The sequence below is a fragment of the Pocillopora damicornis genome, chromosome 11 (assembly GCF_964200805.1).
Source record: "Pocillopora damicornis chromosome 11, jaPocDami1.2, whole genome shotgun sequence".
Classification (NCBI taxonomy): domain Eukaryota; kingdom Metazoa; phylum Cnidaria; class Anthozoa; order Scleractinia; family Pocilloporidae; genus Pocillopora; species Pocillopora damicornis.
The window spans coordinates 10641811-10709588 of record NC_142680.1 but is presented as its reverse complement, the minus strand read 5'-3'; the positions used below and the strand labels follow the sequence as shown (position 1 = coordinate 10709588).

At 38.6% G+C, this 67778-nt stretch overlaps 2 protein-coding genes, 1 long non-coding RNA gene and 3 pseudogenes across 3 annotated transcripts in view; 4 read left to right on the top strand and 2 right to left on the bottom strand.

Moving 5' to 3' along the window:
* Nucleotides 1-7057: 7057 nt before the first annotated feature.
* Nucleotides 7058-7801, bottom strand: LOC149037459 (uncharacterized; annotated as a pseudogene).
* Nucleotides 7802-7866: 65 nt separating this feature from the next.
* On the top strand, nt 7867-8471 carry LOC149037458 (uncharacterized; annotated as a pseudogene).
* A 2352-nt stretch (nt 8472-10823) lies between these two features.
* LOC149037457 (uncharacterized) lies at nt 10824-11497 on the bottom strand (annotated as a pseudogene).
* Nucleotides 11498-37944: 26447 nt separating this feature from the next.
* LOC149037456 (uncharacterized) lies at nt 37945-38953 on the top strand. Its single transcript, XM_089186333.1, has 2 exons — nt 37945-38151; nt 38423-38953. The coding sequence occupies exons 1-2, from the start codon at nt 37960-37962 to the stop codon at nt 38951-38953; spliced, it is 723 nt and encodes a 240-aa protein (XP_089042459.1). The 5' UTR covers nt 37945-37959.
* An 11204-nt stretch (nt 38954-50157) lies between these two features.
* On the top strand, nt 50158-51960 carry LOC149037455 (uncharacterized). The gene is made up of 3 exons (XR_016181243.1): nt 50158-50438; nt 50969-51180; nt 51767-51960. It is a non-coding gene; the product is annotated as an uncharacterized LOC149037455 (long non-coding RNA).
* A 13253-nt stretch (nt 51961-65213) lies between these two features.
* Nucleotides 65214-67778, top strand: part of LOC149037454 (uncharacterized) — a 37217-nt gene continuing 34652 nt past the window's right edge. The window contains exons 1-2 of the mRNA XM_089187976.1: nt 65214-66750; nt 67344-67604. The gene's annotated coding sequence lies outside the window, so the exon portion shown is untranslated. The remainder of the gene's footprint in view (nt 66751-67343; nt 67605-67778) is intronic.

Genomic DNA, 67778 nt, shown 5'->3' with positions numbered 1-67778 from the left:
GCATGCTTATAAGCAGTAACAAGAAGTTACAGAGGAAAATAGCTCTAACTGTTTCAATCTTTGATCATTGTATAAACAATGTTACTTGTTTTAAATATCTTGGAATCTTAATATCGTCTGATTTTTCGTGGACAAATCATGTCGAATACATGGCAGGGAAAGTTAATCAAAGGCTTGGCCTACTTAGACGCATTAAGCATTTGTTACCGTTTAAGGCGCGCATCCTTTTTTATAAAAGCCTTGTTATGCCCTTATTCGAGTATGCTGATTTAGTTTGGGGAGACAAACATAATGTAACTTTAATGTCTAGTTTGCAAGTGCTTCAAAATAAGGCGGCTAAAATAATATTAGATCGACCACTGTATTCCTCTGCGTCTGATGCGTTAACTACACTGAAGTGGTTAACACTAGAAAAAAGGCGCTTCCAGCGCCGATGCGTACATGTATATAAATGTCTTAATGGTCTCACGCATCACGAACTAACATTAGTCACTCAGCAAGAACAGCATAGTTACAACACAAGAAATAAAGCAAACCTAAAAATTCCATCCGTTAAAAGAAACTGGGGCAAACAAAGAACTGGCTATCATGCTGTAAGTGATTTTAACTCGCTGGACAAAACTATACGAGCCTCTGATAATGTAAATATTTTGAAGCGTCAGATTTTTAATTCATTGATTTAAGTTTTGTATTACACATAAGATACATTAGTTTTTAGTAGCACCTTTTAGCATTTTCATTCATTGTAAATTTTTAATTTTTAATTTTCGAGGTCCTTTTTGTAAACCACTTTTTAGTGAAAAAGTTTCCTCATTAAAGATTGTCATTATTATTATTAGATAAAGAAAATTAACTTACCACCAACGCGTTGGCGTCATTCGAACAAGGACTTTCTCGAGGATATGAGTGATTGTTGGTATGACTTTTTAAGCAATCACGAGCTTCAAATTTTGTCTACACAATTGTGAAAATCTCTTTGGTTTGTAAAATTTATTTTTAAAGTGAAGTTCTTTCAAAAAGTTTGGTAGTGACAATAAGCGTAACTTGTCACGCCATCTACATGTATGTAACGCTTGTCATCAAAGCAAGAAAGCGACACTGTTCGGATCTTAACTGCCAAGCCAATGATTTTTGCTTCGAATTTTTTTCATCATATGATACATTTGTCTGCTTTTTAAAAGAACGTTTTTGAAATATTCATGTTTAATATTATATTGACAACATTTTTCTCAATGCCTATTGCTGTTTTGCCGCCTTTGTGATTTTCCTCAATATATGCAAACATTTGGATCTCAAGCCAAAAAATTCTGTAATGGGAACGCTCCACGCTACATCTTTGAATTTTCCAATGACTTTCTTATTTGTTTTATCAAAATATTTGGAATTTTCAGGATATTCGCTGCTATCGAATTTATTTTCATCGGCCCAAAAGTCCTTAAAAACGTCTTCTGTTTCCATTTGATATGTTAAACTGTCAGTGTCTGTGACTAATAATCTGGCCTTTTCATAGTATTTTCTCTTGATGTGATTTTAATGGAAATCATACATAGGTGTTTTTGACAGATCAAGAATACTCATGTGAGTGTTATTAATGTGATTGCTTCTTTTATTTTGTGAAATGCTACCAGATTGCTATTAAAGATTTTACTGCTACAAATGTAGGTTTTGAACTGTATTTTAATAATTATTTTTTTCATCAGTAGTAAGTTTGACATCTACTCGTTTTCTAATGTTTTTTATCGTTTAACCATAACACTATTATTCATAAGTTTGAAGAAGTCTTTTTCAAATCATTATTTGGCAGCTGTTCGTTTCTGTGTAATCGGTGTAGTGTTTCAACCAAGCCGACTGTTTGAATGGTAATGCTCTACGGACTTTCTCCAACTTTAGTCCTAAGTCCATATACAATTGATAATAAAATGGCTATCATAGCCTTAGATATCATGGAAAATAACTGATATCTTCATATCTTCAAATTTTAATTAAAAGTGATTGACATTATAATTTTGATGTGCAGATCCTCTATATTTTCCTGTAATACAGCAATGATCTCTTACTCTTGTGTCTTTCTCTGTGTATGATTTACCACAAATATGGCATTTTCCTCCCTGTTTGAAATGTTTTTCATCTTCTTCAGACATTTTCAGTGTTTGTTTAAAAGCTTAGTCATTGTCTTGTTACATTCTTACAGTCTTTTTACAATCTACAACTTCTTCGAGTATCTTTTCCATAAATTTATAAATAGCATTTTCTCCTCTGTACATTTGCACAGGTTTGCTACATTTATCATCATAAAAATAAACAGCTTTATAACCAAATCCATAATCTGTGTGTTTCTGACCGAAGTTATATCTGGTGGCCTAATCTGAATAAAGAAATTGAGCTGATTGTGAAAGGCTCTGAAGTGTGTCAGTCAGTAGAGAAGCTCCTCCAGCTGCACCATTGCACCAGTGAAAGTGGCCTACTCGGGTTTGGCAGAGAGCACACATTGATTTTGCAGAGAAGGATGGCAATTCTTTCCTTGGACTAATTGACAGCCACTCTAGGTGGATTGAGGTTGCACGTATGACTTAAAGGGTTCTCCAAATATCTCTTAATATGGATGATTGACTATCTAACTCATAGGAGACAGCTGGTACAAATTGATGACAGGAAGTCAGATATGGCAACAGTGGAATTTGGTGTTCCTCAGGGCTCGATTCTGGGTCCGGTTATTTTCAACCTCTGTGTCACCAAAGACAAACTGGATGCTTATTTGCACCCCACAGATGGTGCGATATCACAGTGTAGAAGAACGAAAACTTCCAATCACCTGTGGTGATACTCCACTAAAACGGATTTCCTGCACAAAGCTACTGGGTGTACACGTGGACCAGCACCTGAACTGAAAGACGCATGTAGACCATGTGTTAAGTTCATCATACGGGACACTGTCAGTACTGCACAGGCTTAAAAATCTAGCCCCTTTTCATATTAGGAAACACCTGGCCGAGAGCTCAGTCCTCTAAGTGTACTTTGCATGCTCTGTTTTTCACCCGCTTCCAGCATTTCAAATGAAGCGCCTCCACAGGCTACAAAATGCATGTGCTGGACTTGTCACAAGAGGGTTCACAGGATACAGGAGTGGAGTGTTAATTGCAGTTCGAGAGTGGAGTGTGAACTCACAGAGCCGCTACAATCTGCCTACAAATCATTCCACAGCTGCGAAACCGCCCTTCTCCGTGTTCCAAATGACATTTTGCTTGCTATCGATAATCGCCACTGTGTCATACTCCTGTTACTAGATCTCTCCGCTGCATTTGACACTGTTGACCATGTAATACTGCTCAAAAGATTGAATTCTAAATTCTCAATACGTGGCACTGCACTTGACTGGTTCCGCTCCTACCTTACTAACCGCACACAAGTCGTCCTAATCGATGGGAGGAAATCGCAATCTCGTGAGCTCAAGTGTGGAGTACCTCAAGGCTCCGTTCATGGGCCGATCCTCTACCCACTTTATACTGCTCCTCTTGCCGACATTTTACGTTTTCACGACATGCAATTTCATTTCTACGCCGATGATACACAGTTGTACATTTCTTCTTCCGTTAACGATGATCTGGAATTAACCAGTAGCATTGCTAAAATCGAGAATTGCTTATCCGATTTAGATAAGTGGATGGCCTTAAATAAGCTGAAGCTAAACAAAGACAAAACTGAACTTCTCTACCTTTATTCAAAGCACAACCCTCAACAGTCTATACCTCCACTTCGTTTTGGTTCTGATATAATACAGCCGTCTTCATCTTCCAGAAATATCGGCGTCGTTTTCGATAGTACTATGTCAATGCTCCCTCATGTCAAATCTGTCTGTAAATCTGCCTTCTATCATCTTCGGAATATTTCCCGTATAAGGAAATTACTATCCATTAAGACCACTGAGACTCTAGTCCACGCCTTTGTAACCTCCAAGTTGGATCACTGTAACTCTCTTTTATACGGTGTCCCCAAATACGTTATCCAAAAGCTCCAATCAGTGCAGAATGCGGCGGCTCGACTTATTACCAGCTCTCGTAAATTCAACCGCATCACCCCTGTTTTGTTCGACCTACACTGGCTTCCAATTTCTGAACGAATTAAATTCAAAATAATTCTGCTCACCCATAAAGCTCTTCACCAGCAGTCTCCTGTCTACATTCAAGACCTAATACGCCGTTATTCAACTTCAAGAACGCTCCGTTCGTCTTCAACATTGCGTCTGACTCCTGTCAACTTTAATCTCAAGTCCTATGGCTATAGAGCTTTTGCTGTTTCGGCTCCTGAACTGTGGAATAAACTACCTGATGACATTCGTTCTTGTGACAATTTAAATATTTTTAAACGTAAACTTAAGACTCATCTTTTTAAAAATTACTTTAATGTATGGTCTCTTTTATTATCCATGTCAAACGCCTATATCTTAGACATCAGTTAACTTAAGACTTACTTTTAATATTATTTTTACGTGTGATATTTTAATATTTTTGTAAAGCGCTTAGAACAGGACTGGATAAGCGCTATATAAGTAGTTTTATTATTATTATTATTATAGTGGAGAACGTTGCAAAGTTGAACTGACTTCCAGTAAATAAGAACATTCAACTAAATATACTCAAGTTTGCTCATAAGTAGCTATATGATGAAACGTTTCCTGGATATCTTGAATTAAATGTACACAAGGTCAGTGCTTATAGCTTATGATCTTCAATTGCTTCTGTCCTTTCTATTTCGAGAGAATCAGGAACATTTTAGCACTCGGCAGCAACCACTTTTAATATGCTCCCTGTAGCTATTAGAAACACAATTGAGTACAATTCCTTCTGTCTTAGTGTGAAGAGACAGCTTTTAAGTAAGGAACTTTAAGCAGCAAACACCATCGTAAATCTTTTTTTTAATTTTATATGTATATTCTTCTTCTTTAGAGTTGATTTATAGTGTAGATAGTGTAGTCGAAGAACCTCACTTTGTTGGATACTCTGCAAAAAATCATTATCATTATCATTATCGAGTGAAAAAAAAGTGGTAAACAGCGGTTCCTGAAGAATCAAATAGCAAATTGTTTATTCCAGTACAGAAACACTCGTTAGTCAGTTACAGGGGTGACGCCAGCAGAGCTGTTCTTGAAGCGCAAACCTCGTACCAAGTTCACCATCTTACGAACAAACTTGCGAGAGCATATTCAAAACCAACAAGTTAAACAGCAATGGCAACATGAATCGTGTCAAGTTTCAAGAATTTGGCCACGCAAGACTGTGAGTGTACGAAAGAGAGGAGAAATGGGCTCCAAGTATAGAGATTAGGAGACTGGGTCCTTTAACCAACCTGGTGAGAAATGGGCGCCAACTACATTATGTCCATATTGATCACCTTCTGAAGACCCATCGTCATCTTGCTAATGAACAAGCTGATGCTGACCTTGAAAGAAAGTCAGACTGGTTTCCAGAAATCTCGGCTGCACATGTTGCTGATGTTGCATTCGAGCCAGTGCCGAAGCTCCAAAGTGAAAGACTTGCGGTTTCACAGACGGCAGTTCCTTCAGTTGAAGTTCCAGTGGCTAAGACAGTTTCGGAAGATCCTGAGCCAGCATACAAGTCAGTATCTGGACTCCAGACAGTGCAAAATCAAGTTGAAGTTCCTGGCTCACAAATCCAGCCTCAGCCAAAATGCTTGGATTTTCCTGTTCTAAAGAACTCACCAAGGAAGGAGGAACACTAGTATCCCAGCAGAGAAAGAGAGGCTCCAGATAGGCTTAAGCTGTGACATTGCTTACAATGGCGATTTTGACATTGCGTATAATAGGGTCATTTTTTATTGTTCTTTTCAAATGCTCCCATCATCTGTCTAACACTCTTACTGGGAGCTGGGATGGGAGTTCTTAGAGCAGGCACGGGCGTTTATAAAGTTCATCGAGTTTATGATTTATATGCTGCAAAGAAGAAAGGTCAGATTGTTAATATAGCCAAAATGGCATGTTCAGCGTAAGTGGCAAGTATTGAGCATGCAGTAATAATTTTTTTTATTTCAAAGCTGGCAATTTGAAAATGTGGACGCCGAAAAGTGTATGCCGTCAGATTCAATAAAAATAGTAGGTTTTAGTAGTAGTAACTTTTAAGAGAGCAGCGGAAAGGCTTCATGTTGTGAGACATCTAATGATAGTGATGAAGATTTTACAATCAATTCCAAAAAGCCTAAAGTTTGTAACCAAGGAGATATTCAGATTTAAATTCAGAAATAAGTGAGATCAAGTCAATGGTTATCGATATAATGCAAGTCAACCAAATCTTGTCCTTGTCAATTGGAGTTGTAAAACTCCTACGAGATGCTTTCATCTGCAAATTCTGTCATGTGGCACCTATGAAACCCTCACTCATTGCCACAAAATGCTTTAAGAGCCTGTTTGGTTGCAAGGAGTGTACTAATGCTTGGTATGAAGGGGTAGATGGGCTAAGTAAGAAATGCCTATATTGCAAGGGATATGCCTTTACTTTTCAGTTTAAGGGCATGCATGAATTTTTTGTTGGGGTATGAGAATGAGATTTAACCATGTGTGAGGAAAATAGTGCCAAACGTTAATCTGATACAAAGATGCACTTTTGTTGTGTTAACAAGCTGTTTATGTTTTTACCCAAACTATTACTCGAGCTTTAATTATTGTAGCTTCCGTGTGTCAAGTGATTTTGTAAACCCATCATATCCATACGTCCCTTTGAAGTAAATCTGTATGTTACTTGAAGTTGTAATATAATAAAGTTTAGATGAACATGTTCAAAATGGTCACCCTTTATTAATTATAAACTGCCAGTACACGGCTCTAAAGGACAATTTTATATATGAGATTGTGTGCAAATAAATTCCAGCAGTTGTCAGTATAATATGAAAATATTAATGCCATGCTTGTTACTACAGTACTGAGAAATACTAAGGTATTTCATAATATATCTTTACAACTTTTCAGAATTGTTAGATTTTCAGAGAAATAAACATCGACATTCAACAGGAAAAGTAGTTTTTATCATCATGACTGCTGATAGAACAATCATTTTGGATTTAATGCTGTTGTTTGGTCAATAAAAAAGGGTAACCGTTGTTGGAGAGGGTAATGGTTGCCATTTACCAGACTATAGAAGAAACCATCAAAGGTGGGATAAATGGCTTTGAAGTTATCATTATGCAGTTTCTGGAGCTCGTGGTTTCCAGTAAAGAGGTCAACCCTAAATACTTCAAGAAAAGTCACATGCCCACCTTCATTTTCATGAGCAGCAGCAGCTGCTGCACTTGTGGGAAGTTTGTGTATAGATGGGAAAACAAAAGTCTTGTTATTGTCCACTGTGCATTTGTTTGGAACTCCTTTCCTCTTTGAAAATACAAATAAAAACATGTTTTAACAACAGCATGATTAACAATACGGAGTATAACAATATGTTATTACCAATATAAGAACTATAGGACTACAGTTCTGCCAGCAATTTGAGATGTTTGTGATTTGAATGTGGTATTTTTAAGCAGGGAGCTTTTGTTTCCATTTTCCAGCGCCTGAAAGAACATTTCGTACTTTGGTACATAAATGTAACTTTTAGAGTAGGATGTGTCTATGTTAACCGGGAATAGTATGATTGTTCCAAAGGCTCATTACTTGTCATATTCCAATATCTGGAACCCTAGATGCAAACCATGACACGAAGAACTTGATCATGTCATCATCCATATTCAAGAGGTCTTCATTTACCATAGAATTCAGTTCTCTCCCTATGGGGTGCTTGACATGGGCGTTAAACTCCATCCATTTGCTTTCAGCTGGATGAATCTTAAAAGAAAGAATTAAAACATTTCTGTGTCTATAAATGGATGAAGCACCCCTTTATACTGTACCATACATTAGCACAGCGAGATCAATTTTCAAACCAGCAAATATCACTGCATGACAAAAGCATTATCTTTAAGCAGAATGAACATCGTATTGCCAATCACACCCACAGCAAGATGGCAAAAGCCCCAATCGCGAGGCGCCGCCCAGCTGATTGCATCACTGTCCGTGATTTAGTCCACCTCTTCTCCACGCACAACAAGACGACAGCTTGTAACTGCTATTAGGTCGTAAAAGTAACCAGCTCTTTCTGGAACATCACAAAGTTTGTTGGCTTTCAACTTCGAAGCACATCTTACTATGTGAGGACATCGATTGCCACAGGGTTCCATCTGAAGTAAAATACTTTCGAACATCAGTAATCGACAGTGATACTGACTCCTCATCGGATGAAGCCCTTCCACCACAGCCAGTACCTTCCCCTCCATCTCCACCTGTCATACCAAGTGCAATCTCGACACCTGCTACTCAAGAGGTTTCTGATGTCAACCTTCCTGCTGAATGACATAAGCCTGCAAAGACGCTCACCCTGATAATAAAAAAGAGGAGAGAAAGTCGCACTTCAAAAAAAGAGCAAGAAAACTAAGAGGATGACTGAAAAAGAAGACCCACCTGTAGCCATCAACATTGGCATCATGCGATATACTGAAGAGGAAAATATGCTTAAGCCCCAATGAGGAAAAACTCTCCCTGTAAGAATTGGTAGAACAGCAGATGGGAAGGAGCTATTAAGGTTAGCAGTAGCAGAGCACTCGAAGCATACTGCTAATGAAATTACTCATAGCACTCCTTTAACATACAACTTGCTGTACCCAGATGAGATAGAAGTAAATAAACCTAGAGAATCTGACTAAGCATTCAGCTTACAAGAATACAAAGCTGAACTGGTTACACCATACAACAGGATAACATTTTATCTTTGTTCTTCATCAGATTACTATGATCATAATTTCAAAGGTTTTGCTAACCCAATTTCTGATGATGGAGATGACAAGAAAGACAGTGAGAAGGATTCTGAAGACCCAGGTGAACCAACACAAACAAAAATAACCAAGTACACTGACAGTGGCTCTATCAAGATAACCACTGCTGTTAAAGCATCAGATGCAAACTCTGTTTCTGTTAAACCTCCTTCTTATATTGCAACTAGCCTTTCTGATCCTTTCACAACAAGTGATATACCCACTTCTCTTCTTAGTAGTTCATCTTCTGGTTCATATACTACTACAGCATATAACAGTTCTGGATTTAAAACACTCAAATAAATTTTTCCACAGCTCCCCGAAAAGAAGATATTCGATGTTTTCAGCAGTAGCCAAGACATTGAAACAGCTATTACCACACTCTGCGAGAATGCAAATGGAGGATAGCATAACTCGCTTCAATCATATGCTTCTGTCATTGACATAGAAATGCTGGTGGCATTTTAGGCCGATTATTCACCTTTTGTATTTGCTTAATTTTTTTCAAAATCTGAATACGTGCCATGCAAGAGGATCTTTATTAGATGAGCATGGAATGGGTGCGGTGTTTTTTGGGAGATCAGGGACTGTATTTTTGACAAGAACAAAAAATTGAACACACTAATGGTTTTCCTCATTGTATTCATATCAATACAGTGAACGAGAAGACATTTTTTTAAGTGATTCTAAAATTGACAAATATTCACATGCCCTTTATAAGATAATTATGAAAATTGCTTGGGAAAAATTGTTGGGAAAAAACGGCAAAAGTCACCTTTGGTCACACACGGTCAATCACAAATGCAGGCCTCAGTTTGTTTTGCTCCCATTACAGTGGTTCTTTAAAAACAATTAAAGAAAAATACATTTTGAATGTGTGAAAGGAAAACATAGCCTTCAGTTTGAAGCAAAGGTCAGAGAGCACAACTTTCATACCTGAATATTCCGCTTTAAGTGTTCCTTGATAAAGTCATCCTAGCAGACATAGCAGCTCTTGGGTTTCAGCAAAACATCCTCGCATTTCAATTTTACCAGCCAAAGTTTCCTTAAATTTTCGTTTTTGGGTAGCTTGCAGAAGCTTACTCCTATCCCTTTTGTATTTTTGTAGGTACTATGACAGTTAACCATAGTTTAAATCTCATAAGAAATAATCGTCAGTAGGGACAATCAGGTCAAAGTGTTCAACAAGGCTTGACTATTGTCACGTCATAGCTGACATCATATCCAGGACGGAGTTTTTCTAATCGCAAAAATTGTGAATAAGACCAACTTCGAAGCACTACTGTCACAATTGCAAGGCAAACTGGACAAAATGGCAATTATTTTAAAGTTGCCAAGGAAAAGCTCTTGTGATTGAAGTAAAATTTTTGTAAACTGTACCTCCCCCTTGAGTCAATATAATTGTATTTGAAGTGTGCACACTTCTTTTCCTTTACAAAAATATTAATTTAACTCTCAGTAATAATACTGTAAGTTACATCAATATTAATAATTAATATAATACTTAATATTAATTTTTAAAATTATTCTTGTTAACATCTCACTTTGTTATACTGTTTATTGCATAATTTCAATTTATTTCTTTTTACCCAACAATGGATGATGTTTCATCCGAAATATGTTTTGTTTTCATTAAACAAAATATAAAAAAAAATTAACTTCAAAAGCATTATGCGTTCATCAAAGCAATCAATTTTAAAAATTTAACAATTGTTGCTAAATTTATTTACTAAGTTTCATTTTACTTTTTTGTTTATAATATTGCAATCATCGCCTTTTGGCATATTGTGACAATTAAAATATTAAAGTATACCTTTTTGCGTTTTATTAGATTTAATTTTTTTTTATTTATAACAAACATCAACGCAGCTCTTAGAGGAGCCGTTTGTTTAAGCTTGAACTAAGCTAACTTAGTTCGGTGGAACGATCTCTGCTATGTGGGACAACATGTGATTGAATCTGTCTCCAGCCAATAGTCAGATCTGAGACTCCAGTTTGGCTCTTGTGGTCCCATTCATTACCTTCAGCTTCCTTTTCACTTGACCCCAGAGTCCCTCTATGGTGTTGCAGTGTGCTCCAGTATAAGGGTTGACGAAGTTTTTATAATGGTTGACCATCAGGTGGATGTAACCTACATTGTTTAGGTTGAAGTATGGCGAGAACTCACGGTGCCAAGTTCAATGAACTCGCACACTAGTCTGGTTCCCATGGTCTCTCGTTAGCGATCTGGAACACGAAAAACTAGACTTCGCCCGATATCTCACTCTACCATTCCAAATACTCACTGGCCCTCAGAAACGCGTCCACGGTTGTACTTTCGCTTGTTGCCAAACATTGACTTGTCAATTTCCACTGCTTTCCCTCGGCCACCCAGCGTGAAGTTACCGTTTAAGATCTTCATGGAGCAGATATTGCAGATTTTGTCTAGTAAAGTCACGATGGTTCGAAGTGATAATTCAGTTAACAGAGAGTGTCTTTGGTTGGATTTGCCAATGGACCACAGGAAGATGTTGTATAACCATTGTGCGAGTGGAATCTTGGAGGCTTCAAAGAAAGATCCAGCCCTGACTGATCTACGCTTTCTGCAGTTATCTGCTGGACATTCCCAGACGAACCTGTCAGGAGTGTTTTGCCTTTCTTTTAAAACCATCTGCGTGCTACATGCACATTCCCGCAGAGATGCGAGCAAGCTGCCTTCAGATTACATTGCCAACGCCAATTCTACACCTGATGTCTTCTACGACTTGACAGACACGCTCCCTTGGTGGAAAGCTACCGCGCAGGATCTACCATGTTGGGCTACTGCTGTGCAGAAGATGGTTCTCTTTCAACCATCATCAGCTGCTGCAAAGCGGGTTTTTTCTTTGCTGGTCACCATGTTTGGGGACCAGCAGCATGAGGGCCTTGAAGATTATCTTGAGGCAGCCTTCATGCTGCGTATAAAAAGTCGCTAGTTTGGAGGCTAAAGCAACATATTGATAGTTTTCTATTTCGTTGATTTGGAAAGCAGAACAACGGAAATACTTTGCGGAAATTGTTCTAGTTATTATTAAAGTGACTGATCAGGAGCTGGTCAGAGTCTCAGGGATAGGTTCAATGTGAAGGTTTTACCTTGAAGTCTTGTACGCCATTTGTCTTGTTGATTCAAGAGAAAGTTTACATAGGACATTCGTTTAAAAAGAAAGATGAATACATATATAAGCAAACGTTAATTGATGTTTTTGCAACTTTTAAACAATGACAATAAATGATGTTTTACGATTTACAACTCATTGTTTCTTGTTATCGCTCTAAGAAACGAAATTTATAAGAATTTTGGGGAATTTTATGGAGTTTTTGGAGAATTTTAGACATTTCTAAAAGAATTTTAGAGCTTTTGCTTGGAAAATTCCGGACAAAATTTTAGACGATTTTTCAGGAATTATGTAGCTAAGCCTAATAGCAGACCAAATCATCCAGTTGCTGTGTTCAGTGTAAGTGTGGTTAGGCAATTGCTGCAACTAAAGAGGATGGACTTTGTTTTAGTTCGAAGGATGCCTGGTAGGTGAACATGTTTTAAAAATATCAACAGTGTGTTCAGAAGATGATGTCAAAAGTGATTGCTCAAAGCTTAATAGTGATTTGGTTATGGCCTACCAAAGGGAATGGACAGTTGTGAGACTGAGCTTTATTGACTGGGTAGTAAAAGAAAGAATTCCACTCAACGTGGAAGAGCATGCAGTAGACCGGATTCCTCTCACAGCTTTGTCAACAGGCGCGTGTGGTGCAATGCAGCAGTCTGTTGAACGGTTGCGAGTTAGGTAATGCCTTATTTCATGATCAGAATCTAATTTCTTGTCATAATATCATACAGGCTACAAACATTTGGTAAATGATCAGATTCTTTTCCCTTGTGATAATGCTAAGATATTATCAAGCATACAGGTCATGATCACAGTCTAATGTCATATTATCACTTCTTGAGAACAGTAAAAGAATATCTGTATGCTGAAATTTGATTGTACTATGTTTAAGTAAAGAGAGTTCTGGTTTTGCTGCCCTGAAGAGAATAATAAGAGAAGTGAAAAGGGGCCCAGTTGATGAGAGTGGTAACAAATCTCAGATGAGAGTTCACAAGAAGAAAAAAGATGCAATGGTTTCCCCCAAAAAAGCCACCAAATGGTTGGACAGCATATCTCAATGAGAAATTTAAAGAGGTTAGTTGACTTAACTTATTATAGAGAATTCAATAAAGTGAAATAATTTCTGATGCTTTTACTTTTAATTGCTTCTAGAGAGCGCAAAATAATCAGAGTCCTAGACGAAAAGAAAGGATAACGTTCCTCAAATCAATTCAAAGCATTGCAGAGGACTGGCGACAACTTTCTGACCTGGAGAAGAAATACTATGAACAGAAAGCCATTGACCTCCATTTGGCAAGGACAGAAGAGAGATATCAAATTCGTGAGGAAACATAAGAGAATCGCCAGAGGAAACAGCTCAGGGAAAAGGCTTATAAAACTTTCACGAGTATGAGAATTAATAATGACCAAACTGAAAATAGAACAGCTTAAATCGTCTCAAAGAGCAAAACGATGGTAGGAGATATAAGAAAAATAATAAACATTACGTATATTGTTCAAAGGTTTTGTCAATAAGTTAAACAACCTTGCGGACATTGATTACAATTTCCCTGTAATACGAATAAATTAATTTGTTGTATTCACTGCTAATTTTACCTTCATACAGTCAGTCACGGACTTGAGAGAAATGGAAATTATCAAGCACGTTCTGCTTTGCTTTTATGATTGGCGAGTCGATTCTTTGATTTCTCCACCTTGAAATTGGTTTCAACCACTAGCCCAAGTAATTCAAGATCATGGCAGAAATCAGCTGGGCCCATATTGATGACAAAGGTGCAAGCTGCCTTTGAAGACATTGCTTTTTAGATCGCGCAGTGAAGCTTGGCTGCCAAGCCGTACCACCGAACTTGAAGCTGATAGATGCGGTTGGCCATGTGTAGCTACAGGGACTGGGAAAGCCGCAGGATGGCTCCTTGTTGGACTTCGAGGACCGCTTTCTTAACTGGGACGAAAGTTTAGTGTTCTGAAGTGTGTGTACCGCGGATGCTGGGAAGGTCAGCCTGAAGTTTGCTGGAGGGCGCATGGTGACACCATCGAACAGCTGGCACTTCTAAGCATTGAAGTGTTGTTATGGTAAAGCTGAGTTGGAACTGAGCGTGTACTTACGTATACTTCAGCTTTTCGAAAAGTAAATAGACTTTACCAACGTGTTATCTGAAACTTATGGCAAACACAGGCTAAAAAGGAATATTTCTGCAATGTTATTTTGTTTTCATGGCGAAATTGATGGTCGAAGCTCGTAAATCTGCCGCTTTTCAGTCTTGACACAAAGCAAAAACCCAACATTTAAAAGGTAATTTAATTTTACATCTGACCGATTTTTAAACAATATAGCTCAATTAAGATAACGCTACTAATTACCTTTATTCTTCTTCAATGAAAAGTGCTACATTCTACATCGGTCAGTCTTAGGTTGGGCCACTTTCTTTTTACAGTCTTCTTAGTATTTAACCCATTGTCGTCAACCATGTCAGTAACAAAAGAAGTACGAGATTTTATCAGCAACTCCTTAGCGGATAATAATAGAGCATTACTGACACAAATTTCTAAACTAGTGAGCGATTCAGCCGAAAATTTGAAAAGAGCTAACGCCGAAGCTGTAGACGAACAACTGAGACAAGTAAAGAAGTTAAGAAGAGAAGAACCGAAGTCATTTAAACGCAAAGGGAACGAAATTCAGTACAAGTTTAACTCAAAACTGCAGGATTCCCTGGAGGAAGCGAAGACACACCTTGAAACAAACGCTGTTGAGAAAGCAAAGGAGTCGTTAACAGAAGGTACGTTACTCCTTACAAATAGACAAACGTTAATTCTATTAGCAGATAAATCTGAATTTGGTTGGAAAACAGTCGAGGAATATTCACAGCACGAGATGGCAGAAGATGATGATGGAAAGAAGATACGTCGCGCCGAAGAAAGAGCTGAGAAAGCTTTGAAGTCTGCCTCCACTAGAAAGACTGCTAAGCAAGTCTCCTCAGTTTTCCGCCCTTCGAGTTCACGTTTTGCTCCACCGAGCCAAAGAGCTTCCTCCGGGCTCAGTTCCTGGCGTGGCCAGCGTGATCGTTTAAACTTGTTTAATCGCTCCTTGGTTGATCGCCCATCAAGACCTGGAAATTGTTTCGCTTGTGGCAGATTTGGGCATTGGAAGTCCAAATGCAGTCAGATTGCTCGTTCAGGGGCCGCCAGAGGTAATCTTGATTGTAGATGACTGAAGAATCAATCCCTTAACGAACAAAGTAAGTGTGACATTTCCGTTATAAACCCTTTGTGTGATTCGGAAAATCTTTCCCGTCAAGGTCTCGTCCAGGATTCTGAGAACCATGAGGTTGAATCGCCAGGTACTGGTGGCAGCTATGACTCTGTTATCCCACAGGTTTCTGTTAAAGGGAAGCTGTCTAGATCTATTGCGTTTTGGCATTCCATCGGAGCACCAGATTTTATCTTGAGTGTTATCAGTAGTTATTTCTACGCCGCCACCTCACCATTGTAAGAACAGTTCATCCGCCCTGGAAGAACGGGTTTTGTTACTGAGGCTATTTCGGAACTCTTACGTGACAATCGCGTCGAGGAAATATTCTCTCCTCCGGATATCGTCAATCCGTTGTCTGTTTCTGTTCAAGCTAATGGTAAAAAGAGATTGATCTTGGATTTAAGGCATATCAATTTGCATATATTTAAGCAGAAGTTTAAGTGTGAAGGCCTACATACCATCAAGAGTGCCTTATCCAAAAATTATTTTGTATTCTCATTTGATTTGAAAGCGGGTTATCATCATGTAGATATTTTTCGGACCATCACAAATATTTGGTTTTCTCGTGGGATTTTGACACAGGTGTTGACAGATATTTTCAATGTACAGTTTTACCTCTTGGGCTTTCTAGTGCTCCTTTTATTTTCACCAAGCTCCTAAAACTTTGGAAGCCCACTGGAGGGGACAAGGAATTCCAATCGCTCTATTTTTTGATGACGGCATAGGGGCGGGTTCCTCGTTGAATTCTGCTAAGATTAACAGTTCCATTGTTCGTGCGGATCTTGCACGCTGTGGCTTCGAAATTAACAAAGAAAAGTCAAGTTGGGAGCCCGAGAGAAAATTTTCTTGGATTGGCTATGATATTGACACTCAAACGGGGTTCATATTATGTAACTAGGTTTATTTTAGTTACCCTTTCCTCGGGGTATAGTGCTGCTTCATTAGATGTGGAATACGTTTCCACATAGTTTTTGGCCACTTCTAAAGAGTGGTTTTCTAGTGGTTTTTCGTATCTGGCGTAGCACAGCCTATTTCTGTATAACCCTTTATTTTCAGTGAATACTTGCAGAACATTGCAGATTGTAGTAGGATGTGTAGACTACAAGACTGGCTGACTTCTCCTAAATAAACTTCTCCGCGCCGCTGACAATATACCTGGGGCGTAGTTTCCCACGCCATGTGCATAGTTTGAGGATTTTTTGGCCGTTTTTTTACCAAGTTAGTTTTAGCGAAGGATCTAAGGCTGTGTAAGAAGCAATAACTTCGAATCGTTGCTGGACAGACCCTCATTTGTTATTTGTTTTTATTATCCTGTAAAGGATACAGGGAACTTAGGAAGCCCAAGGAACTTAAGATCGCACTGCTATAACCTCTTCTCAAGAAGGTAAATGCAGATTTTGAGCAGTTTAGTAAATTTCACCCTGTGTCAAATTTAAAGTTTCTATCTAAATTGATAGAAAAAACAGTGTTTGTGCAATTGAATAACTATCTCGGCGAAAATGATCTACATGAGCCTATTTCTATTTTAAAAAATAGAAAACAGTGATTTTTAGTGATTAGCTTATTTAAGGTATGCCTTTCATATTAATGATCTTTCACAATCACTGGATTAGTAACAGTGATGCCAGCAATCCGCAGCTTTTACTACATTTCCATGCAGTCTCCACAGTTACATATTTTTTTGGGAATCAATGTGACGTAATCCCTAACCTGTTAACATGCATTACTAAAATGTAATTTCAATGTGTAATTTTAATTCACAATCACTGGATTAGTAACAGAAATGCCAGCAATCAGCAGCGTTTATAACACTTCCATGCAGTCTCCACAGTTACATATTTTTTTGGGAATCAATGTGACGTAATCCCTAACTTGTTAACATGCATTACTAAGATGTAATTTCAATGTGGTATTTCAATTCCTTTAGAATTATTAAGTTCATACATGGGCAAGAATGAACGAGTGAACAACAGCCAGTCCACCCAAGTTGACAACAGCCAACCCACCTCCCAAGTTGACAACACCCAACCCACCTCCCAAGTTTGTCCAGAAATAGATAAACCTGCTGAAAAAACTGGCCTGCTGTCAAGAAATTTACATATCAAATCCAAGTGAGATCTAAAGGGTTATCCCAAACAAGTTTTTCAAAGGAAGAAATCTGTGCAAAGAGTCAACAGAGTGTCAGGAAGAATGACCCAATACATCTTAGTTGACAGGAAGAGTACTCTCATGACGGCATTCGAGGAACTAAAAGAGGTTTCTTTAACAGAATTAAGAAAAAATGGATTTTTATGGGGATAAGTGACCTAGTCAGTGGTAATTTATTAAGTGTCAATGTAGATCATAGATTGAGTACTAACTGATAATACTACACATTTTTCTTGCATTAGTAAATTTGGTACTCGAAGTCAACTTAGGATGTTTTCAGAATGACCCTATAAAGCTTAAAACCTTTTATACAATAACTGGTCCAATTTCTCAGACTGAAGTAGTTCTTGTTTAGTGGGTGCTTAGATAGCACATTACAGCCTAGTGGTTCCTAAGCCTCTGGTTATTTTATGTGGGTTTTTACTGTCTCCTGTTTTTAAATGACATTATTTCCAGTATCGAAAGTGTGTTGTTTTGATAAGGTACAATCGTGTCAACATAGTATTAAAATGATTTACAAATAAACAATTTTTGTTCACTCAAAAACATTTTTTTCTGATCTCATATTTATGAACCATATAGATTCATGACATTTTCTATAAACCTCTTTATGAATTTAATTTGAATGGCTGTAACTCATGCGCACAGCTGAATCAGGTTTGGCACAACTACTTAGCATGGCAGGCCTTGCCATGCCGCAACGCTTGCCGTTTGAAACGGCATGCTGTTGTCACACTGAACTCAATTCATAAATTAATTTGATGTATTTTGCATTATTTGCATACTATTACACTGTGCTCAAATCAAAAACTGAAGGAGAAAATAGCATCGTAGTGCAAAGATTTACCCGACTTGCCCAAAAACTTGAGAGATGAGGAATCCAACTGTGACACTAGCTCCACCAACTCTCCTCTTGCATCGTTCCACAGCTATTCTCCAAAAAACAACAAAGAGGCTGATTCAAATGAATCCAATACAGGAGTCAGTAAAAAGAGTGAAGTGTGCAGTTCAAGGAAAAAGAAGAGAAAGGGACAGAGAAGCATATGGGAAAAGTGATATGTCAATAATTTAGATGTGATATGTAGTAGTAAGTACTATTACAAGAAGTTGATTTTCACGAACACGGAAAAGTTTTAGAACACAGTAATACATGCTGATGTGTTCAAAGAATTGGGCCAGAAATATGAAGATGGTAACTTCCTGTTCAGCACAGATAAGCTCAGGAACAAGTTCAAGATATGCGTATCTGAATGAAAAAAATTACTTTGACTGCCAGGACCTTGACGGGCATAAAAGGGGTTCAAGATGAAAAGCAGCTAGGAGCACAGTTTAATCAACTATCTCCACTGGTCCAGGAAAGGGATTCATGTAACCCTGACATGGCAGCAAAGTGTTCTTTATCACTGCAGTTATCTGATGGAGAGCTAGTGAAAAGAGCATCAAATAACAGAACCGTCAATTGCTGACCAACAGCAAGGGAACTACCACGTCTGTTCCATATCAAACATCTTTTCTCTAAAAGCTTGTTCATTATTGGGAAATTGGTTTACATTACCACTACCATGCTGCTGTTAAGACTGGGACAGAAATAGAGTGGCACTGTGAATTCCGTGCTGAAGAGTGGGGCTGCACATCCAGAGAGACTGTTGTTGCAAGCTCTATACTGGAAAACTTTGATTCATTGTCAAACAGCTCTGAGCCCCTCCACCCACCAACAATTGAGGTATCATGGGGACAGAATCTTGGACAGTTTTTGCAAGAACAAGTTGAGGACAGCACTGTTGGTAATTAAAATTTTATTTCATAGACATGTATTTGTGGAATATAACAGTTTAGATTTTATGATTTTTACGACACCAAATAGAAGCAACAAAAAAGATTATTCATTTCATTATTATCACAGAGACAAATTAAACGAAAAGTTATTGACTCCTCTGTGTTACTTTAATTTCAGATGGGACAATAGACCATTTTGAGGACGCGATTGAGGACCCCACTGATCATGAATGTCCAGCTGGTGAATTCCCTGTAACTTACAAGATGGTAGTGCAGGGCTCAAAGTAAGGCGAAGTAAAATTGATAGACAGCAATGGATACACATACAAGATCAAGTTATGAGGGGTGAATGTTGTTGACTGCCAGTAATCCGTGAGGCCCAAAGTAAACCCTTTCGAAGATCCTCGTTACCTTTTCATGTGATTTATGAAGTCTACTGATCAACACCTTTCAATTGGTGCACCATACAAGGATATCCTATTTGCATTCATTAAATTTTACAAAAAGACCATTTGCTTAGGGGTTAGAGGATTAAGGGACTTAAATATTATTTTATCATCTACGGTGGGTTAGATGACTTTGATTTGACAGCAGCTTATAAAAGTCCCCTCTTCATTTTCATAGGTCTTCCTTGAGAAACTTGATGGACCATGTCCCTGCCTTTCAAAACTAAAGTTATTGGCACAAGCTGCAAACTGGCCTCGACAAATTACAGGCCCAAAGACCCAGTGTAGCTGAATTTTAGTTTGGAAGAGGATCACATTCCTGATGCCTTCTTTCAAGCAGATGTAACTGTCAACAGTAGACGCCATCTTGTCTTTGCCACTGAAAAACAACTTCAGTTCCTCAGCAACGCCAAAACCTGGTTTATAGATGGTACCTTCAAGTTGTGCCACCACCCCTTCACCCAGCTCTGGACCATCAATGCATGTATTAGATGTGAGGACCACATGAAATAGGTCTAAGAACTTTTCAAAGCTGACTAATAAACAAAATTAGCCCTAAACATTCATTCACACCTATGCCTTATCTTGTTTCAGGTCATGAGGACTATACTAGACTTCCTACCACAGAACCCAAAGATTAACCAGGTCATGATTGACTTTGCAAAAAAAATTGGGAGGAGTGTCCGATCTTTTTTAATATTTGCTAACCATCTTTTTTCAACATTTTTTTTCATTGTAGATTCAAGAACTTGGTCTTCAGACAGCATGTCAATCAAATGATGGCACCTTCAAGTATCTCTGCAAAAATAATGGCTATGCCATTCCTGCCTCCAAGTAAAATACCAGACTTCAGCTGCAAGCCACCACTGAACCCCCGCAGAAGTTTGTAGAGTATGTCGATGGCACCTGGGTACAAAGCACTACCTAGCCTCCCTCCTGCTGGAGCGTGAACAAGCAATGAGCTTCTTCACCCATAATGACATAGAAGGATGGCATAATGGCCCAAACAAACGTGCCTCAGGAAGAGTCCAGATGCCACTTTATATGCTTGTACACCTACTGCACAAGGAAGCCTACCTTGTGGCCTATCAGATTAGATTGGTTTCTAAAAGAAAATTAACCAAACTACAAAAGAAAATTACCACTCAATCCAAGCGAAAATATCAAGCTACTGGGAGCAGTATGCCTTCCACCAAAAGTCAGCAGCTCAACTACTCAAAGCTTGTTCCCATGTCAATGAACCAATAGTTCAAACATTAAATATGATAAGGGATTAAGTTTATTTATTGTAAAAGTTAGATTTTAACCCTTTAGGCACTTCTTTTAAAGAAATTGACTATTTCCTTGTCTTTAAGCAGAGTGAAAAACTATATATTTAGTAACGTCAGTGTCAAGATTTTTAGCCTCTACAATTAAGCAACTTTTACAAACATATTAAGTGTATTTCAAAGTTTTTTTTTAATGTTTTTAACTTGTTATCTATCCACGATGACTTTTATTTTATTTTACAGGGCTTTACAAAATACCACTTTCCAGTGAGATGAGCCCTCTGTGTAAAGACTGTTCAATTAATTATTTAAAAAGGTCAAAATTCAAAATCTCTCCAAGCAAGTACCAAAAATCCTAGTGCGTCTTATTCATAATGACCATCACTGACTGAGGAAACAGCGCAGTGTGTACATTTCCCTATTGGAAACCCTGCCCCCTTGGCGTGTCTCATTCTTGCATCCATTTCTTGCAGCAAAATTAGGCTGGGCACCAACATTTAAAGTAATCGACAACATACTCTTAAAAATCATATTGATTCCTGTAGAATAAGAGCAAACAAACAAAACTAAAAGAGGAAAAAGATCTAGGGTAAGAAATGACAGTTGTTAATGGATACAGTTGTTAATGTCTTACAACGGGAAGAGGAACAAAGTTGGGTTCAAGCAGCTAAAAATAAGATGTACACCCCATTTAGTAGACCAACTCTAATGAATTTTATATTTTCTCAACTTGTTAGGAAACCAAGAGGCATGAAATCCTCAGGTAATTTAATTGATATAAAAATCTTAAACCTTTTCTTTCCTTTTTTTTTCTTATTTTCATTTGTTTTTTTTAGCACTTAATTTTTTGCAATTGATTTAAAAAGAATTGATTGAGTAACATAAAATTTCGGTTGCCATGGCCACTGTTTTTTTCCACAGTTTCCAAAGTAATGGCCCAAGGGTGATCTCTTCTCTTGTTCAAAGCCGAAAAAAAAAGAAAAATTGGCAACCCTGCCAGGACAGCGATACATGTGAGCGAAAATGTAAGAATCTTAAGGAAATTGAATAACAACGCTATCGACGAATCTAGTGACAAATTCTACAAATATGGTGGATAAAGCCGAAGCCGAGGAGAACTACGCTAAGGAGTAGAAAAAGGTGACCTACTGAGTGTCAAAGAGGTGAAAGTTTGGGCACACGTTCGTAAAGAAGAGTTAATACCAGTGCACGAGCTAAGGAATAAGCTCAAGCAGGTATTGGATAATTTAGAGAAAAAAGAAATACACAAGTGCGAAGAAGACTGGTTTCATAAGAAGTTTTAGTTGGAAATGGCACTCAGGCCTTAATTAGGAACTTAGAAAGCTTGCCAAACATAACCAGTTCCAACAAAATCGAAGAGATTCACGAGTTTTACACTAATTATAAGTTGTCCAAGAGGGTCTAAACCTTAGCGACAATGAAGAAATTAGAGGGTGCTCAGAGTTATGTGTACAGCATAATGGACAAATTGGGTCTGATAAGGGTGGCTATGGCCCAAAAAGATGATGATTGGTAGAAATGGGGACTTGAGGAGTTAGATGAAAATTTTAGCTTGTACACAGACCGAAACCCCCTGCCTTTAGTGGAATTTAGCCTGCCCCCTCCAAGCCCCACTGTACCTGGGAATCGAGACAATCACCAAAAGAAACCAGACAAAAACTTTATGGCTGGAGGAAATATACAGCAGCAGCAAGGCCCCCCTCCTTGTGTGTACTGTGGTTTAAACAGTCATCGTTGCAGTGACTGTACCAAGGTTCTAGACATTGCCACTAGACGGGAATATTTGGCAAGAAACAAGTTATGCTATAGCTGCGCAAGGTCTGGGCATCTGGCTTCCAATAGAAGTATTATTTACGCTGATAGGAGTTGTTGCTGGACCCAGCGTTCAGGTTCCTTTTTTCATTCGCTAGTAAATATGAGAATATGTAAATAATTATTAATGATTTTTTTAATCGTCTCTATAGTAGTAGTAGTGTTAACTATTTGTTGATTGTTAATTTATAGACCTTTAATTCAGTTAATTCTACAATGTGGCAAATAAACGGTGTATATATAAACAGAGCACCAACTGTCGAATTCAACATTGACAAGGAACCCTTGAGGGGAGTTTAAAAATCTTTTCGAGCCTTAAGACCATCGTGCAATCTATAACATCAGTAAAACATTATTTACCTATATTATCACGGTAACAACAATCGCGAGCAAGACAAGGAAATGCTTTGCCTCCTAATGTTGCTGGGGCCGGCAATGATGGAGAAGCCACTGTAGCGGCCACTGGGGCCGGAGAAAACCAAGCTTGTCTTGGGATCCTGCCTGTTAAAGTTCAAGGAAAAGGTAGCGACAGGATGGTAGAAACGTATGCTCTGCTTGACAATGGTTTGGAGGTGACACTGTGCCATGAAAGGCTGGCAAAAAAGCTTAAGCTTAATGGAGATAGACTTAGTTTCACATTGACTGGAATGACGGGCTCAGCTCAGGTGGAAAGTTGCCTTGTAGATTTGGTTATGAAGTCCTTGGATGAATCAGTTACTGTTGCTAATGCTAATTTCTACAAGTTGTATTGTGAAGACAGAAGACCTTACTTGGTGGCCTCATCTCCGAGACATTGACATTCCAGTGCTAGAAAATGGAGAAGTCTTGCTGTTGATTGGTCTCAAAGAGAATCCTGGCCTGTTCCTTCCACTTGAATGTAAATCTGGTGGCCACGATGAGCCGATAGCTATCTGATACAGCTTAGGATAGACAGTGGTGGGTCCAATGGAGGGTCAGTAAAGGGATCACGGTTGTTCAGTGAATTTTGTCCGCACAAAGGAAAGTCAGTTGACGCAAAGGGGAGTCCACTCGAACATTGAGCCGTTTGAACATTTGTGTAATGAAACTCGCCTTAATAGTGAAACTGGTTTAGTGGAAAGAAACGCAGATGTCACTAAGGAGCAGGAGCGAGCTGTTAGTAGCACGAAATGCCCAGAAAGCAACGAAGAAGAGCTTCAAATTCATGTGAATGTCCTTCAGCCAAAGGAAAATGTTAAACACGACACAGATGATGAAATCTTACATCGCCAACTCGAGCAACTTTGGAAAACTGATTTTGGTGACTCTGCCGTTGGAATAGATACCCTACCATCCACTGAAGACAACAGAGCCTTAGACAAGATGGAACAATCCCTACAAAGAGTGGGTGACCACCTTCAAGTTGCTCTACCATGGCAGGAAGAATTACCTTATCTCCCCAACAATAAACCGATGGCGATGTTGAAGACAACAAAGCCTTAGACAAGATGGAACAATCCCTACAAAGAGTGGGTGACCACTTTCAAGTTGCTCTACCATGGCAGGAAGAATTACCTTATCTCCCCAACAATAAACCGATGGCAGAACAAAGGTTACAACTTTTGAAGAAACGACTGCTTAAAGATGGAGAGTTGCTCATGAAGTACCGAAGCACAATGCAAGAGTACATAGTTAAGGGGCATGCATACATTCTTTAGAAAAGGGAAAAAGTCTGATCCTTCCAACTACAGACCTATATCTCTAACCTGCATGGCATCGAAAATTCTTGAACACACTGTACATAGCCATGTGATGAAACATTTTGAACATTATAACCTGCTAACAGACAGTCAGCATGCCTTTAGATCAAAAAGATCCACAGAACTTCAACTAATACTTACTATTCATGATATTGCCAGTTCCCTACAACAAAACAAATCTATTCATGCTGCTGTGTTAGACTTTTCCAAAGCCTTTGATAAAGTCCCTCGTCAATGCTTACTAATGAGACTGGAGCGTTACGGTATCCATGGAAACCTTTTGTCTTAGATGGAATCCCTTCTCACCAAGAGAGTCCAAACCGTCATCTGTGAGGGTGCAACGTCTCCCTCTTCCCCAGTGACCCCGGGTGTACCACAAGGGTCAGTACTAGGCCCATTGTTATTCCTGAAATACATTAACGGTCTGACCTCTACAGTCAAGCTGTTCGACGATGACACTCTTTTGTACGGATTGGTGGTTGAAGAGAATTACGGCCACTTTGTTCCATGACCACTTCGTTCCATCCTTTGGTCACTTCGTTCCAAAGAATAGTCACTCCGTTCCAAGTGTAAACTAAGCGTGTAAACTACTAAAAAGTCAGACGATGTTGTCATGATGAAGCGTGGTCATGCGTCCGCTTGAGTCGGGTTGCTATGATCAAAGCATGGTTTATTAATCGAATACTATCAAAACGTTATTAAAGCGTGGTTTGTTCAAATTCAAGTTAAGTGTAGCTGTTATCTATTTTAGTCTTAATAATAAATTTTAGCAAGGGTTGTAATGACAATCACTGAAGAATATGTTTTCACGATGAAATCGTTTGTGTCGTCTTTAAACAGTCGGGTTTTTACGAACAAATCATAGATTTGCATCTTTTTTACTTTTCATCAAAATTTTTTACTTTCAGTGAAAGTAACGTATGATGAAAGTAAAGTATGATGAAAGATGGATCATATCTTATAAAAGGGAAAAATAGTGAAGCGCTTTGTGATCACATGGAGATGTCGTGATGAAAGTTCTCTATTCTGGTTGCTATGATCAACGCGTGGTTTCACATCTTTTTGCGTTTATGTTCAATCTAAACATGACTTCGCATATTCGTCAGTCTAAAACTAATAAATACTGTAAAGAAAGGTTAACTTAGTAATAACAAGCAGGTTCATCTTTACTCAAGTCTGATAAAAAAGTAAAGTGATGTTGAAATAATGAAATCAAGGTTTACTTTTGTCTAGTCGCTATGATCAACGTGTATACGTATAGTTGTTTCCGGTAGTCCCAGATTCCACGCACACGGCAGGTACTTCACAAGTTTCAAAATGGCCGTCACAACAGACGGCGTATACCGTTTACTAGTTTTGTAAGATTAGAAGTTTACACGCTTAGTTTACACTTGGAACGAAGTGACTATTCTTTGGAACGAAGTGACTACTTGGTGGAACGAAGTGACCAAAGGATGGAATGAAGTGGTTTGGAACGAAGTGGTCATGGAAGGTTGCGACAATCTCCAAGACGATCTCAACAAACTAGAAATTTGGCAACATGAGTGGCAGATGCAATTTAATACCTCAAAGTGCATTATCATCTGCATTTCAAATAAGCAAAGTCCTCCTCAACGGACAAACTTTTTCTGTGGGTCCAAACTTGAACGAGTAGACTCTGCATCGTACCTAGGAATTACTGTTAACAGTGAGTTAAGGTGGTCCAAACATATTTCATCTATCTCAAGCAAGGTGAGTCGATCCTTGGGGTTGATCCAGAGAAATCTCTGGAACTGCCCTAGGAAAGTACGTGAAACGGCCTATAAGAGCATTGTCCAACCCAAACCTTGGAGAGAGTTCAAAAGAAAGCTGCTCGTTTTTGACTGCAAAACTTCCACAAATCAGCAAGTGTGACAGACATGTTATCCGATCTGAAATGGAACGCATTAGAAACAAGAAGAAAAACAGATTGACTCTAATGCACAAACTTAGTCATAACCTAGTAGACATTAACACAGAGAATACCAAACAGAGAAAAAAGAACACGCAGTAGCCATGCTTTTAAGTATAGAATGCCAAAAGTATCTAAGGACGTCTTTAAGTTTTCTTTATTCCCTAGATCAATAACAAAGTGGAACTCACTGCCCGCTGACTTAGTAAATTGCAAGTCATTACCTGATTTTAAGCTAAACTTAGGAAAGTACGTGAAATAAGTAAAGTAAATTCCAATTATGAATTATCATTTATCTTGTTATCTGGACATTTTTACTTTTATTTAATTTATGTATATGAACGTATATATATATAGACATATATATCTTATTTTAGCTTTTATTTATAGTTGATGTGATATCTAACAAGATTTTATCACCTCAATAAATGTAGATGTAGATGAGATGAGCTCAATGGACAACTTGCTCGTTGAGTCACTTGCAGCCTTTGTCAAAGTAAAGGGTTAAAGTTTGAAGAAGTTGCAAGAACTGGACTGGGAGTAGAATGAATTTGTCATTGCAGAAACCCTAAGTGCTCCTCACATGAGCTGGTGTCACCGTTTCACACAACGCCAAAGACCAACAGGTTTAACCACGTAAACAGGGAACTGGTTCTTGGACCAAGACTAACCCGTCGTGGCCACTCAGCTGCTGAAAGTGTCCTAAGTGTACTGAACCTACCTTTGCCAGAAGAAGGGCGCTGAATGTGATCCGTTTAACTATTATACCATTTCAGCGTTACCAGTTTTGTCAAAAGTCGTTGAGCAACATATGCACAATACGTTATACACGTTTCTCTGTGATAATAACTTTATTTTTCAAGAGTCTGCTTTTTGCAAAAAGAACAGTACTGAAACTGCCCTCATCAAGATAAATGATGACCTCCTATTTAATTTGGAAAAGGACAGGGTCTAAGGAGTGGTGCATTTGATATAGTTGACCATGTGCTATTACTGAAGAAACTGGAGGCATGTGGCATCGTGAATACGGAGCTTAAATGGTGTCAGTCTCATTTGACTGGAAGGAAGCAAGCAGTTCGCCTGGGTGGAGAGGAGTCGAGTGAGGCGCCAATGGAACATGGAGTTTCTTAGGGCAGTATTTCAGGCCCACTATTCTTCACACTATGTATCAACCATCTACCACTGCATGTCAGTTCACAAGTAGACCTCTACGTTGATGATACTACCCTTACAGCATCTGCCCACTTTAACAATTTACCTGAACTTAAACTTTCACTAAATTTCTCTGCAAATGAAATACGTCACTGGGCCGTCTCAAATAAACTCCCAATCAACGAGTCGAAGTCTAAAGTCTTGACAATCACAGTCACAGTTGAGGACAATAGGCTCGTAAATGTAAAAAGTGCAACACTTTTAGCTTTAACAATCAATAGTTCACTCTCATTTGATTTTCATATTGAAAATCTTTACAATAAGCTTGCCACGTGCATAGGTGTTTTGAGGAAAATCAGAACGTTTCTGTCACTTGAACAGCGATAATTGTTCTACAATACCATTATATTCGCCCAGTAATGGGCTATGCTGACGTCATTTGGTCATCATGTGACAAGGAAGCACTTTACAGATTCATTAAATTACAGATGCCTACTGCTGGAATCGTTTTATATACCGACCACCTGGCACCCTCTGTGACACTTTTTACTAAGCTGGAATGGATACCTTTTTACGGAAAGAGTAAAATTAACAAATGTGCTATTTTTTATAAGCACGTAAATGGCTCTCTTCCAAACTATCTCAATGAACAACTTACGATTAACAATACACAACATAACAGAAGCACACGGTATGCTAGCTATAATTCTATCTGTCCTTATCATAAGCGCGAGACTGAAGGAGGCCGTTCTTTTGCTGTATCAGCAACCATAGCCAGCCACCATCAGTACCCTAGCCAGAATAGACACTATTTAAGGCTTCTATCGTCAGGCCATAAGAGAAAATAGAGGTGATGCAAAAGCCATGTCAAGAGCAACACATGCCATTTTGAAGCACTATTCCAGTACCTCAGAGAAGCCTCCACATGGGGACTGCCCCACAGGTAGGAACTCATGGTGCAGTTACAACAGGGATATAGCGACCTGGGAAAAGGCACATGTACCAATCAAAAATCCACTTCTGGGATCTGTGGTTAGGTTGATGCAACCAATATTTAATCGCCTTGGCTCTGAAGAATTTCTTGTTGGGTGTGAGAGGTGTCTTGATCGAAATAAAAATGAATGCTTACACCATGTTATCTGGGGTATGGCCCCTGTGAAGGCAGAAAGAGTAAACAAACAAACAGCCAAACACAAAAGAGCAGACACACCTGAAGCCATGTTGAAATAATTAAAATGCCACCAACATTTCCGCATTTGAGGACTGGCCACTAAAGAGTTGTAAAGAAGCCTGGAAAGATTTATACTATCAGGACATCTACAGGGATAATGTCCAAAAAGCACAGGTATTACATCTTAAACAACAAGACGAAAGCATCCGCGGATACACCTTTACGTCCACCGACAGGTCAAGAGGAATGCATTCAATTAACATTATGTGCACAGGACATCAACCACTTTGAATTTGCAGCCACCACAAAGGGAATTGTAGACATGACAGAAAAGAACAAGAACTGCCTGTATTTACACCGAGCACCAAACAGTGGGAAAAGTTTGATTGCTTTATCCATTGGTTTGACTTTCAAAAAATTTATTGATATTGGTAACATTGCTAGTATCTTTAAATTTTAATCAGCTGTAATCAGAGATGTGTCCTACTTGAAGAAGTAATCTTCGAGCTCCAAACACTGGAATTATGGAAAAAGACTTTGAAAGGTACATCAACCTCTGTTCCAGTGAAATTTAGAGAGGATGCCATGCTATATCGAGTACCGTTCTTGATTACTACAAATAACGGACTAGATTTGAGAATACCAACCCGGAAGCACTGGAAGCACTTTTCAGGACTACACTCACCAGGATGATCAAACTAGACTATTACGTGTATGTACTTTGTTATACTTATACTATTTTAACAGGCTCCTATTCGATTCAAGCTTGTTGCTAAACTTTTTGCATTTTACATTGCTGGACATATTTTGTATATTTAAATTATTCTACCTGCTCAAAATTGCATTCATAGTTTCAGATTTGTCAAAATGTCAAGCTTTTGTTGGACTTGTTTTTTGTCATTATTAATTATACTATATATATTTATCAATCCATTTAATAATGGATACCTCAAGGATGTCAGTTGGAACCACACTATGAAGAGGTTTTAGTGCTCTCCCTGCAGGCCACCAAACTCTAACTGCAATGTTTTCACAACACAGCAGTGAAGCAAAGCAGAACTCTCCCGTGAATGAAGGTGTTCAACCAACAATAATAACAAAAAGTATCGTTTTTTTAGCCAGCTGTGAATCAGGAAAGAAGAAGTTTGGAATGATTGAGCAACTTTATAAACAACCCTTTGCCTCAAAGGAATTCCCATGGACAGCTCTTCATGTATTTAAGGTAGAACGATTTGACTTTACGTTTGGTCTATGGTCAGCAGAGAATTTGACAGAAAAAAGAACTTTTATACTTCTTTCTCATGTTTTCACCACCTTTAACAGTTGCAACTGATGGCTATGCCATGCCGTTCCTCACACACGAACACTTCAGTGGTACAGGTAAGAGTAAGTCTGTTTACCAGAGATATGGCTGATCAGGCCAGTGTTTGACTCCATTTTCCGTAGCATGAGTTGACTAAGTATATTCTGGGATGTGAAGCCCCGATATTCATATCGATTTACATGTCTATGTAACTGCTGTGTCTACATACTGCATATTGTTCATCCAACTTTGCTGATGTTAATTATATGAAACATTATTGTTTCTAACAAAAGTAACATAAAAAAATGACCTGAAATAAAATATTTCAAACAATGTGTTTTTACATCATTTTAACTTTCTTTATTTTATTTTTTTTTCAGTGATTGCCATTACCGACCAGATCCTGTGGCAGCCTAGCTACTTTTAAGAAATATCTTAAAGCATTTCTTTTTAGAAAAGCGTCCAGTGCTAATTTTTAATACTGAACATGTGCATAGTTTTAAAAGCTATATAAATGCATATTATTACAATTATAAAATATTGTAGATAAATTCAACTTCAATTTTCATTTTGATTCTGGCTATCTGCAGCTAAACACTTCCTACAATAAAAACAGTTTTAAAGCTCTAGTTTCAATCATAATTTGCTAAAAGATAGGCCATTAAGTATTCATCAAGTCGATGAATATTCACATGTGATAATTATTAGATGCTGCACACACAAGTAGACAGATTTGTTCTGAAAATGACCACGGGTCATAAAAATGATCTTATTTTTACATCAGTGTTGGATTAACCACTGACCAATGTTTACGATAAATAAATGTATCATCGCATGAAATTCCTAGGCTTTGGCATACCTTTGTAAGGATTTCACTGAGTACCCATTGCCTATGAATTCATGTGGTATGAAATTCGTTGTGAAGGAATACGAGTCGCACCATGTGAAACACATGCAGTATGTTAATGAGGACAAATTACACATCCCTGTTAGACTTAACCATTCAAACAGTTAGATATCGTAAGAAGAGATAGCTAAGAGCAATTTATTACGTGGAAAGGAAACAGTCAGAGGGGCATCATCATTGACAAAAATCTTTCGAAATAGCATGAACGTAGCGAAACACTGCCTGAACTATATGGAAAAATCGAGGCCATGCCCACAAGCCAGTGCAGAATACAGGTCATTTCTGGAACTTAAAGAACTATTGAAACATTTGAAGCTATCTGAAAAGGCCATCGAGATGGCAAATGTAGGCCTTGAAAATATTGAAATCATGAGCAACAAAAGAGTAAAGGCAATGTTTTCAGAGCCCTGTTGTGATTATGCTCCCTTGCTGGAATTTTAGTCAGCGAGCTGCAACAGTTCATTCTTGCACATAAGTAAAAATAAGAAATGCCCTTGTGTGATGTAATTGGAAGTCAAAAAGGGAAAGAAAGAAGCTCTAGGTCACGGGCTAGAATAAGAACCTATGAGCCTATTAGAGAACTCAAAAATTAAGATTAAAGATTGGGATTGGCAGCACTGCTTGAGAAGTCTAATGAGGATGGAGGAAATCCAGAGATCCACAAGGGAAATTTGAGAATGCTGAAGGTCAAATTACGTATCATGATATTAAACCTAGTGTACCAGAAAATGCAGGCATTTGCAATAATCCAGATAACCCTTTACCTCAGCAACATTTTAAGCTGCCACCCCAAATAAATCGTCCACATTAGGCACCCACACTTCTCAAAACGATTAAGCTTATTGCTATGAGAAGGAACACTTATTACCTCATGGATAGGGAACTCTCAGCCAAGCATATCAAAACAAAGGAAGAAGAAAATGTACAGGCAACTGCAGTGCTTCTAAAGTCGATGTTTGGATATTATGTTTGATCAATAAGCAAACAATTGGAGGGATGCTCAATCATGTCCATCTCTATAAGGCAGCCTTGACAGAACTTGAAATGAGGTGTTTGTTGCTGGAGCTCTCATGGAGACTCTGCTTGATCGAACGATTATTGTTGAGAAAATGGTGCAAAATGAGAAGTTTTGAGGATTTGGATGCTTTCAAGAAGAGAAAAAATGAAGCTACTTTTATAATGTCTAAAGCAAGAAATGAGTTTTACACACAGTTCATGGAAGAAAACAGCGAGGATCAAGGAAAGCTTTTTAGCGCAGCGAAGGAGCTCCTAGCAGTGGAGAATAAACTGTCATTCCCTGATCACCTAGATAAAAACAAACTCGCAACTAAAGCTGCTAAGTTTTTTGTGATAAAGGTTGATGGAATTCCAAGTGACATAGATTCGATGAAAATACTCGTGACTGAGACACATGGTAACATTTCAATAGGCATTGAGCAAAGGCTGGAGTCATTTCAAATGAGGGTGATGTTTGTGCTTTAATCCAAAAGTTGGTGAAAAAGACACGCATGCTATGCCCTCTTCATTAGTCACTTAATGTTTAGATGTTTTTCTTTTGGTAATCACAAACATTGCCAATAAATCATGAGGATGTATTGGCAATGTTAAGATAAGATAAGCAACTGGTCATTTTCCTGACTAATGGAAGGAAGTGCTTGTACATCCACTCCTGAAGAAGACTGGTCTAAGGACTGCATACAAAAATCTTAGACCTGTAAGTTACTTGCAGGTTCTCTCCAAAGTAGTTGAGAGGGCTGCTTTTCTTCAGGTCTGAAAACGCTTTGTATCCTCTGCTAGAGTCAGCTTACAGGAAAAACCATAGCATAGAGATGGCACTTGAGTCTTGAATAATATCTGCAACAACATCAATCTAGGCATTCTCTGCGGGTGTTTGTTGATGGAGGGCTCTCTGATAGCATTTATTTACCCTTTGGTGTTCCACAAGGTGGTTCTCTGGGGCCGTTATTGTTCACAATGTATGCTAAAACTGAATTCCTAATTATTGGGACGTCATCAGCCTGGTAGAGTGAGTATTGGTGAATTGTCAGTTGGTGATTCTGAGGTTTTCCCAGTAAGTACTGCAAAGAAACTTGGGGCTTGGATGGACTCACACTTGAAACTGGACAACCACATTACCAAAACATGAAGTGCAGCCTATCATCACCTTCATAACATTCAAAGGATCTGAAAGTACATCACATACAAATCTACACAAAACTTGGTTCATGCAGTGGTAGTTGGACGGATTGACTGCCTATATCATGAATTTGGTTTCAGTGAAGAAATTCCCATACCATTCGAGGTCCCATGATGAGTTGTTGTTAACTCAACCTTCCTTCAAGTCAAAGACACAAGGAGACAGAACCTTTTCCATGGCCACACCCACATCATAGAATAAATTACCATTGAATATCGGAAATGAAACATCTCTCCAAATTCAAGAAGGACCTTAAGACTTTATTATTAAGAAAATCATACAAGTAACTAAGTATTCCAAATGTTTCATTTCCGGGTATTTAGATGTAGTCTTGACAAATTATCGAAATATAACATAACTCAATCTAACATTTCTGGATTTCACCTTATACCATATCGTTAATAATTTTATAATCGAGATTTTGCTCTTTAAAGCATTCTATATTGGTTTTTAAATACAAGTACAAGATTAGATTATTTTGAGATAGTAATTTCAATAATGGTGAGATCTGCAGATAAAAATGTATGTTTAGTTTTTAATTGTAAGGTTTACTTATTTTATTTCAGTTGTTTTGAAGTGCATTAGATCATATCCATATTTATATTCCGCTACATATGTACTACATTATCAGAAGAAATCAGTATGTCAGTGCAGATGTGGATTGTGACATTTTGACTGCATACTGCTACTCTTTAGCAGGTGATGATTTCAGTTGAGTATGCAACCCCAATAAACTGTTGTGCTCAGCTGTGACTGGATGAAATTCCACAGTCCTCAGTGGCCTGCTGTTGCATGGCTGTCTTGCTGCTACATTTCTTGCTTGTCGACAACCAGGTTGGCAGTTTCTTAGACAACTTCCTCGTCAGATGGTCTAATGGTTCTTTGTTTAAGCCCTGATATGGTCCACTTCAGATCAGGGAGGACAACTTGGTCTGAGAGGAGCTGGCACATCCTTTGTCTGCTGTAGACTGTAGAATTTCCTTGAAAAAGGTGGTTTTGCCTGTTGAAGGACCCCCTTAACAGATCTTCAGACAGTGTCTGCTTGTTTGGGATAGAGTGCTCTGATCATGGATTCAACCTTTCAATAATTTGTATGGCAGGTATATTGTCAGGATACCTAAAATTTTGAATGCAGTTGCCCCCACATCACAAGCATTGCAGTCTATGATGATTCACCAAGTTTTGCCTACACAGTAGTTAGAATTGAGTCAAGTGGAAGGATTGCAGAGAATTTGAAGTTGCGGAGAGAGACGAACAATAATTGTGTCATTTTGCAATTGTAGAGCTTCAAGTATCAGCTTGCCATGTTAAAGCATGCTTAACAGCCGATTCCCCAGGAATGCTTTCGACAAATGTTGTTGAAAAGTAATCAATTTTGCCTTTGTTTGACATTTCATTTCAATGAAAAGAGAGCGCAATTTAACCAGTTTTTGTGGGGAAATGATGGATATGCGTTGCTCATTCGAGATGTTAGTTAATTGGCAACTTCTTGTGTGGTCCAAGACAATGTTACATGAGCAGAACAGACGGCTATCGTCTTCTTGGATAACTCTGCAAAAATCTCCGGTAGTTGTTTTCACAGAAGTGTTGGCATTTTTAAAAAACTTCTCTATAATTTGCAGAGTTTGCAAGCCACAGTATGCAGCAATCAGCAGAGAGACACCAAAAACCTTCCACAGAAAGGAAATATGGTACATTTGCTTCTCGTTTTTCTTAGAAATGATAGCAAGTTGAACAACTTGTTTGGACTAGCTAAGAAAAAATATATTAGACGGTTTGCCATTTGTTTGATCTCAACAGATATTTTAATTCGTTCTCTTAACAACAATGCATTTGAGAAATGCACCAATGGCAACGCTTTTAACATTGTGACCATTGCCCACTTTTTAGTAACATTGATCCAAGAACACCTTGAAGATTTGGGATGTTTTTTAAGATAATTGTGCAATTTTGTGGAAAATAAGTAGCCCCAACAGCCAGGATAAGTTCAAATATATTGCAAGTTTCAAATATGTTGTGGCAACATGTACTTGGCAAAATTTTTTGCGTAGTTTGTAGTATTTTGCATGGTTTTGTCAATTTCGCAGGATTTACCTAAAATTCATGGCTCCCTGACCACACCAAAACATCAAAAACCCTGTATCAGTAACCTTCTTCAAAAGTAAAAACTAGCCAGAAACAAAATTTGTCTCATTACTCAAATAATCCTACTCTATCATAATTAGTAATAATAATGACTTTCATGCATTTCAATTTCGAAAGTATCCAAAGAATATATTAAATGAGTCATGGCTAATAAATATTTAGTAACCCCTCTAAAAACAATAGCAAAATCACTTTTTTAATTTACTTACCTTCAATGATGCTCCTTTTAGAGTGCTTTCATGATTAACTGATGGTAGCTCTCCATGAACTAGTGGAAAACAGTCAGGTGAAGAAATGATGGTGAAGGTCCACTTTGCAGAACTTACACAACCTTCAGCTCGGCAGGCGAGCAGCAATCCCTCTGTACCACCATACAATCAGTTGGTTGACCCGTAAAGAAAAGAACTCTTTCAACATAATCCAGAATTTCTGTTAAGGAAACTAAAAAATGCTAATACTATCGTCACGTTGTCTATGGAGCTAATCAAGTTATGGTGTGAAAAGATTTACTGGTATAAGGTTAAGCCCATTTATGTCGTAAAAAAGACAAAATCAAACTGGTTAAAAAGTGATCTGCTAAGGAAACATTTAACCTCTTTACATTCCTACCCATTGATTACCAAATCTGATTTCGGAAAAATCCCATTGACACATTCATCGTACATCCACAAATTATCCTACATGTGTTTTGTCCAAGAATTATCCCTAAATACTGCAAAGAGACCATTGCATACACAACCAAAAAGGCATACCTTTGAAGCACTCTCTCCTTGCTCATTATTGTCTATTGTCGGTTCTCCAATAAATACAATTTTAACAAGGTCATCTGCACCTCATAGCTGATTTCATTGAGCCTGTTTAACATCTTTCCATATGTGAACCTGCCTGATGTTCACTCTGACTGGTTTTTTAATACTCAAGTTGTTGAGCAACCCGTGAGATAACCTTGACGCTTTCCTTAGTCTGACGCTAGGGAATCTGTAGGGCTGGATCTATGATGCAAGCTTCTCTTCCTTTGCCCGCACAATTTGAGTTTTGTTGCTATCCATCATTTGATACATTGCTCACCCAAACATTGTAGCATACATCTGCATGTAACTGCTATAATTGCAATTACAGGAAAAGAGAGAAAGCAGTATCTAATACATTCAACACCATTGTTGTCAGGGATGATCTCAACTGTATGCAATACTGAATCTTTACTTCCAAGGTCTGTTCTGGACACTTGTTCCTCATCGTTTTTCTGTGTTTCCTCATCCCCTCAACCAGGCTGACTTCCCATTCATTGTCACTTTCATAAAAAAGACTGGTAACTGAGAGAACAAAAAGTCACCTAAATGGCGATAAAAAATTGAAATGCACATACAATTTTCCAAGGTCTTCTCTGCATTTTTTAATGCCTCTATTGTGCCAGGTAAATTCATTACCTCCATCTAGTCAAGGAAGAGCAGAATAAAGTCTAAACCTTCATCTTGACTCGCAGGTAATAGAACTTTCCAGAACATTTCATCACGTCATGCATTTATTATGTGATAATACTAAAATAGTTCTCATGTAAGCTTCTGGAATGTTCCAGAACACTATGTGAACATATTTAAAGACTCGCTTATGTAGTAGGAAGAGTAGTTGTTGCTGTCAGAGCCACGAATGTTTTGAAAGCTATATCTCGAGAGAGAGTTACTGCGCAAGATTGCTTATTTAAAGGAACTTTGGGGACAGCAGTGAGATTGTGTCAGTGGTGAGCTACGTTATAGACTGTGGTGTGCTTAATTAAGTTTATTAACAATAAGTTATGTACTGCTTTGAATAGTTGCTCCATGTTAAGAACATTACTCGCTGTTTAATAAAGGAGTTGAGTTTGTGGGATTGTAGTGCTTTTCTGTCAGTTATATTATACCGGTATCCAGTTACCTCGCCACCATGCAGACTCGCCACCAAGGAACGATCTCGCCACCAACGTACTCGCCACCAAGCGAAGTCTTCTCGCCACCAACCACCAATAAAGAGATTAGTCGAGGAGAGTAGGATGTTCGGCTGATAAGTTTGTTCGCTTGTCTGTACTCAAACTTTATAAACGTATGTTGTCGAAAGCACGTTCGAAACCGATAAGTTTGTTCGCTTGTCTGTACTCAAACTTTATAAACGTATGTTGTCGAAAGCACGTTCGAAACCGATAAGTTTGTTCGCTTGTCTGTACTCAAACTTTATAAACGTATGTTGTCGATAGCACGTTCAAAACTGAAGGTGTTGTGCAACAACATTTGGTTCGTATCTCGTAGTGTAAAGGCAAACTATTTAATCCAAACACAAGTCGAAATGTTGGAAATGTAATGATAATTTTTCTCACCATTTAAACCCAAGGCGATGTGCGAAAATATGTTAATTTGAGGTGAGACTAAATTCAAACAAACAAAAAAACAAACAAACACATGTTGTGTTAATTAACGATCCTCCAATCAAATTCCTTGCTTTCTTCGAAGTGAAAATTTGGATCCTAGGGGTGTGTATAAAAGGAAAGTAAAAAAACCAGTTAATCTAATCCGATCATCTGATCTCGTTCTCGCTTACGAATACGACACGGTTACGAATACGATACGCTCTTCATCATTCTTCGTTATGTCTTCAACTGACAATTGCATCGTCTCCAAAGAAAAATGTAAACCGAGACAAGAAGCCCTTCGGTGCGATGGCTGCAATCTATTGAACCATAGAACCTGCAACACCGGTGTATCTGCTGTTTGTCCTCATGTCTGGTAAGAGAAAGCGGGACTACCGTACAGTGTTGCAAGAAGTGCTGAGAATACTTCCTTCGCCTCCAGCAGTCAGAAGCATCACTCTGGACTTTGAACAAGCTCTCTGGACGGTCTTTAGAGAGCTGCTGCCCAACGTGTCACTGCAGGGATGTCTGTTTCACCGGACGCAAGCGTTGTGGAGAAAGGTAACGCATACCTAAAGAAATAATTCATATAGGCACACACGAGAAAAAAAATTAATTTTTTAACAGCATATCTCTAAAAATCTATTTTCATTATTTCAATAATTTCAATTACACCCATACCTACCTACAGTCCTTCTCTAAGGGCTCTTCTCTGAATAATATCAATCAAGCTTAACGCATACCTATACTAATAGAATTAGAAACACACGGAGTTAAAAATAAGTGCTTAACGGCTTATCTCTGAAAATTTGTTTTCCTTTTTTCCAATAAGGTTCAAGAGTTGGGATTGGAGCCAGCCTACCGCGCAGACAGCCGTACCTACAAGTACATTAGAAAACTCATGGCGCTGCCCTTCCTGCCGGAAACCGAGATTACGCCGATGTTTCAGCGGCTCAGAGACCGCGCCACTACCACTGCTCTGGAAGCACTTGCCTTGTACGTGGAGGAGAACTGGATTACCAGCACAATGTGGCCTCAATCCTGTTGGTCTGTCTTCATGCTGCCGATCCGCACCAACAACGACATAGAGGCGTGGCACCACGGTCTTAACAGTAGAGCCAACAACAGAGTCCACTTGCCATTCTACCTGCTGGTGGAGCTGCTACACCAGGAGGCCAGACTTGTCTCCATTCAGATAAGGCTAGTGTCAGACGGGAAGCTGTCCAGGATTCAGCGGAAGAAGTACCGGCTGCTTCAATCTAAAACCTTCAAGCACTGGGAAGACTTTAACGGCAACGAGATTTCTGCCCTCCGCCTTCTTAAACTCTGCAGTTACCTGAACGGCCCGGCGACTAGAACCTGAAGCAGATCCTGGAACATCAAAAACGGCTCTTTTAGGAGCCACCCCGCCCTGGTTGCGTCTTTAGGACGTTTCCAGATCGCTAAAAATGGCTCTTTTAGGAGCCGCCACATCTGCAAAAGTCATGATCAACATATGAGCTGCTCTTCTAGATTTAATATTCAATAAAGTTTGTTGTTATTTTGCCGCAGGGAAACTGAGTCATATAATTCGACCGAATATTGAATAAGTTCCCTTGACAACATCACAGACGTCGAAATTTGCATACAGATAAGTAAACAAACTCGTGAGTCGATTCGTTCGAACTTATAACATCACAGACGTCGAAATTTTCATACAAATAAGCAAACAAACTCAGGAATCGATTGGTTCGAACTGTTAACTCTCCTTGGGAATCAACTGTAGTTGCCTTAGGAAAGCTTCAGTCCATCGACGCTTACAATTTCTCGCACCGACTTGACAATTTCTCGCATCTAGTTTCAATACAACTGCTAGCGAGTTTCATTTCATCACTTATTTCTTCCCATGAAGTTTCATTTTCTCTCACGCAAGTTTTTATTCCTCGCATCGAGTTTTGCAATTTCTCCTCGCTTACGTGCAAAAGACAAACACGATATGTTTCGATGTCAATGAGTTAGGAACAGAACACATCTAACACGTCGCTGAAGGTCATAATTTAAATACAGACAAGCGCACAAACGTATCGGCCGATTTGAATTGTGCTCGTTCGAACATCCAACTCTCCTCGACTACTTTATTCCAGTTTATCTCTTTATTGGTGGTTGGTGGCGAGAAGACTTCACTTGGTGGCGAGTACGTTGGTGGCGAGATCGTTCCTTGGTGGCGAGTTCGCTAATGGCGAGTCTCCCTGGTGGCGAGGTAACCGGTAACCATTATACCGTAACACTTATTGAGAATCACTGTTGACTTTTCATTCACAGATAACATTTTTCTTTAGTAATAAAGTACTGCTTTAATATGGTTATGAATATTGGTACATCTTTATGGTTACAAACAACTTCGAAAAAGAATTGTTCAAAGACAAGCTTAGCCACTTACACCCTCACATCAGTATGCTTAATCTCCATCCACACTGTTCTCTACACACTTCTTAAGGTGCTAGCAAAGAGAATTTGTTGAACAATCAAGAACTTCCTCAGTTGGGGATCATTTCCTTTATTCCTGTGACCGTAATGTGTTATTCAGGTGTAATATTTTAAGGAGAAATTGCATGTAGATGCTGGTCACTTTCAGGGGTTAAAAGAACTACATGTACCGAAAAGTGACAAGGCAAGTAAAACCATACTGTTAGTTAGTTCACTGTCTGTTTATTTTCAATGCATATGAGAGGAAATATTCAGAGCAATTTAAATGTACCTTGACTCTATCTTGTTCACTCTTCACTATTCTTTGAATATGTGTAACTGTTATAGCAACTCACTACAAACAACAGAAACAAAAATCAGTGTGGACGTCATGTTATTTCTTAACTGAATAAATACGTTCTGATTAAAGATGTCCCTTTAAATCACAAGTTGTCACAGAGAACCCAAGAATCAAAAGGAGCTGTTTCTGCAGAGGTCTTTTACATCAGAGGCTATCTTATCATGATTCACTAAATGCTATGACTCTTTCAACCAGCCACTTTTTTCTTCACATAATAACATACATTTGTATACATTTGTTGGCTATGTTGGCACCTACCTTTGGTATTTGTTATATATGCAAGATCTTCTGGTTCGGTACTGTTATCATTCCAGTTAGACTGTTGTTATTATGATCTTTGAGGTCCCAAGTGCAAGCTGGCACCATGGCGTTTGGTCAGCTCATTTTCAGCTCTGCTCTCAACTTTCATTTACTGTGTTTTTGCAGTTCATCTACTTCAATAGTCAAAGTTGGTGCTTTGTGGGGAATCATCTTCTTGCCGGGCAGTTTAGATACAGCAGGGAGCAACCTAAAAACTCCTTTCTTGCACAAATTCGACCTTCCCTGTCCCTTTCGAGTCCCCTATCTTGACTCATGGCACGTAACAAGAACCCAAACGAAGCGGTTTCTCAGCGCACATTGACTGTATTCATCTAATGGCACAGCCTCCTTCAATCCCTCTATACTGTAGAACACTTTAAGCAGTGAAGAGTGATTTGTCAAAAGAACTAATGATATTTAAAATTATATTCTGATCAACCCAGATAAAATCAGAGTTCTGGTATTTGGAGTACCACAACTACTTCAGAGACTTCCACCATTCAAACTAACACTTCAGCAAACAAATATCACCCGAGTGTCACCAAAGACCTAGGCATTCAGCTAGGCATTTAAGTTAAAACTAATCAATAGAATTAAGTATCTTTTGGATAGGAAAACACTGTTGCTATTTATGAATGTCTTTATTTTTGGCAAATTATTATATCGCTCAAGCGTCTGGAGCAATACCAGCCATAGCAACATTGACAAATTACAAAAAGGTCAAAACTTTGCTGGATGTATTGTTCTGGGACTATGACCATATTTCCAAAGAACAACCATCATTGAAAAGGCTCCCCATTAAAGATAGACTTAAATTGAATGATGCAACAATGGTTTTCAAGTGCATTAATAATCTTGCTCCAGATAACCTTGAAAATAAGTTTAGGCTTTGTTCATGTGTTCATGACTGGCAAACTCACTCAGCTAGTACTCTAGATATACCTTTTTGCCATCTTTCCACTGGTCAGAAGTCTACAGAAGAGCGAAACTGTGGAACTCATCAAGCAGTAATCTTGAGTCTTAAAAATGTCCCAAGAAATCTAAGTGCCAATTTACTAGGCTGCTCTGAGGTTCACCTCATTGTTTTATATTTTTATTCTTCTGATATATATATATATATATATATATATATATATATATATATATATATATATATATATATATATATATATGAATGATGAGGCCCAGAAGGCCGAAACAGTACTGTCTGCAGTTAGATATAGCTCTTTGGCATACAAAGCTTAGCTTTCATGTCCAAATTGAGCACTCTACTAGGATGAGTCATTGCTGCTAGCATTATGCACGCCCACTAGTTTTTCTAGTTTGAGCACTCTGGCATGGCTTAGGTGATCCCACATGTGTGAGATCACTTGGGGTGGCTATATTGCCTTACCTCCATCCTAGCATCAGCACTGCACTGATGAGGCCCAGAAGGCCGAAACAGTACTGTCTGCAGTTAGTTATATATATATATATATATATATATATATATATATATATATATATATATATATATATATATATATATATATATATATATATTTAGCTGTAACTATAGTGTTATATTCTTTAATTTTCGTTTTATTTCTTCTAATCATTTGTATTGCTGCTGAATAATATCAGCATCTGGGCAACTGCCCACCTATCCCTCCCGTAATCCAACAACAGTCTATTGATAACAAGTTAGGGTTAATATTGGGTTAGGGGAGGGGTAGGTGGGCAGTTGCTCAGATACTGATATTGATCCAACAATTTTAACATGCAATTACATCATAAAATACTGCAAAACACAGCATTATCTTTTAGATAAAACAAATCTTGTCTTACTTTTTTTCAAATAGGTATGCGGCAAGCGAGCTGAGAATTTCAGCCAGAGATCAGTGACACCCGTCACTTCCACAAATGCTACTAAGTGTTAACCACTGGTCTTCCTCTCTGATAAATCATATTTCAAAGAAAATGTCTTGGCTAGCACAGCTTGAATGCATTTAGTCCCATTTAGTGCAAGGCTTTGTCTTACAAAAATCCGCCAGACAGTGTAGACATTTTTCTTTCAGTAATTTCCAAATATTTAATTATTGGAAAAAAGTGATAGGAATATTCTTGAATAATCCCCTCTGCTTTATCATGGGTATCATATGATAACATTCTCAGAGCCTAAGAATGATTATCCTTTAATTATACCGTTATTGGTCAGCTGATTACAAGACAAACTGCATTTTGCTAACATTTTCCACCTCACAAACATTAAAAAAATTGACCAATTTTGGAAATTAGTGCTTCAGTATTAACATCACCTCATGCTGGTTGATTACAACAGAATAACTAAATTTGTGACCCCAATCCAAATTTGGCATATGGTCACGGCTTTTTGCTACATTTTGTGCATTATTAACGATTCAGTTTCACAGATGGAAAGATAAGTGCAAATAAATCATCCCTCAAACTGACATCTGTGCAAAATACTCTGGTCCAACCCAAACAACTTTTATTGGGATATAATTAATCAAATCTTTGTTCAAACAAGTTTGTTAAAAAATTTTAACATGCAATTACATCATAAAATACTGCAGGACACTGCACTGTCTTTCAGATAAAACAAATCTTGTCTTACTTTTTTTCCAATAGGTATGCAGCAAGCAAGCTGAGAATTTCAGCCAGAGATCACTGACACCCATCACTTCCGCAAATGCTACTAAGTGTCAACCATTGGTCTCTCTCTCTGATAAATCACATTTCCATGAAAATATCTTGGCTAGCACAGCTTGAATGCATTTGGTTCCATTTAGTGCAAGGCTTTGTCTTACAAAAATCCTGCCAGACTACCTAATGGACATCAATGTAGACAGTTTTCTTTCAGTAATTTCTTGTAAGCCTTTCATTAATTTTTCAAAATCTTTGCTTTGAGAAATTAATGATCAGAGGGAAAAAAGTGATCCAGATTACATTCCCAAAATGTTTGCAGCACCATGTTTTTGGCTCATTTGATTTGTTTCCAGTATTCCCTCATTGGTCTCACTGTTACTAACTATCATGGGTCATGCCATTATTGGTCTGTCCATAGTTAATAAAGCAAACTGGTTTGCTTTATTAACTATGGTCTGTCACAAGTCATGCAACCTCTTTTTGTATGAGTGGATGTAATAGTTCTGAACCCCACAATGAACAACATGTGGGTGTTGTCAATGCCAGCGTAACTGCTTTGTCAGAATAAAATTATGATTGATTGTCAAAACCTTTTCAAAGTTTTGTCATGCTTATCTATGACAAGGGTTTTGTTCCCTAAATCTCCATTCCTACCCCCCTCCACTTCTTCCCTAAGAAGATTCTTAACCCTCTCACTCCCACGAGTGACCATGACAGAATTTTTCCTAACAATATCAAGAAGATAAGTAAGGAAAATAAAGAAAAATATCAATCAGGAGATCATTGGTTGATCCAAACCCAAATTCTCCTAACTAATATCATAAGAATTGTATGGGAGACAGAAAGGAGAATTACTTATGAGATCTTGGGAGTGAAAGGGTTAAAAAACCTCAGCTACTTTTTTCATATTCATACCTACTTGGAAAATTATTGACAACCCTGCTGGGGGTAATGCTCCAATCACCAATTGGACTCGAACCCAGCACAAATGCCAGTTATCACGTGTTAACAAATGTGTAAAAATAAGGAGTAAAAAATATTAAATTAAAATATATCTGTTAAATTGCCATTATCAAAAATTTAAATACAAGATACATACATGTCACCGAAGTGGCTCTGTAACAACCTTAGGCCCCGTTGCATATAACACTGTCTTTCCTACCACATCGACAATCTGCAAGGTCTGCTATTTAGGTCTGTCAGTTGTTTCGTTCGATCGTTGAATTGCCAGGTGACAGAACTTTTAAAAGATCCAATGCACTTTTTTATGCTAAATGAAACTATTTTGATTTTCAAGCACATTCAAGGTTGGAAGGAAGCGAAAGGATAGCTGAATACTGTGGAATCCTAGTCGGCTCAAGCATTCCGCCATCTTAGATCTAGTCAGTCAGGTCAGTCACGCTGGGAGCATGCGCACTGGCTTCTTGTTTGGGCGTCGAATCGCTGCCCTTCCCAATACACTTGAAGTCCGATTTTGTAATCACGCGAGTGATTTAAGACCGAAATGGAGGACATGAATTACTGTTACCATAACTTAATCGACAAAAGTAGAGCGTGTTGTTGTGATAACCGACAATAACAAGTTGTTTTGGCCTCAAGCTGTTGAGACTGATGAGTTTCCTGCGAGTTTTCATAAATCTATGGGCCTTACCCCTCGTCCAAGACAATTTCCTAAAGGTTATGTTTTTCCTCTCGCGCTTAATAAGCAAGAGGGCGGCACGCAAAACAGTCGGCCTTTAAGGGAAGAATGCCTTATTCATTGTAATCCTTAAAGAAATGAACACATTCAAAAGGTCATGTCATTTCAGTCATTGTTAGCCAGTTTAGCTCTATCCTTCTCTTAACTTGCTCTTTACGTCGCTCTCTAATTCTGGTCATAGCGTTGACCTAAGTCCTTAAATTTCGTTTTAGAATCTAAAGAAATTCAGTGAATGGAATCTGCAGTTGTTCCCTCGAGCTCAGCGATATTGACTCATTCAACGAAGAAAGAAAAGATCTCCAGGAATCACAAATTCTTAAATTTCTTTAACACTCATTTGAATTTCCAGTAAATTTCCTTGTCATTTAAAAGTAATCAGACAAGAGAAACCTGCGTAGATTATTAATTAAAGTGTCTGATAGTCAAAGTTTTGACAATTACTGCTATTCAAGTACGAAAACAGACCTTTCCGTGGGCTATGATTGAAAAAAAATTGCGGAGTGTTCATGCAGTGACTGAATGTTGATATGCCAAATGCCGAAAAATCGGAAATGGTTAGTTTTGTCTCTTACCTCGTGGGGATGTGATTTTGAAATTTTGCGAGTTATTCCAAAGCCGTTTTAGTCGATCTTTCAATGTGGAAAATATCACGCTACGGTAAACTCATCTGCCTAGTATTCGCAGCAACTGTTGATAATTTCCTTCCTTTGCTCCCTAAAAAAAATACCCGAGCTGAGATAAGATCCGCGCACAAACGAACTCGCGGACGCGAATTTTACTCTATTCTTCAACAGTTCACCAACGATATACTCAATCTTGGTCAGGTTTAAAAAGAAAATGTCGTTTTCTCAAGAGTCGGTTCTACGTTTGACAAAAGAACAAATGTTGCAGATACAGTAGAATACAAAAGCCGAAGGTACAAAATCTAGAAGCAAAACATACAAACCTTATCGGCGTTTTACGTGTACAAGAAACGGCACAACTTGAACTTGGACGCCAACTGAACTGAAACTAAACGTGCAAGGTACAAAATCCGCATAATGAAGGATGTTTAAGTGTCTAAGAGTCCCTTGTGACCGAACGCTTGGTGGTTTGTGCATACAACGAAAACAAAGAAAAAAAAACCTGCCAGATGAAACGATGCTAATGCGCAGACCGCAGTAACAACCAAGCTGAGATAAGGTCGTGTGTATCGACTCCTTTTCTCAAACTGTTGTCATTCGAATTCAGGCCAGGAGATGTGCGTGCAATGCGTGCAAAGGAATCCCTCACAAATCATACCACTGTGTAGAGATTTTTTCAGCTTCATCGAAATTAAAGAACCCGTTCAGACTTGATCCTGTTCTCAGTTGTTAACTGCTGTACTTGACAAGATAGGGTTATTTTGGATTTAGCTTTTTAATATCACCATTTTTAGTAAAATTGTGAGAGGGGAACAAAAACTTCAATCACTAACACGCGCATATCAACAATCGCTTAGCAAACTACAAAAGCTTCCTCTCTTGATAAGTCGTCAGGTTGTGCCTGGCAGGTAACATTCAAATTATTAGAAATAAGTGGATTATCTGACTGGCTTAGTTCATTCAGATTTTAATTTTTTTCCTGTTTGTGGCTCCATGCTTATTGCGACTCTTAGGGTGTAGTAGAGATGTGCTGATAGGCACTGTCAAGAAGACGACTGAACTGGTGTGGCAGGCCCAGTGAAACGATGCGGCAAGGCGCGCTCATAAACACTGTTTTAAGTTTGTAAACTTTACCAAGTGGCGGATACGATTATAACGTGAGTCAATTGGAGTTTGCAGTTGGACGGTTGTAGTATGTGATGCCATTTTAATGGTGGTTTTTGTGATCTGCAAGTGAGCCACTACTAGGTTCATTTATTACATGTCCTGTGAAGTTCTATGATATCCACGTCGAAAGTGTCATGTGAGGAAGGAGATTAAGAAATTAAGGTCAGTCATTTTGAGCTCGTTAATCAAATAAGAAGCAGATTGATCACAAAGCTGCTCAATCAAGAGAGAGTTCGGGTTATTAGTCAATTATACTCAATATCCCGCCATAACAATTATCTTATCAATAAGGTCAGCACCAGATTGCTTCTTTACCTTCTGTGACATCAGAATCACTTCTCGCTTTGGTTTCCGTCAGCAAGGAAGCAGATTCATTTGGAGATGTGAGCTTGAATTTGGGAAACTGATTTAAAAAATAACGTAATAGGTTAAAAAAATGACGAATAAGGTCCAAACGTGTTGTTATAACGGTGGGCGAAAGCGCCGATGCGAGCTACGATGAAGAGCGCGAAAAATGGACCTCGAAAAATTATTTCATAGCGTTATGTATCAGTTATGCTGTCGACCTGAAGAATATTTGGCGTTTCCAGTACCTTTGTTACAAGAACGGCGGAGCTAAATTCCTTAAGTGTAAATGTATATCACAGCCCATTTTTAGAAGTGTAGGTTAGGTTTACGAGAGCACAATTTTTGGAGCGCAAAATTCTTGCAACTCAAAGAAGTTGTATATGCAGTGTCAGATTTTGTGGCGCGAAAACCTCTCTTTAATCGGAGGGAATCTACCAAATATCTGTTTACTAAGACACATAAACACAAGAGAGCTAGGCGACAATGAAATCCAAAATCAACAGGGATGACTATGGATGAAGAAGATTGACAAGATTTGTAAATGACTTCAGAACGTTAGTTTGATAAAATAGAAGTAACGATAAACCAAGAAAGAAGATGGATGACCAAGACTCGAGAAGACTACAAATGACTACAAAATTTAAGCTCGTTAAGGTAAAAAACATTAAAAAGATGACAAGTAACCAGAGGGGAAAAGGAAGAGTAAGGATGGAGAAGATTGATACGGATTGCAAATGAATAGAAAACACTCAGGAGCCAGTGAATAAATCAAGATGGAACATGGATAGAGGACATATATATGTCCTCTATCCAATAATTCAATAATTTTTCGAAGTCCATTTTTTGCGCTTTTTATCAGCACATCTCTGCTACACCCTAAGAGTCGCAATAAGCATGGAGCCACAAACAGGAAAAAAATTAAAATCCGAATGAACTAAGCCAGTCAGATAATCCATTTATTTTTAATAATTTGAATGTTACCTGCCAGGCACAACCTGACGACTTATCAAGAGAGGGAGCTTTTGTAGTTTGCTAAGCAATTGTTGATATGCGTGTGTTAGTGATTGAACTTTTTGTTCCCTTCTCACGATTTTACTAAAAATGATGATGTTAAAAAGCTAAATCCAAAATAACCCTATCTTGTCAAGTTACAGTAGTTAACAACTGAGAACAGGATCAAGTCTGAACAGCTTCTTTAATTTCGATGAAGATGAAAAAATCTCTACACAGTGGTATGATTTGTGAATGATGCCTTTGCACGCATTACACGCACATCTCCTGGCCTGAATTCGAATGACAACAGTTTGAGAAAGGGAGCGATACACACGACCTTATCTCAGCTTGGTTGTTACTGCGGTATGTGCATTAACATCGTTTTATCTGGCAGGTTTTTTTTCCTCTGTTTTCGTTGTATACACCAAGCGTTCGGTCACAAGGGACTCTTAGACACTTAAATACCTTCATTATGCAGATTTTGTACCTTGCACGTTCAGTTTCAGTTCAGTTGGCGTCCAAGTTCAAGTTGTGCCGTTTCTTGTACACGTAAAACGCCGATAAGGTTTGTATGTTTTGCTTCTAGATTTTGTACCTTCGGCTTTTGTATTCTATTGTATCTGCAACATTTGTTCTTTTGTTAAACGTAGAACCGACTCTTGAGAAAACGACATTTTCTTTTTAAACCTGACCAAGATTGAGTATATCGTTGGTGAACTATTGAAGAATAGAGTAAAATTCGCGTCTGCGAGTTCGTTTGTGTGCGGATCTTATCTCAGCTTGGGTATTTTTCTGAACAGGTTCCCTTTGCATATAATGAGGAGAGAGAACAGTGTGTTTCCTTATTTCTCATCGTTTCCCGTGAATTTCTTAAAGGAAGGCCAGGGAACAAAGGAAGGAAAAGTACTTAATTGTACGCACACACTGCCGCTGAGGAAAACGTCCGAGAAAGGAACAGAAAAATGAAAATTATCAACAGTTGCTGCAAATACTAAGCAGATGAGTTTACCGTGGTGTGATATTTTCCACATTGAAAGATCGACTAAAACGGCTTTGGAATAACTCACAAAATTTGAAAATCACATCCCCACGAGGTAAGAGACAAAAACGAACTATTTCCGATTTTTTGGCATTTGGCATATCAACATTCAGTCACTGCATGAACACTCCGCAAGATTTTTTTCAATCATAGCCCACGAAAAAGTCTGTTTTCGTACTTGAATAGGAGTAATCGTCAATACTTTGACTCTCAGACACTTTAATTAATAATCCACGCAGGTTTTTCTTCTCTGTTTTCTTTTAAATGACAAGGAAATTCAATGGAAATTCAAATGAGTGTTAAAGAAATTTAAGAATTTGGGATTCCTGGAAATCTTTTCTTTCTTCGTTGAATGAGTCAATTTCGCTGAGCTCGAGGGAACAACTGCAGATTCCATTCACTGAATTTCTTTAGATTCTAAAACGAAATTTAAGGACTTAGGTCAACGCTATGACCAGAATTAGAGAGCGAAGTAAAGAGCAAGTTAAGAGAAGGATAGAGCTAAACTGGCTAACAATGGCTGAAATGACATGACCTTTTGAATGTGATCATTTTTTTAAGGATTACAATGAATGAGGCATTTTTCCCCTGCAGGCCGTCATGTTTGTGTGCCGCCCTCTTGCCTAGTAAGCGCGAGAGGAAAAATATAACCTTTAGGAAATTATCTTGGACGAGGGGTAAGGCCCATAGATTTATCAAAACTCGCAGGAAACTCATCAGACTCAACAGCTTGAGGCCAAAACAACTTGTTATTGTCGGTTATTACAACAACACGCTCTAGTTCTTGTCGATTAAGTTATGGCAACAGTAATTCATGTCCTCCATTTCGGTCTTGTATCACTCGAGTGATTGCAAAATCGGACTTCAAGTGTACTGGGAACGGTAGCGACGCCCAAACAAGAAGCCAGCGCGCATGCTCCTAGCGTGACTGACCTGACTGACTGGATCTAAGATGGCGGAATGCTTGAGCCGACTAGGATTCCACAGTATTCAGCTATCCTTTCGCTTCCTTCCAACTTTGAATGTGCTTGAAAATCAAAATAGTTTCATTTAGTATAAAAAAAGTGCATTGGATCTTTTAAAAGCTCTGTCACCTAGCAATTCAACGATCGAACGAAACAGCTGACAGACCAAAATAGCAGACCTTGCAGATTGTCGATGTGGTAGGAAAGACAGTGTTATATGCAACGGAGCCAAAAGGTTGTTACAGAGCCACTTCAGTGACATGTATGTAGGAATATGAAAAAAGTAGCTGAGGTTTTTTAAGAATCTTCCTGGGGAAAAAGTGGGGAGGGGTAGGAATGGAGATTTAGGGAACAAAAACCTTGTCATAGATAAGCATGACAAAACTTTCAAAAGGTTTTGACAATCAATCATAATTCTAATCTGACAAAACAGTTAGGCTGGCATTGACAACACTCTCATGTTGTTCATTGTGGGATTCACAACTATGACATCCACTAACACAAAAAGAGCTTGCATGACTTGTGACAGACCATAGTTAATAAAGCAAACCAGTTCGCTTTATTAACTATAAACAGACTAATAATGGCATGACCCATGACTAGTTAGTAACAGTGAGACCAATAAGGGAATACTGGAAACAAATCAAATGAGCTGCAAACATTTTGGGAATGTAAACTGGTTCACTCTTTTTTCCTTCTGATCATTAATTTCTCAAAGCAAAGATTTTGAAAATTTATGGAAGGCTTACAAGAAGTTACTGAAAGACAACTGTCTACATTGATGTGCATTAGGTAGTCTGGCAGGATTTTTTTAAGACAAAGCCTTGCACTAAATGGGACCAAACGCATTCAAGCTGTGCTAGCCAAGATATTTTCATGGAAATGTGATTTATCAGAGAGAGAGACCAATGGTTAACACTTAGTAGCATTTGTGGAAGTGATGGGTGTCACCGATCTCTGGCTGAAATTCTCAGATTGCTCGCTGCATACCTATTGGAAAAAAAGTAAGACAAGATTTGTTTTATCTGAAAGACAGTGTAGTGTCCTGCAACATTTTATGATGTAACTGCATGGTAAAATTTTTTAACGAACTTGTTTGAACAAAGATTTGATTAATTATATCCCAATAAAAGTTGTTTGGGTTGGACCAGAGTATTTTGCACAGATGTCAGTTTGAAGGATGATTTATTTGCACTTATCTTTCCATCTGTTAAACTGACTTGTCAATAACGCACAAAATGTAACAAAAGCAGTGACCATATGCCAAATTTGGATTGGGGTCACAAATTTAGTTATTCTGCTATAATCAACCAGCATGAGGTGATGTTAATACTGAAGCACTAATTTCCAAAATTGGTCAATTTTTTAATGTTTGTTAGGTGGAAAATGTTAACAAAATGCAGTTAGTCTGGTAATCAGCTGACCAATAACAGTATAATTGAAGAATAATCATCCTCAGGCTCTGAGAATGTTACCATATGATACCCATGATAAAGCAGAGGGGATTATTCAAGAATATTCCTGTCACGTTTTGCCAATGATTAAATATTTGGAAATCACTGAAAGAAAATTGTCTTCACTGTCTGGCAGGATTTTTGTAAGACAAAGCCTTGCACTAAATGGGACCAAACTCATTCAAGCTATGCTAGCCAAGACATTTTCTTTGAAATGTTATTTATCAGAGAGGAAGACCAATAGTTAACACTTAGTAGCGTTTGTGGAAGTGATGGGTGTCACCGATCTCTGGCTGAAATTCTCAGCTTGCTTGCCGCATACCTATTGGAAAAAAAGTAAGACGATTTGTTTTATCTAAAAGATAATGTAATATCTTGCAGTATTTTATGATGTAACAGCATGTTAAAATTATTGGATCAATATCAGTATCTGAGCAACTGCTCACCTACCCCTCCCCTAACCCAACATTAACCCTAACTTGTTATCAATAGACTGTTGTTGGATTACGGGAGGGGTAGGTGGGCAGTTGGCCAGATACTGATATTGATCCAAATTTTTTAACGAACTTGTTTGAACGAAGATTTGATTAATTGTGTTGCGATAAAAGTTGTATGGGTTGGACCAGAGTATTTTGCACTGGTGTCAGTTTGAAGGATAATTGGATCATGTGTACTATAGGTGGACTCGGTCGACATATCGGGCGACAGTCGACCGATATATCGGTCGACTATCGGTCGACTATCGGTCGACAATCGACCATCGGTCGACTGTCGACCGACTATCGGTCGATAGTCGACCGATAGTCGACCGACAGTCGACCGATAAATGTGTCGACCGATATAGTCTTAAACCATCGATACTCGACCGATACATGACCGATACTTGACCGATACATGACCGATACTTGACCGATACATGACCGATACTTGACCGATACATGACCGATACTTGACCGATACTTGACCGATACATGACCGATACTTGACCGATACTTGACCGACACTTGACCGATACTTGACCGACACTTGACCGATACTTGACCGATACTTGACCGATACATGACCGATACTTGACCGATACTTGACCGACACTTGACCGATACTTGACCGACACTTGACCGATACTTGACCGATACTTGACCGATACTTGACCGATACTTGACCGATACTTGACCGATACTTGACCGATACTTGACCGATACTTGACCGATACATGACCGATACTTGACCGATACATGACCGATACTTCACCGGTACTTCACCGATACTTGACCGACACTTCACCGATACTTGACCGACACTTCACCGATACTTTACTGATACTTGGCCGATAATTCATTGCCCCCGGGGGGGAGGGTTTATTCCACGATAAAAGATATAAAACTCTAATAAGTAATATGATTACCTCATAATTTAGATGTAAATTGCGTGTCTGGAATCCAGTTTTAAATTTCTCTTGCGCCGACCATAGCGCGTATCGTCTCCGGCAGCGAATTCCAAGTCCTTACAGCGGTGAAGTAACGAAGAGACCTTAGACCATGTTTTGTACATCTTACTTTAGGTATCAAAGCATATTTGTGCCCCTTTAATTACGATGCGTGTTCTTTACTTAAAATGAATTAGCTGTAGTGGTGGGTGTCTTCTTTTGAAAACATCTGTCTATCGTAATTAACATATCTTGGGTGAGACGACCCTTTAATGTGTTTTGTAAACCAATCATATCGAGCATTCTTTCTTAATGAAGGGTCTTTGCTATAAATACATGTCATACCTAAGTGCACGGTCCTTTACCCTCTCTAGTTTTTCAAGTATATTCAACCTATTGACTTTGCCTGTTACTTTTCCGGAGATAGATGTGGTGTGAGAATTAAGGATCTGTGTTCACTTACAGTAGATCAAAATTATGAGATCTACAACGCACGATGTTTATGCGTTGGAGACTTACTACACCCTTTTCAAAGTTTAGGTTATATTTGGTTTTATTATCTGAGCTTTGGAAGCTTATTTCATTGGACAATGAATGGCATTTTAACTTGTTTTTCCACCGCCGCTGTCATTATTCTTTAAAAAAAAGTGTCACCGTCAGTCGATAAAGAGCACACAATTCGACTATTTAAAGGGTTAAAAACCTCCAGTTTGAGACATGACGGCAAACGGGACGTCGGTAGAGTGAACTCGCAATACTTCCAGCCGCACTCATAAAGTTTTGATTTCTATTTCATTCTATATCAAGCTCGTGTTTTTAGTAAACGTCAAAACAATTCTAACACTGTTTGTTCCCATTGGACCGCAAGTAAGGAAATTTCATTTTCCGATGATGTAGTCTTCAACGCTGGTGTACTAAATGGTGGTGACGGTTGAAAATATAGATCGTATTAGGTTCCGTAGCTTTGTAAATCCACTTCATAGGGATACAACTGTTTCGAGATATTTGTCCGACAAAATGGAGCAAAACAATGGCTGTGTGCAAGTGTTTTAAAAAAACGTTGGTTAATTTCCTTACTGTCCTCCGTAATACAAGATGTATATTGGTAACTGCAGTTTGTCATCAAAAAAAAAATTACATTTCAAAACTCAAATGGGAAATGGTTTTTGATCGCATGCATTTTAGCGAAAGCTTAATTGACTTTCTTTCCTTTGATTTGTAAAAACAAAGTAAAATACGAGAAATTGGACCTTTCTCGGAAACCTTCGATTTGTTTTTACTGCTCGGTGTATTCATTGGTTCAAATGATGTAGATATAGGATGTGAACCGCGAAGCACCGTAATATAAATTGTAATTTTTTTAAAATAAATGTTTGGGTGCTGGAAGAAGGCAATACTGCCGATACAATAAATCCCCCTGGGTTACTACCATTTTAAAGGAAATTTGGGAGTCCTCACGGGGCAAAGAAAATTTGACCAAGTGGGGATTGAAGCCACGACCTCCGAATTAGATCTACCGACTGAGCTACGAGACCAGCACGGGAGCAGGTCGGGGTAATTTAGGTAGTCAATCGCGATAAATGTGCAAATGATATCATATGTACAAAACGGGGTAGTGTGGGGACATAGTTAGTAGAGGAGACTCTACTAACTATGGTGGGGAGAAATTAGCATTTGAGGGTGTGTTTGCGTGTGCTTCGTGTGAGCCTATTGCTGCATAAAATAGAAATAACATAAATTAATAATAAGAAATACAATGAAAATAAAAGAAATGAGAAATAATGAAATAATTATAAAAAATAGTAAAATAATACATATCTCGTTTCGCCCCAGGAGTCTTTGTGTGGGTAGTTATTTAAAGTTGCCCAACCCCCTACCCACGGGAAAAACTGAAAACTTCAAACATTTTCCACCCCAGGGTCACAAGGGCCGATCTTGTCCCGGGTATTACCTCGGGAGGGTGGTAACCGTAGGAAATCAGCGTTGTTGTTCAGCCTACAGGATTGAATAGTATTTTAATTTATTATTAGTTTTGTTATTGCTATTTTATCCAGTAATAGGCTCACAGGAAGCATTAAGGAAGGTCTCTTCCCAGCCCCCCCACCCCCATCACACACGCAGACACACACACCTCAAATGCTAATTTCTCTCCATACCGAGCAGTGAAAAACAAATCGACGATTTCCGTTAAAGGTCCAATTTCTAGTATTTTACTTTGCAGATTTCATGCGTATTACCCACATTTGACCGTATGTTATCTGTGTGTTACTCCATGTATTCGTATATGTTACTTTTATGTTACTCATATGTATCTGTGTGCGCCCGTATGACTCGTAATTACTCGTATGTACTTGTATGTTACTCGTAGTGCTCGTGTGGTGTTTTAGTCACTATCCTTTGAGGATCAATTGAACACATGTAAGCTTATTTGCACCTTATCTTCTTCTCGCGAATGGCTATAGCACGTTTTATTCTCTTCTCTTCCATCCCAGCAAGTCGATCTCACCGTAGTGACTTCAACAGAAAAATAGCGCCATCCGAATTATTCCCAAAATCTTCGGCAAAACCTGTAGCCAGATTAGAGCCAAAATGCCAAAAACTGTGCACATTTTACCTTGAAACAATTAATGTGTCATCAAGAAATGTGCCCATAAAGAGATTCACCTCGATGCCTCGTATACATTGTATTTCATTCAGGTCTTTTTTACAACAGAAAACATATCAACTAAAATACATACGAACCATTACATCAACCGTATTTCAGTTTATAATACCCACTTATGTCCTGCACCTGCTAGGAAACAGTCTTTCTTAATTTTTTCTATATATTCAACACGTTTTAATGAAATTTGTCTATTTATGTGCCGCGGGATAGGGTACATTTGTCTATGTATGTGCCGCGGGATAGGGTATGGTTTTGGCGGTTATCGTTTTGCCTCTGTTAGCATTGTGTTTCCGTTGTGATCTTTAGATAGGATATGTAAATTGTATCGGCTAAAATTGCAGTGTGTAAATGGCCAGCTAAACAAAAAGCAAATTCCGCTAAAATTGTCAACAAAGCGATTTTATCGAGATTTGTGTTTTGCCGCGCGTGGTTAGCCGTTGTTTGGTTATTGTTTTTCCTTGAATAGGGTGTCATATTTCGTGTTTGGACAATTTTCGTTTGTTTCATCCTTAAAGTGGGACAGGGTTCAAGACTCTTCGAAGCACACACTTATTCAAAATTTACGGGAGTACTCCCCTCCCCCGAAACGGGACAGTTCCTGTGACCTTAGTGCAACATTGGTGCAATTTGGTATTTTTTTCAATTTTAGACTCAGAAGCATATACGGTAAAAAACCCGCTAATAGGAACCTAATTTTTTCCAAGCAAGGCTAAGAAGGTTATTATAAAAGATGGTGCTTAACTGGAAAATTTGGCTACTCAGGTTCTTTAACAGGTTCTTGTTTTCAAATAGATTGCGAGCAGTCTCTTTTGCAGTGAAATCCCACTGGAACGAACGAAGAAAAAGCGGACGTGATCGACGAGCGATGAGGGGCGAGGCCGTGATCTGCGAGCAGCAGGGGCGCCAGTCACAACGAAAAGAGATCGTTGCTTGGCCGCTCAGCGCTCGTCGATCGCGCCCTCTGCTCGCAGTCTAGTTTTCAAAATAAATGAGTTGTTTGTCATTGGAGGGCGTGGCCTATTTTTGGTATTGTATGCATAATACGTTAAAAATCCAAGCATATATTTACCAAGTTTACAAAGCTATCCAAGATAAACAGAACAAAACTCAGCATTAATACATGGAACTGTGTTGTTGCTTTGATTGAATTTCTCAAAAAAAAAGAACCTGTTTCAAAGAGGAGTTTTAATGTACAATTTTTGTCTAACATTTTCAGTTAATCTATTTTTTTCTTAAAATCTAGGTTCTTAAAAAAGGGTTTTTTTTTTTACCTGTAATAAATTCAAACATTGCAATAGTCTAGCACACTCGAGTTATTTTACGCGAGGTATTTTGAGCATTTGACGTCATTTTCCCTAATTCTCAACCAGGCTATAATTGGAACGAGATAAAGAAATGGCGACTGCAACTTCTCGGAAATAAAAATACAAATAAAAAAAAGATTTCTGATGGTCGTAATGGATTGATATTTAGCAAGGTATTTTAGACAGTCATATTTTACACGAAATTATAAAAAATGGATATGGATAGTTTGATCGTAGTAGCACTTTAAAAACATTACTTTCCCCCTACACTTCTGGAGGTGGAAGTCTACGAAAAGTTTCCATTTACCCACTTCTTGTTTAGCAATTTATTAAAGCTTTGAATATCTATCATCTTGAGGCCTCCTTTATCGTAATCATTGATCATTTGTGTCCTTTTAAGTTTGTCCCATTTGCTTTCCCAGAGAAAGTCATATAGCAGGGTATCGATTTCCTTAAGTACACCTTGATGCGTTGGAAGAGGTTAAAACATGTACAATTTGGGATACTGCCAAAGCTTTTATTATCGTGATTTTACCTAGAAGAGTAAGTCTCCTAGCAGACCAGCTGCTTAGGATGTTTTTTACTCTCTCAATTTTCTCTGAAAAAATGGCATCACCAGAACACATCAGAACGCTTTAAAGGTAGTGCAAAATGCGATGGAAAATTTGGAGCTATGCGATGTTTGGAGAATTTTTAATCCAAATGGCAAGAGGATTATCTGGAGGCAAAGACAACTAGATATTCATTGCAGACTTGATTTTGTTTTAGTAAGTCAAACTACAGTACTTACCCGCCTATAAGAATCTGATTTCTCAGTTCTAAATGTACTCGTAGGGTGTACTCATGTGAATTCTAATTCAAAACCAACATGTACATACTACTGCAAAAAGAAGTCTTTATAAAATCGCTTTGCTTATGAGTTTAACCGCCTAGTTCAGTTTCAAAAGATCATTTACTTTTCGTTTAGCTGGGTAGTTACACACTGCAATTTTAGCTGATACAATTTAGGTGGATCCCATTACCGACATAAACTGGACAGTTAATATCGATAACGTTGTACAAGCAAAATAACGTTAAGGACCTGTTAGAGCTATAAGAGCTAAGGAATAATAATCATTTTAGATATGTTGGATTAAGGGCAGCATTACATCAGGGATAAAGCATAAGCCGGGTAGTTTTAGGAATAATGGAAATACGTTAAGGTACAACATTAGTTACACAAGAGCGACCAACTTTACCATGTATTTTTCCATTACCAAATCGGAACATATATCGAAAAAACCTCGCACTCTTTCTTAGCCTATTTTCTTCTGAGCGATATGGTCGGTAAGTGAACCTATACTTGACCAAAACTTGACCGACACTTGACCGACACTTGACCGATACTTGACCGATACTTGACCGATACTCGACCGATCCTCGACCGATCCTCGACCGATACTTGACCGATACTTGACCGATACTTGACCGATACTTGACCGATACTTGACCGATACTTGACCGATACTTGACCGATACTTGACCGATACTTCACCGGCAGTTGATCGCTACATATCGGCCGATGCATCGGCCGACAGTCGGTCGATATATCGGTTGACCATCGGTCGACTATCGGTCGACAATCGGTCAACTATCGGTCGACTATCGACCGATAGTCGGTCGATTGTCGACCGATAGTCGACCGATAGTCGACCGATAGTCGACCGATAGTCGACCGATAGTCGACCGATATATCGGTCGACTGTCGCCCGATATGTCGACCGAGTCCACCTATAGTACACATGATCCGGATAATTTATGTGCACTTATCTTTCCATCTGTGAAACCAACTTGTCAACAATGCACAAAATGTAACAAAAAGCAGTGACCATATACCAAATTTGGATTGGGGTCACAAATTTAGTTATTCTGCTATAATCAACCAGCATGGGGTGATGCTAATACTGATGCACTAATTTCCAAAACTGGCCAATTTTTTTTTAATGTTTGTTAGGTGGAAAATGTTAGCAAAATGCAGTTAGTCTGGTAATCAGCTGACCAATAACAGTATAATTAAAGAATAATCATCCTCAGGCTCTGAGAATGTTATCATATGATACCCATGATAAAGCAGAGGGGATTATTCAAGAATATTTTTTTTACTTTTTGCCAATAATTGTCAAATATTTTGTCCCTGTTTGGCTTTAAAAATATAACCTAAATTTGAAGTTTTGCTATTACCCATACTTATCCTCAGAAAGGCTAGGGAGAAATAGGATAAAGTTAGGGGTGCAGCTTAAATGCAGATACAAGCATTCTGGCACCAAGTCTCCTCCTTCCAAACAAAATAACTTGGAACGTATTAATTGTGGATGCAAGTTTCCTTTTTTAACCGAGTGAAATGAAGATGTGTAGCAGTCAATTACATGGATTTTTAAAAGCACATGATTATTTTGGTCTGTCAAAGTGTATAAAAGCTTACCCCCATTGATCCAGACCCTAATTTTGACAAAAGATTATTGAATCAGATCAGTCAATGACCTTAAACTGTTCCCAAACTGCTCGTTTTTCATATCAGATCTCAAATAATTGAAATTGCTTAGATTAGTGTTGGATTTGCACTTAAGCTCAAAGTACTTTTGGTTTAGTGATGCCTAGAATAAACTAAAAAAAAAAGTGTATGGTGAAAATTTACATGTTAAAGGTTAAAAGGATTGAAAGAACTAAGGTAAATCCGGAGGTGTTATGAATCTTACTTGTTGAGATTGCTCCGAAAGCTTCTAAAAAGTCATGCAATTACTTCCACCAAAATTAATCAAAAGTTTGGGGTGCGGCCTGCTCACAGGCGTGGCTTATTGGCGGGTAAATACAGTTTCCTTTGCCCATGGGCAAGACTTCAAGTACAACAATATGCCAACAATTCTTGGCTGCCATCATGCTTTTCTGCTCTGACTTGAATAATCAAAGCAGCAGCAAGAGAATAGAATACCTAGAGAGTACTTGCATGTGACCTGTATGGTAAACGCCGTATATTTGAAGCAAAAACAAAAAGCCAATGAAGATGAGGTTAAAGATTCAAATGGAAAGAGATGAATATGACACTCATCTGGAAACAGGGACCTAAACTGTGGAACTTGCTGAGATCTCTACACTGTTGAAAAGACTTTGATTACCAAAAGAGACTGTACAGAAGGTGTTCAAGAACTTGTAAAAATAACAGACACTTGCGTAATAACTTTTGTTGTTGTTGAGTAATGTAGGCAACCTAGTGACATTCTTTGCTGTAATATCTTTGTCCCCAATTGGTAGTTATCTTAAATTGTTGTATAATTCAGTAGCAGAATGTTTCTTGGCTCTTGAGTTCTGTAGCCATTCCGAAGGATTTTGAGATAAGTAAGGTCTCAATAGTAGGTTAGTGGTTATTTTTTGATGTTTGGTCCAACCAAAAATGGTAGCAGAGCAAGGCTTCTTGTTCGCTTGCCGGATCTATAGAGATGAGCAAAGCCAGGGAAAGTGCTGTGGACAGCCTGTAAGAAACCGATGCAAATGATGTTGTTTTGGATAACTTAAAAAGACTGAAGAATGTTGTAAAGATGCAACTTATTAAGCGTTACTCTCGTTTAATGGCTCTAATGTTTGAAGAAGAGATTTTAGTGAATTGATATTGATTTACATCAAGCAAGGTGACTAGAAGAATGTAGATAGATCAAATGAAGAAATCGACAAAGTCATGGAGTTTATGGACAAGGAGATTGGGACAGTCAAGGATTTTCTTTCCTCTTTGTCTTGAACATCACCATTGAAAGGTTTTTTCACAGGGAAAGAGTGGTTCTAGCGAATGCAATCTTCAGCTGAAAGAAAGAAAGACTTTGATGCCTTTTTCCTAGCCTAGTCGGCCTTTAAATTTATCCACGGATAAGAATCTCAAATAGAACAGATTGCCAATGTTTAGTGGTAACAAGACAAAGTTTGAATTCTTTTTGACCACCTTCCAAAGCATCGTGGACGATTCAGACGAGATTAAAAGGTACCAGATGATATGATTAAAGTCCTGCCTTCATGTGAAAGCAGAAGAATCCATCTCAAAGCTGAGTTTTTCAGATGAAGCATACAAAGAGGCAAAAATACTCTCAAACAAAGGTTTGGAGGTGAAAAAAGAAGACTTCAGAATTATCTTCAAGAGTTGAAGAAAATTAAATTTATTCAAGAAGGTAATGTGCAAGAGCTTGACAAGTTTGCCGATAGCCTTATTAAGACAGTGGCAACCCCTCACGAATTTTAGCCTTAAATACATTAAACTTAAACCTGGAAGCCTCCTCATTAGTATGATTTCAGAGAGACTTTGTTATGCAGATTCTACAGATGGGTAAAAGAGCACAGTCCACGAGAATGGCTCAAAGATCTGAGAGACTGGATAACTGAGGAATCAGAGTATCAAGTGAAATCTTCAGAATATGCCAAAGGGCTTGCTGCCAAAGGAAGAATCAAGAGGGAAGACAGAAGATCTAACAGTGAAGCCTTTACAACCTTTCAGTCAAAGTGTGGCGTATGTCAAGGAAACCACCCAATGAAGAGCTGTGAGAAGCTCAAATCCATGAGCGTGGACGATTGTTGGAAAGTCGTGAAAGGGCATACAACTATGCTTTGGTTGTTTGGCAAGCAATCACCAAGGGATAAATTGTAGAAGAACAAAGAAATGCGGGTTCAGTGGCTGCAAAAGGAACTACAACCAACTCCGGCATAAATCGGAAAAAAGAGAAACTTGTGACCTGTAAGCATGGAAATAAATGTGAATGTGTCACCCTTAGTGAGAGTCTTGACATCGACCACAGATCATGAAAGGCCCTTATCAAGCTCACATCAAGGAGTCGATGGGCATGCCCACATTACAACACCTATCTCTCCCCAACAGGACGAAATTGCCTCTCTGTGAACAGTACCTGTCTGGAATTCCACAAATGGCAAAAGGATCAAGGTGAATGCCCTCTTTGGTGACGCGATTAGTGTTTGGTATGTTAATGAGGAGCTGGCTGGAGTGCCTCGATTATCTGTGAAATATGAAGAAGTCACAGTAAATGTCCTTAATGACACCGTTCAGACATTTGATGGGATGCTGCTTAAAATGAATTTAGAAAGCTGTGATGGAAACATTCGAATTCCTCTTAAAGCTCTGACATGTTCCCGTGGAGTAACTGGAAGTTACAAAGCAGTGGATTGGTTGAAGTACCAAGATTGATGGCCTCACTTACATGTATGCAGATTTCCTGAACCAGCAGCTGATCCTATGATTCATCTTCAGATTGGTCAAGGCCAGATTGATCTTCATTTGGTAAAAGCTGACATCAGAGGAAAACCAGGCTAACGAATTGCAAGACTAGGGCCATTGGGTTGGTCATGTATCGGCTGTCCAGAAGGAAAAGCATCAATGAAGATTCACAGATCTAATCGGGCCTGTACCTTTTTTAACAGACCAAAAGGAAGAACTAAATGATTTTATGAAGCATTTCTGAGAAGTTGAAACCTTAGGCATCCAGCTTGCGCAACACCAATGACAATAGAGGAGAAGATAGCCCTTGATAAAGTTCAAGTCTTATTTGTTCATGAGGGAGAGCGTTATCAAGTTGCCACACCTTGGAAGCATGAGCATCCAGCATTACCAATTAACTATGAGATGGCCTTCAGCTGCCTTAGAAATACAGAGAAGGGTCTGACTTGCCAGCCCTCACTGGGAGAAGATTATCAGAACCTTATCACGTCTTACCTCGAAAAGGGTTACATTTGTAAAGTACGCCAAAACGAAAAAGATCTAGTGGTACCTCCCTTACTTCCCTGTATGCTGTTCTGACAGGTCCACTACTAAGACGAGGATCGTGTTTGATGCTAGGGCAAAGTTACAAGATACATGTTTAAACAATCAAATTCTACCAGGCCCCAAGTGTCAAGAAAATCTGTTTGAAGTCCTCCTGTGTTTTCGTCATTTTGCAGTAGCCACAGACTGTGATGTCAGCGAAATGTATTTACAGATACGCATCCGGCCTACAGACTGTCTGTTGTTTAGATTTCTTTGGAGAAATTAAGAAGTTGATGAAAGTCCCGATGTACACAAATTTGAATGCATCATTTTTGGAGATGCATCCACTCCGTTTCGTGCCCAGTTTGTGTCTCAGGAAAATGACGAGAAGTACTAGAAAGAATATCCGCTTGCCTCTGAAACTTTGAAAAAGTCAACATACATGGATGCTTCTTGGGATTCAATGAGAGACAGTGATGGTGCAATCCAGTTGTTCAAAGAACTTCCAGATCTGTGGAGTGAAGCAGGAATGAAGGCTTATAGATGGTTAGGTAACTCTCTGAAGTTGCTATCAGCCATTCCCCAGGAGCGCAGAGCACTAGAAACCAACCTCAACCATGACACCTTGCAAGTGACAAACACCCTTGGAATTCTGTGGTATGTGCAAGAATATGTTTTCTCTTTTTTGTTCCAACTCCAGCATTGGGGAGCATTCTAACTGAGAGGTTTATTGTGGGGAAAGTAGCCAAAATATTTCATCCATTAGGTCTCGTCAGTCTGTTCGTAGTCCAAGCAAAGATCCTTATTCAAGATTTGTTGACAATGGGTGTAGGATGGGATGATCCTGTTACTCAAAGAGATCATTATGCGAGCCCAACAATGGTCTTTAGAGTTTGAGTGATTCAAAAGAAGAGAGATCGAGCAGTGCTCACACCCTTTTGGATGCTTCAAACAGTGCTTATGGGGCAGTAAGCTATCTGAGATGTACCTACGATGAAGAGTGCTATAAAGTCTCCATGATCGCGTCGAAAACCAGGGTTACTCCTCTGACACCCATGACAACACGGTGATTAGAGTTACTGGCAGCCGCTGTAGGTCTGCGACTATTGTAAAGGCCTTGGATATTCCAAGAAAGTGGAGACTACCTGATGTTCCTGCTGAAGATGAGTGGGCTGTCAAGTACCAGGTTGTTGTCCCAAAGACCTATAGACAGGACATTTTAGGCATAGCTCACGAGACCCCCTTGGCTGGGCACCTGGGTGTAAACAAAACCTTCCAGAAGATCTTGGACCATTTCTACTGGCCCAATCTAAGAAAAGATGTAGCGAAATACTGCAAGTCGTGTCTCGCCCAGATGGTTGGGAAATCAAATCAGACCATTCGAAAAGCACCTTTACAGTCACCGCCAGTCATTCAAGAACCATTCAGCAGAATCATTGTTGATTGTGTAGGGCCACTACCCAAGATGAGGTCTGGAAACCAGTATGTGGTGACCATCCATGCCCGCATCCACCAGATTTCCTGAAGCTGAACCCTTGAGAAATATCAATGCAAAGACTAAAGTCAGGGCTTTAATTAAGTTTTCTACACTGGTAGGTCTTCCAAGCTCTATCTAGTCTGACCAAGGTTCCAATTTTTATGTCTGGCATATTTCAACAAGTTGTGTATGAGCTTGGAATCGCACAGTATAGGTCATCTGCCTATCATCCTCAAAGTCAAGTAGTTCTCGAAAGATGGCACCAAACACTAAAGAACATGATCAGGATCTACTGTTTCAAAACAGAAAAAGATTGAGAAAAGGGTATCCATCTACTACTGTTTGCTGCGTGCGAGTCAGAACAGGAGTCTCTGGGGTTTAGTCTGTTTGAGCTTGTGTTTGGGCACACTGTGAGAGGGCCTCTTAAACTGCTCAAAGAGAAGTTATTATTTAGCAGTACTGAGTCTATTAATTTTCTACAGCATGTTTCAGATTTTCGCAATAAACTTTTGAGAGCTTGTAAGTTAGCTAAAGATAATCTTAGTTCTACTCAGAAGTCTATGAAAGCGAAGTATGATGTAGATACTGTAGAACATAACGTCAAGCCAGGTCAAAAGGTTCTTGCATTGTTGCCAGGGCTTGGTAATACACTTAGTTCTAGATGTTTTGGTCCCTTTGTCATTGAGAAGAAGTGAAATGACCTTAGTTGTATAATAGTCACTTCAGAAAGGTGTAAGCAGACACTGTTATGTCATGTAAGTATGTTAAAGCCTTATGTAGGGTGAAATAGTAATTTATTAAAAACTTTGTAAATGCAGTTGTTTCTAAGCCCAAAGAACTGAAAAGCAAACTTAGTAGCAGTCATCTTGGTCTCACTGACACGATAAACCTTACAAACTCCATTGTGCTGCGGAACTTGGACTCTAAGCTGTCACACCTGGAAGAGAGTCAATCTCAAAATCGCTTATGTTCCAGTTCCTTGAGGTGCTTTATGTGCATGTCCAGTTGTCGGAGATATCCAAAAACAATCGCCAGTGATCGGGGACCAAATTTCATCGATACAGCTAAGGAACTTTAGGATATGGAAAATGCTCTGGATCAACACAAAGTTGAGGACCAAACAGTGAACAAAGTGGTCAAGTGGATTTTAACCTGCCCTTGATGCCACATTTTGGAGGGGTCCACGAGGTCATGATCAAAGCTGCAAAAAGGCCACTTGGGCAGTTCTCGGCAATGCCAATGTCAATGATGAAGAGATGACCACAGCCTTCATTGGAGTGGAAGCCCTCTCAAATCCCCATCCCCTAACGTACCAGTCAGCCCATCCTAAAGACACTTCACCACCAATGCCGAATCACCTCCTTCATGGACAAATAGGTGAATCCGCTCCTAAAATAGATGAGATGTATTTTATTGGAATATGGCTAGACAAAACGCCGTTCAGGAGTTTGATTAGTCAAAGAGGGGGAAACTGTTGAAAAGACTTTGATCACAAATAAAGACTGTGCAGAAGGTGTTCGAGAACTTTTAAAAAAAAACCAACAAAGACACTTACATAATAACTTTTGTTGTTGCTGCGTAACATGTGCAACCTAGTGACATCCTTTGCTGAAATATCTTTGTCTGCAATTTGTAGCTATCATATTGTAGTTATCTTGAGTTCTGTAGCTGTTCTGAAGGATGTTGAGATAAGTTTAGGTTTAGATCCAATCCAAAGGGTCTCAATGGTAGTTTAATGTTTATTTTTTGGTGTTTCCAACACACTGGGCATGCTGATGAATATGAAGAACCTGGAGGTATTGAAGTGATTGGCTGGTAAATGGATGGTCTTTAAGAAGAGCTGGCCTGTTGTTGCTGGCAACACTTATCCTGAACCACTTTTCTCTCTGCTCTCCTCTCTGCTTGAAACATTTTCTTTTCATCATCAGAGCTTGTCAGATAGGTATTCGTTGACCATAAGCCAACCAAACTTGCTCTTATTGGTCAGCTTTATGGCGTTTTTCTTTTCAATTCTAAAGCAGTACCTTCCTCCGGGGCACATTTTGCTTTCTCCAATGAACTACTTTTCAAGGCGTTCAAATTATATGTGTAGTTCTCATGATGAACCCTCTTCATGGCTTCCTTAACTGTAGCTCTGTTCCTTTCAGAAAAAACTTTTAACAAAACTGGCTGGCCTTGATTTGCGCACTTTCATTAGGTTTTCTGTAAAAGAGCCAATCAACATGCAGATATTTTGATATTACAGTCACGACAATTTTCTTACATTTTACATCTGGTTAATAGTACATGTAAAAAAAACCAAGCATTTTTAATTCCAACTAGGTTGTAAAGTAATTGATCTGTTTAACTTTTTTTATTGAGTAGACCAGGGATGACATTGAGAAACTTCGGAGGGACATTTCATGAAAATTAAAGATCCATATCAACAGAAACCACTTGCCAAATCAAGAGGAACACAAAGGTCATATTACTGAAGAGGTTTGTTCTTTTTAATGAATATGTTCGCAAGTTCTTATGTCTAACACGTGAGGCTTTTGTGATGATTGCTGGCAAAAGGCCTTCACAAGTAACAGCTACTAGTAATGGTCCCTGCTAGCAGTTTTATGCCACTACGGCCTATAGTTTCTTAAGCTAAATGTAAATAATGCAACGTCAAACAAAGTGTAGTTGTGGGGATCTGAATTGGGTTTCAACCTATAATGCTTTGTTTTCACCAAACCTACTATTGGTGACAAAATTGTGGACATCGACCTTTTTAACCCCCTATTCCTTCCATTTTATCTCTTTTGCCCTTGTTAGTTAACCTCCTCACCTCCACTCCCCAAAACAATGTTGCATAGTGTTTCCATGAACCTTAAGCTCCATACAAGCAACATTGAATGAGGGAAGGGGGTGTTTGGTCAATTATTTTGAGAGAGGTAGAGACAGGATTGTTATTCTACACATACAAAGGACTCTTCAAATACAATGTATGTTTCAACTCATTTTGATGCTGATTGTAGCTTGGATTTGCTTTAACTCTTTCTTGTGCATGTATCAAACATTAATCTTATCTTGTTGGTATTCTCCAGCTTATCCACAAATGGCTTATAGGCAGAATGGAAGAGATGAAAATAGACCGTAAGCTGTTTGTGGGTCAAACTTCACCACCACTATTAACAAATAGGCAGTTGTAGCCAACAGACCCACATATCCCATTAAAAGTGAAACAATAGCTGCAATAGGAGAACTGTTAGCAATCCTCCAGGATTAGAAAGCTACTTGGAAACCCTGATATTTTTTGACAGACTTTTTCCTAGAGGAAATAAATGCAATCAAGCAAACATTCACAGGTAGGGAATTAATAATAAAGATTGTAAATGTACTTACTTACCTACAACAGTCATTTGGAGTTTGGTTAATCAATGCACCTGTGTGGTGCTGTAGATTTGCATTTTAGATGCTTTACTTTTATACTTCTTTTTTAATACACTAAACAACTGACACAAGTCTAAATAAGTGGCACC

Coding starts and splice junctions, on each gene's coding strand:
- LOC149037456 (XM_089186333.1), top strand. CDS start 37,960: ATGTCTGGTAAGAGAAAGCGGGACTACCGTACAGTGTTGCAAGAAGTG. Junction 38,152..38,422: donor CGCAAGCGTTGTGGAGAAAG/GTAACGCATACC, acceptor TTTTCCAATAAG/GTTCAAGAGTTGGGATTGGA.